The 72,089-nt window shown below is 36.9% G+C and overlaps 2 protein-coding genes across 2 annotated transcripts; both read left to right on the forward strand.

Annotated features, from left to right (window-relative positions):
- LOC109824905 (basic leucine zipper and W2 domain-containing protein 2-like) lies at positions 31,073–41,717 on the forward strand. The gene is made up of 8 exons (XM_020391533.1): positions 31,073–31,194; positions 31,424–31,447; positions 33,403–33,508; positions 34,088–34,156; positions 37,469–37,962; positions 38,525–38,786; positions 39,873–40,081; positions 41,278–41,717. The coding sequence occupies exons 1-8, from the start codon at positions 31,190–31,192 to the stop codon at positions 41,342–41,344; spliced, it is 1,236 nt and encodes a 411-aa protein (XP_020247122.1). The 5' UTR covers positions 31,073–31,189; the 3' UTR covers positions 41,345–41,717.
- On the forward strand, positions 62,297–70,495 carry LOC109826742. Its single transcript, XM_020393758.1, has 4 exons — positions 62,297–62,533; positions 65,383–65,463; positions 67,565–67,915; positions 70,192–70,495. Exons 1-4 carry the CDS (start codon positions 62,297–62,299, stop codon positions 70,291–70,293), a joined length of 771 nt encoding a protein of 256 aa, XP_020249347.1. The 3' UTR covers positions 70,294–70,495.

A 72,089-nucleotide genomic window follows, 5' to 3' on the forward strand; every position in this document is an offset into this window, starting at 1 on the left:
CTTTTTGATGAGGCGCATCGTAGCAGATATACAGTGCATCCAGGCACGACAGAAATGTACAAGGATCTGAAGAGGTATTTCTGGTGAAGTAGTATGCACAGAGAGATTTCAGAGTATGTGGCTAAGTGTTTTACATGTCAGTAAATTAAGGCAGAACATAAGAGACCTGCATGAATCCTACAGCCTTTACCTATTCCCGAGTGGAAGTGGACAAATATTTCCATGGATTTCATAGTGTGGTTGCCTAAGTTGAAGAAAGGAAATGATTCTATTTAGGTTATAGTGGACAGATTGACTAAGTCTGCACATTTCTTACCAGTGAGGACGACTTATACGACAGATATGTATGCGAGGATCTTTATTTGGGAGATTGTTAGATTGCATGGAGTCCCAGAGATGATTGTATCAGACCGGGGCTCAGTTTTCACATGTTATTTTTGGAGGGGTTTTCAGGATGCTTTTGACAGTCAATCGTCATTTAGCAGTGTTTTTCACCCCCAGACAGATGGTCAGACCAAGAGGGTAAATCAGATCTTAGAGGACATGCTGAGAGTGTGCATTATGGATTTTCAGGGTAGCTGGGAGGATCACATCCCACTAATTGAATTTACATATAATAATAGTTATCAAGCTACCATTGGGATGGTACCGTATGAAGCTTTGTACGGGAGACCTTGCAGATCACCCATATGTTGGGCAAAGCCAGAGGATAGTCTATTGATTGGTCCGGAGTTAGTTAGACAGACCACGGAAAAGGTGGACAGACTACGGAAAAGGTAGCATTGATTCGAGAACGCATTCTTGCAGCCCAGAGTCGGCAAAAGAGCTATGCATATCAGCGGAGACGACATTTAGAGTTTCAGGTCGGAGACTTAGTTATGTTGAAAGTATCACCTATGAAGGGCGTTCAGCGTTTTGGTAGACGGGGGAAGCTTGCCCCGAGATATGTTGGTCCTTTCAATATCATCGAGAGCATTGGAGGTGTTTCTTACAGGTTAGACCTGCCAGCATCGATGTCGAGTGTACATGATATTTTTTATATTTTGATGCTTAAGAAGCATCTGCGAAATGATGAGCAGCAGAGAGTGATTGACTCACCAGAGATTGAGATTCAGGATGACTTGACTACCATAGAGATTCTGATATGCATACTTGCTAGAGAGAATAAAAAGCTTAGAAATAAAGTCATTCCATTAGTGAAAGTTTAGTGGAACCGGCAAGGAGCCGAAGAGATTTCTTGGGAGCGCGAGAAGGATGTTCGTCACGACTACCTGCAACTGTTTAGACAGGTATGATGTTGATGCTTTGATAATTGTCATTATCTATATTGTTTAGACACATTTATATTTACCTTTAACACTAGAATGGGGATATTATCATCTAATCCTTAATCATTTGAAACATATGGTATATACATGAGGGTTTCCTTGTTTGGATTATTTCGCTCGACGTACTAATTTCGTTTAGTTAGGGATTTAGGTGAGAATGTTTACATTCTAGGTTGTTTACTTTAAATATCATTGTGCTAATATTATGAGATATGTGCAGAAGGGTTTCTTAATATGAATTACACCTTCTTAATGAGTTTTCCCAGTTATTAAGCTTTGTGATGCGACTACGAAATTTTGAGGATGAAATCCTCCTAAGGGGGGAGAATGTAAAACCCTGATAATTTTTCAATGGTATATTAATATAAGATTAATTATGATATATGGATATTTAGTATGATAAATATCATTTAAATGGTATATGAGTATAATACCTATGTTTTGAGTATGAACGAGTTCATACATGAGAGTGAAAAAGAGTCAAAACATGCACAATAGCCAAACTCATGAAAAAACTGGAAATGCCCAGTCTGGTCGACCACCACGGTCGACCGCAAAACCTGCAGAGAGTTGTTTCCCCTGTTTTGAGTTGGTTTCGGATTTCTAAACCCATATTCATTTTCTCTGATATATATATGAGTTTTTCACGTTTTTCTCACTTTTTCTAAGAACCCTAACAACCACAAAAACCCCTAAACCCTAATTTGATTTCTTGGAGAAGGTTGGAGGCTTTCGAGCGGGATTTTTCTTGGTTTTTGGCTTTTGTAGTGGAGATCTCTTTCAACCTTGCATCTAAAATGTTTTTTAACAATCTCAGGTGAGTATCATCTCTGCTAATCCCCCTCCCAGTTTTCAAAACATTTTTAAAGAGATTTAAACATGTTTTGTAGAGCCTATACGACTAGATTATGAATAAAAGACAACTCTTTTGTATTAAATGTATAAAGATTAGGTCTTTTCATGCTAAAAAGGTTAAGAATGAATTTTATAGTTGTATTTAAGATCTAAAGATGATTTTAAAATGTGGGTAATCTAAAGAAAGAAGTTTGATTCATCGTTTTGAGCTTTTATGCATGTTTTAGGGTTTTGAATATAAATCTAATGCATAAAATCATGGTTATGTATGTTGATTTTGATTCCAGATATTTCTATCTGTTGTACCATGTTTGTATGCAAGATTCATGAAGTTTTTACCATGTTTGAATCACAAAAACACAACGTGAACACGACACATGAAAATCTGGGGGAAACTAGAAATCTGGCTCACGGTCGACCGCCACGGTCGACCGCCAGTCTGATGTTGGCCTGTGCATTGTTTTGGTTTGATTTCGGTTTGTCGAGCGTTTCTCTCGACCTTGTGATGATTAACTACAAATGTTAAAACTTATTAAACACCTGGGATGATGGTGAACTTCAGATGTGGACACGCACACCGAGATATGTGCACTTATGCTTAGTTTTGTGTTGAATTAACACACTTTTGTCACAAGTTAAATTTAATAAATACACATGACTAGTATTTGATCTTTCACGTATCCGAAAATAGGGAGATGAAACCTACTTGCCGTAGAACGACTGGGTAAGAATATTGCAATAGTATTGTTATTACATGTATCCAAAATAGGGAGATAATAAAATCATATTGCCGCAGAGCGATTGAGTAAGAGCATTACAAGAGTATCGCTATAGCATAAGATGATGCACACATAGATATTTGATTAGTTGTAAGTTTTACCTCCATGATAGATTACCCGCGAGCAGGGTATTTCCTTTGAGATTCTGGCACACCCGTTATGGATGGCAGTTATATTCGTTTTGGTTTGGTTGGTATCCTCTTATATTAGAGCAGGCTACTTGGATGTAATTCGAGATGAGGTACTTATTCTTTATGTTAGAGATTTGAGTATGTTTCTTTGACTATTTGTTTTTCTTTCATAGAGAGCTATATGAATGATGAGATATATGTATGTACTGACTCTATTGAGCTATATGAATGATGAGATATATGTATGTACTGACTCTATTTTCTTATATACTCCTACCCCTTCCCCTGGGGAGAGGTAGTGATGTATACTCCTACCCCTTCCCCTGGGGAGAGGTAGTGATGATCTCGCTAGCGCTTTAACGCTCGTTGTTTCCCCTTTTTTAGGCAGCGAGTCTGGCGCACGGAGAGTCGCAGGTTGATTAGACTTCTTAGTTTTCCAGTTAGCTACTTATTATACTTTGTAGTTATTGCAGAACTCTACATGTAGTTGATTATTTTTAGACTCTAGATTGGTATTTTAGTTTAGAGTTGAGAGCTTTGTGACTTTGTTTATTTGACTCATTGTATTTGAGATCCAGTTTATACTCAGAGATGTTTCTATTCTATTTCAGTTGGGCTCATTATTGACTCATTGTATTTGAGATCCAGTTTATACTCAGAGATGTTTCTATTCTATTTCAGTTGGGCTCATTATTGATATTTCTTATGCTTCTTTTGTGTATATCCAGTGTTGTTTCTATTCTATTTCAGTTGGGCTCATTATTGATATTTCTTATGCTTCTTTTGTGTATATCCAGTGTTGCCTATTTCTATTTTTGTATGTCTGTATCTTCACCTATTTATTGTTTCCACTAGAGAGATAGTGATTGTGATGGTGAAACATATCGTAGTATGGTAGTTGGTGCTTGGCAGGTTTGACAATCCGGATTTTATCTGGGACTGTAGCCTTGTGTGAACCCTGGGGCATCACAATTGGTATCAGAGCTCTAGTTCTAATATCCTTAGGATCATCCCTGTGTCATATTATGGAGTTAGGATAGAGTTTCCTATGGATCATGTATACAGTCCGCTAGGAATCCTTAGTATGAGTGAGGACGTACTATATATGTACGTGAAAAATCTAAATTTTTTTATGATCTATTTGCTTTGAATAATAAAGCATGATATGAGGAATATGTGATATGATTTACTTATTGGTATATGTTATATGCTTCATGCTTGAGATCCTATTTACTGCGTAATAAGTTTTATTTTGGAATTATAGATGTCAGGAAGAGGTCATGGATGCCGAGTTACTCGTGCTCAGGGAGTTTAGCAGGATGATAGGGAGCCCGAGCCACAGCAGGCTCCGTAGTACTTAGTGGATCTCATAGCATCCTTGGCAACTCGTTTGGCGGCTATTGCGGAGCAATTAGTAGATCATGTTCGACAGGGAACTCTCATTCAGGAGGAGATGCCAGAAGGAACATCGGTAGTCACACCACCACCTCTAGTTGATGATAGAGTGGCTGAGTAGGAGGTTTGGCTTCGTTTGGTAGAGAAGTACCAGAAGTTGAAGGCTCCAGAGTTTCATGGTTCGACGGACTCCATTGCCGCACACAAATGGAAGGAATATGTGAGTAACATCTTGGATATGCTGAATGTCAATTCTGTGCAGAAGCAGAGGCTAGCGGCTTTCAGCCTCAAAGACGATGCAGGAGGATGGTATAGACTCAGTTTCGCCCCAGAGCAGAGGATGTCGGTTTCGTGGGAGACTTTTATATATCTTTTTGATGATCAGTACGTTTCGGCTGCAGCGAAAGCCAGAAAGGAGTTAGAGCTTGCTCGGTTAGAGCAGGGGGATATGTATGTCATGGACTTTGAGAGTAAGTTAATATCATTGCTTAGATTCGACGGCTTGTAGTACACAGAGGAGCGACAACCTCAGATGTTCCTAATGGGACTTCGTCCAGGGTTGCGCCGGTATATATTATCTTGGAGGTTTCATTCAGTGCGAGAGGTGACAAATGCTGCCATGGCTCAGGAGACAGATACAATCATATTCATCAAGGGCAAGGACAATGGAAAATCAGGATAGTCCGAAGAGAAAGGAAAAGGTAAGAGACCATTTGGAGGCTCAGGAGGACCCCATCAACAGGGTAAGGGTCCGTATCAGCAGGGTCCCCATAATAAGGGCCATCAGCAGGACCAGAGAGTGCAGCAACAATGCCGATTTCAGGGAGCTTGTTACAATTATAACAAGATTAGACACAGAGCAGCAGAGTGTCGCAGTGCACCCGCAGCAGGCCAGCAGAGCAGGACTCAGCAGCATCAGCAGAACCGCGCTTAGGGACGTGGTCAGGGCTAGCAACTGAGGATTAAGGCACCTCCAGTAGTCCCGAGGATTGAGGGACAGGTTCGAGTGGTCCAGGAGACCCAGCAGAGACATATGGCACCATTCACTCCAGGTGATGTAGAGCAGCGGACCGGTAGAGTGTATGCAGTTGTTCCTCGCGATCATGGTGCGAACAGAGCTGTGGTGGAAGGTACATTCTGTGTGAATTCCTTTCCAGCACGTATTCTTTTTGATTCTGGCACTTCGTATTCTTTTATCTCCTATGATTTTATGATTAGACTTCAGCTTGTAGCTCAGCCGTTAGATTTTTCTTTATCTGTATCTACTCCGTTGGGAGAGAGGTCTCTGTCAGAAAATGTTCGTAGGAGATGCATCGCCAGCTTGGATGATTCTGAGTTTGCGATTGATTTGATCGTGTTGTATATGTCTGAATTCGATGTGATTCTTGGTATGGATTGGCTATCTTCCTACCATGTGAGTATCAATTGTTTTGCAAAAACAGTCAGTTTGCTAGCAGTTGATGGATCTGAGTTAGTGCTAGCTACCTCCAGAGGCAACCAGTTTGCGGTGTCATTTCTGGCATACGTAGAGAATGTGATATTGCAGGATCGGAGTGCAGATTTGAGTGAGATGTGAGTAGTCTCAGAGTACCATGATGTCTTCCAAGACATACCAGGATTACCTCCAGTGAGAGAGGTCGAGTTTTGCATAGAGTTACAGCCAGGCACCGTACCGATTTCTCGAGCTCCTTACCGTATGGCGCCTACTGAGATGAGGGAGCTACAGATTCAGATAGATGAGTTTTTATCTCAGGGCGTCATTCGACGGAGTCATTCTCTGTGGGGAGAATCGGTCCTCTTTGTGAAGAAGAAGGGCGAGAGTATGCGATTATGTGTAGATTATCGCGAGTTGAACAAGGTCACTATCCGTAACAGGTACTCATTACCGAGGATTGATGACTTGTTCGACCAGTTATAGGGAGCATAGTGTTTCTGGAAGATAGATCTTCATTCTGGTTATCATCAGTTGTGAGTTCGGGAGATGGATATTCCCAAGACCACTTTCTTGACCCGATATGGGTCTTTCAAGTTTCTTGTCATGCCATTTGGGCTGACCAATGTACCCGTAGTATTCATGGATTTGATGAATCGGGTTTTTCATCCTTATTTGGACCAGTTCGTGATAGTTTTCATCGACGATATTCTTATCTATTCGAGGTCAGAGGCCGAGCATGAGCAGCATTTGAGGTTAGCATTGCAAATATTAAGAGACAACAGTTGTATGCTAAATTTAGCAAGTGTGAATTATGGCTATCAGATGTCCGATTTTTGGGCCATGTCATAACCGGGAGGGCATTACAGTAGATCCGGCTAAAGTAGAAGCCGTACTTGATTAGGAGCCACAAAAGACAGTTATCGAGAGTCGTAGCTTCTTAGGCCTGACAGACTATTACAGAAAATTCATTCAGGACTTCTCGAGGATTGCCACATCGCTTACACACCTTACTAAGAAGGGTGTACAGTTTATTTAGAGCATAGAGTGCCATAAGGCATTTGAGACTTTGAAGACTAAATTGACTTCAGCACCGGTTTTGGTTATTCCTAGCTGTGATAAGACTTTTGTTGTCTTCACTGATGCCTCCTTATTGGGTCTTGGAGGTGTATTGATGCAGACCCAGAGAGTTGTAGCTTATGTTTCGAGGCAGTTGAGAACTCATGAGCAGAAATACCCCACACATGACTTAGAGCTAGCATCAGTGGTATTTGCACTGAAGGCGTGCAGACATTACTTGTACAGAGTACAGTTTGAGCTATTCACGGATCACCAGAGTTTAAAATACCTCTTTTCTCAGAAAGAACTTAATCAGAGACAAAGTCGGTGGATAGAATTTATTAAGGATTATGAATTTACTATTTAATACCATCCGAGAAAGGTGAAGGTGAATGTGGTAGCAGATGTATTAAGCAGGAAGCACCGTCGTGGACTAGCAGCTTTGAGGTGTTCACTTCATCAGGATCTTAATATCCTCAGTCACTTTGATTACAGGCCAGAGATTGGCGGGAGCCGTGTGTTTTTAGGAGCTTTATCTGTACAGCCATCTTGGAGAAATAGAGTGGTCGAAGCTCAGATAGAGGATTCTTGGATTCAAACCCGTAAGGGGGAGATTTCTAAAGAGTCCAAGGATGATTGGACTATAGGGATAAATAGAGGCCTTCGGATGAAGGGCAGAATTGTTATGCCGAATAATTTACAACTAAAGAAGGAACTTTTTGATGAGGCGCATCGTAGCAGATATACAGTGCATCCAGGCATGACAGAAATGTACAAGGATCTGAAGAGGTATTTCTGATGGAGTGGTATGCGCAGAGAGATTTCAGAGTATGTGGCTAAGTGTTTTATATGTCAGCAGATTAAGACAGAACATAAGAGACCTACATGAATCCTACAGCCTTTACCCATTCCCGAGTGGAAGTGGGCAGATATTTCCATGGATTTCATAGTGGGGTTGCCTAAGTCGAAGAAAGGAAATAATTCTATTTAGGTTATAGTGGACAGATTGACTAAGTCTGCACATTTCTTACCAGTGAGGACGACTTATATGGCAGATATGTATACGAGGATCTTCATTTGGGAGATTGTTAGATTGCATGAAGTCCCAGAGATGATTGTATCAGATCGGTGCTCAGTTTTCACATCTTATTTTTGGAGGGGTTTTCATGATGCTTTTGGAAGTCAGTTGTCATTTAACAGTGTTTTTTACCCCCTGACAGATGGTCAGACCGAGAGGGTAAATCAGATCTTAGAGGACATGCTGAGAGCGTGCATTATGGATTTTCAGGGTAGCTGGGAGGATCACATCCCACTGATTGAATTTACATATAATAATAGTTATCAAGCTACCATCGGGATGGCACCGTATGAAGCTTTGTATGGGAGACCTTGCAGATTACCCATATGTTGGACAGAACCAGAGGATAGTCTATTGATTGGTCCGGAGTTAGTTAGACAGACCACGAAAAAGGTAGCATTAATTCGAGAGCGCATTCTTGCAGTCCAGAGTTGGCAAAAGAGCTATGCAGATTAGCGGAGACGAAGTTTAGAGTTTCAGGTCGGAGACTTAGTTATGTTGAAAGTATCACCGATGAAGGGTGTTCAGCGTTTCGGTAGACGGGGGAAGCTTGCCCCGAGATATGTTGGTCCTTTCAGGATCATCGAGCACATTGGAGCTGTTTCTTATAGGTTAGACCTGCCAGCATCGATGTCGAGTGTACACGATGTTTTTCATATTTTGATGCTTAAGAAGCATCTGCAAAATGATGAGCAGCAGAGAGTGATTGACTCACCAAAGATTGAGATTCAGGATGACTCGACTACCGTAGAGATTCCGATATGCATACTTGCTAGAGAGAATAAAAAGCTTAGAAATAAAGTCATTCCATTAGTAAAAGTTCAGTGAAACCGGTAAGGAGCCAAAGAGACTTCTTGGGAGCGTGAGGAGGATGTTCGTCGCGACTACCCACACCTGTTTGGATAGGTATGATGTTAATGCTTTGATAATTATCATTATCTATGTTTTTTAGACACATTTATATTTACCTTTAACACTAGAATGGGGATATTATCACCTGATCCTTAATCATTTGAAACATATGGTATATACATGAGGGTTTCCTTGTTTGGATTATTTCGCTCGACATACCAATTTCGTTTAGTTAGGGATTTAGGTGAGAATGTTTGCATTCTAGGTTGTTAACTTTAAATATCATTGTGCTAATATTATGAGATATGAGCAGAAAGGTTTCTTAATATGAATTACACATTCTTAATGAGTTTTCCCAGTTACTAAGTTTTGTGATGCGACTGCGGAATTTCGAGGACGAAATCCTCCTAAGAGGGGGTGAATGTAAAACCCCGATAATTTTTGAATGATATATTAATATGAGATTAATTATGATATATATATATATATATTTAGTATAATAAATATCATTTAAATGGTATATGAGTATAATACCATGTGTTTTGAGTATGAACAAGTTCATACATGAGAGAGAAAATAGTCGAAACATGCACAATGGCCAAACTCATGAAAAAACTGGAAATGCCCGGTCTGGTCGACCGCCACGGTCGACCGCGAAACCTACAGAGAGTTGTTTCCCCTGTTTTGAGTTGGTTTCGGATTTCTAAACCCATATTCGTTTTCCCTAATATATATATGAGTTTTTCACGTTTTTCTCAGTTTTCCTAAGAACCCTAACAGACACAAAAACCCCTAAACCCTAGTTTGATTTCTTGGAGAAGATTGGAGGCTTTCGAGCGGGATTTTTCTTGGTTTTTGGCTTTTGGAGTGGAGATCTCTTTCAACCTTGCTTCTAAAATATTTTTCAACAATCTCAGGTGAGTATCATCTCTGCTAATCCCCCTCCTAGTTTTCAAAATATTTTTAAAGAGATTTAAACATGTTTTGTAGAGTCTAAACGACTAGATTATGAATAAAAGACAACTCTTTTGTATTATATGTATAAAGATTAGGTCTTTTCATACTAAAAAGGTTAAGAACGAAGTTTACAGATGTATTTAAGATTTGAAGATGATTTTAAAACGTGGTTAATCTAAAGAAAGAAGTTTGATTCATCGTTTTGAGTTTTTATGCATGTTTTAGGGTTTTGAATATAAATCTAATGCATAAAATCATGGTTATATATGTTGATTTTGATTCTAGATATTTCTATCTGCTGTACCATATTTGTATGCAAGATTCATGAAGTTTTTACCATGTTTGAATCACAAAAACATGACGTGAACATGACACATGAAAATTTGGGGGAAACTAGAAATCTGGCTCACGGTCGACCGTCATGGTCAACCGCCAGTCTGATGTTGACCTGTGCATTGTTTTGATTTGATTTCGGTTTGTCGAGCGTTTCTCTTGACCTTGTGATGGTTAACTATAAATGTTAAGACTTGTTAAACACCTAGGATGATGGTGAACTTCAGATGTGGACACGCACACCGAGATATGTGCACTTATGCTTAGTTTTGTGTTGAATTAACACACTTTTATCACAAGTTAAATTTAATAAATACACATGACTAGTATTTGATCTTTCACGTATCCGGAAATAGGGAGATGAAACCTATTTGCTGCAGAACGATTGAGTAAGAGTATTGCAATAGTATTGTTATTACATGTATCCGGAATAGGGAGATAATAAAATCCTATTACCGCAGAGCGATTGAGTAAGAGCATTACAACAGTATTGCTATAGCACAAGATGATGTACACATAGATATTTGATCAGTTGTAAGTTTTACCTCCATGATAGATTATCCGCGAGCAGGGTATTTCCTTTGAGATTCTGGCACACCTGTTATGGACTATTTGAGATGAGGTATATTAGAGCACACCTGAGTATGTTTCCTTGACTATTTGTTTTTCTTTCATAGAGAGCTATATGAATGATGAGATATATGTATGTACTGACTCTATTTTCTTATATACTCCTACCCCTTCCCCTAGGGAGAGGTAGTGATGACTTCGCTAGCGCATTGACGCTCGTTGTTTCCCCTCTTTCAGGCAGCGAGTCTGATGTACGGAGAGTCGTAGGTTGATGGGACTTCTTAGTTGTTCAGTTAGCTACTTATTATACTTTGTAGTTATTGCAGAACTTCACATGTAGTTGATTATTTTCAGACTCTAGATTGGTATTTTAGTTTAGAGTTGAGAGCTTTTGTGAGACTTTGTTTATTCGACTCATTGTATTTGAGATCCAGTTTATACTCAGAGATATTTCTATTCTATTTCAGTTGGGCTCATTATTGATATTTCTTATGCTTCTTCTATGTATATCCAGTGTTGCCTATTTCTATTTTTGCCTGTCTATACCTTCACCTATTTATTATTTCCACTAGAGAGATAGTGATTGTGATGATGAAACATGTCGTAGCATGGTGGTTGGTGCTTGACAGGTTTGACAATCCGGGTTTCATCTGAGACTACAGCCTTGTGTGAACCCTGGGGCGTCACAACTTGTTAATAAGTTTTAATTGGTATTAAATCGGATTAGATTAGTATAAACCCTAGTCACCCCTCCCCCCTCCCCTCCCCTCCCCCCCTCCCCTCCCCCCCCTCTAGGGTTCTATCCTAGTGGCATTAAGGTCTAACAATTACCAGACGTTGGATAATCACTCAAACCACGCATCCGGTCGACGAAATCGAGATTCGCTCCCAACAATCTCGATATGTACCAAGAGGGTTACATGAGAGACAATGGGTAAGATTGCGACAATTATCATAGAGTTTTCAATCTCTTGTTAGCTTTTGGTTTCTTATATGTATTGATATTTTGCAAATAATTATAGATAGACACTATGGACGAGGTAGAGGGGATTGCAAATGAGGACATTGCTACCGCCACAGGAGATTCCGTACACGTATCATTCTTGCATCAGATAGTGGTGAGGGTTCGTAGAGCTTTTCGACAAACTCATGTGGATCGGCATGAAAGTCGCGAGCAGGTGGCGCATTAAGATACTTTATATGCACCTCGACGAAGACGTGGTAGATCTTGCTTGCACAACGATGAAGCCGGTCTGTCACAACAAGCGAGACCGTCATAGCCCCACATACAACCAGAGAGCGAGCATATACAAGCTCAAGTTGAAGGAGGTCGTCGATGATCTGAGCGGGTGAGAAGAGGGAGACGACGGGGGAGGGGCGGGCTTTTAGGTTGTTAGCTTTTCCACTAAGATTATATATTATCGTATAGAATTATTGATACATTTGGATTTTCTTAGCTTAGACTACATATTATCTTATGAGTAGACTTGATACATTTGGAGTTGTTTAGAATTTTGTCATATTGGTATGCATATGACATGTATATTGTGTTGTGATGTTCTGAATTATATATTATCGTATAGAATTATTGATACATTTGGATTTTCTTAGCTTAGACTACATATTATCTTATGAGTAGACTTGATACATTTGGAGTTGTTTAGAATTTTGTCATATTGGTATGCATATGACATGTATATTGTGTTGTGATGTTCTGAATTGATTAAACTTTATTATCCGGTGTTTATTTTATCGGAATTGTGTTGTGATGTTGTGTATTTTTTAGATTTGTGTTGTGAAAAATTTATGAAAATCAATGTGGATTTGTGTATTTTTTACATTTGTGTTGTGAAAATCAATGTATACAATATGGATAATATATTTTGTGAAATTTTTGGTCAAATAATATTGCATACGAGGTTAGAGGCATGTGCATGTTTTTTGTGCATGTTTTTCCTCTACCCAGCAAACCCACTGGACTAGTAGTCCTGTGGGTTTGCTATCCCGTGGGTTTGCTGGGCAGAGGCAAAAAAGCCTCTGCCTAACGTACGAGACTACTAGTCTCGTACGTTAATCAGAGACTAATTTGTTCTGCCCAGCAAACCCACGGGACTACTAGTCCTATGGGTTTGCTAGGCAGAACAAATGAATGCCCAAAACATACGGGACTACTAGTCCCGTATGTCTTGTGTGAGCACTAATCACCGATTAGTTCAAGCAAAACATACGGGACTAGTAGTCCTGTATGTTCTGAGCTAAGCGTTTTTTAAAATCAACATCTTTTTGGCCTATTGGCCAAAAGAGGTCAATTTTTCTAAATAATTAGCAAAATCATCGATTTTGCTAATTATTTAGCAAAAATGATCTTTTTTAAAAAAAATCCCCGAAATAAAAGTATTTTTATGAAAAATTCACGTTCCCTGTCCTCTACTACCCCTCAAAAGAACTCTAAATAGAGTTAAGTGTCCACTTCCCTTCTCCTACCTTATGCTAACCCCCTATCCAAACACACTGTTAATGCAAGACATTGACTCGTAGCGATGGAGGGACAAGCTACAAAAATAACTCTCAAGAAACTTATTTATTTGCAAATTATATGTAAGGTGCCAGTTGAGAAAATTTTGAATTTCAGAAGAATTTTGTAAGACACCCAAAAAATCGTACAATTCTGCGAAATGAACAAAGTTGAGGTAAGTTAAGTGCAATACCCTTAAGGGCGTCTTGTGAAATTAATCCCAAAAAAAAACTCCACGTGCATTTGACCCCTCCTGTCACGCACGGGTCACGAGCATCTACTCTCTATTGCCAAATATCGAGACCAATTTCTCATTGTCAACTGACTCGTGTTTCCGAGAGAATTAAAAACAAAAAATAAAGGAAAAATGTGTTAAGGCCCCAAAATAAAGACCCAGAAGTGGCCCAGTTCACTAATTAATTCCCTTAGCCTTTAGCCCCAAAAAATATGAAAAGTGTGGTACAGTCCCAAAAGCCCATCTTTATATATGTACTCGGTGTATTTTGACAAACCTACCGAAAATGCCCTTTTCTCTCTCACAGGAAACTGGCTAAATGGGTTCTCATGCTCGGTGATCTCTCCCATCGCATTTATGGCAAAGCAACGGTGGAAAGCGGTGGAAAAAGCATGGGCTCCATCCATTACTGTTCTGCTTCATCATCATGGGTTATATATTGTCTAGTTTTATCTCTCACTTTCTTATTTATGAAATTAGATTTTTTGTCAACTGTCAAGTACCCCAACCTGAGTTTTTTAGTTGACAACGAAGATGATTTGAGGTGCATGTTGGAGCACAATCGAAATATTGGTTGTACGGATATTCACATGCAAGCTGCTGTTAATGTAGAGTGTTCCACTTCTGGAAAAAAATTAAAAAGTTATTAGTGAAATATAAGTAATTAATGAACTCTTTATAACATTGGGCTTTGTGTGATGTAAACACTATTTTTTCTTCAACTTTCAATCACCCCTTATGCGCTTTAAAATCCCCTCAATGTAACCTCATAACTGTCCTCATAACTATGAACAACCCACAACGGCCTCCAAAGACTTAATGTGCATGGTGTCGTTTTTTGATAATGCTATATGATAATCACATTTTATTACAATTTTATACCCTCATTATCTATTTTATATGAATAAATATGCTACTAATAATTGTTCTTATCTTTAATTACAGGTTAATGAAGAATAAATCTCAAACTCTAATCTCTCAACAAAAAGCCCTTGATTTAATGAAGAAATGAAGCCCATGAAGCCAAAGGAATTCTTTCAAATATTTAATGAAGAAATAAATCAAAGCCCAGTGGAAAAATCAAGAGAAAATGCCAAAGCCCAAATGTCAAAGCCCAAAAGTCCAAGCTAAAGCCAAAGACCCAAATCCAAATGCCAAATACAAGAGGATCTGCGGACAGCACACAGGAGAAGGGCAGGTATCGATACCCTGGGCACTTAGTTACGAATCTAAGGCTGATTTTTGATGTTTTTGGATAAGATTTCAATCCAATGGCTCTCATTCACTGACGTTTACTATAAATAGGGTTAGAGAGTGAGGGGTTAGAGGTGTGAAAATTTCTGTAACTCCTTTTGGAGAGGAGGGCTACTCTTAATTGAGAAGGCCTTCCAAATTTATAACTTTTTGTTATAATTAATAATAATAATTTTTTCACCACTTTAAATATTTCTTCTTTTTGTTGGATAATGAAGATGGAGATGAAGAATTATTTAGAGGTTTGCATTTTTTTTTCTCTTTTATTTCTTTTTTATTGCTTATTAGTTTAGATTTATTTCTATGCTTATAGTTAGATTTTATTTTCTTGTTAAATAGCCAAGAGGCTAGAACCCTCTTGCCTTAGATTTATTTCATGCTTATAGATTAGATTTATTTCATGCTTATAGATTAGATTTATTTTCTTGTATTTAATTCTTGCAATTTATTTTGTAGTTTAGATTTTGCAATTTATTTTGTAGTTAGATTTTAATTTTTTGCACTATTCACCTTGAGGCTAGAACCCTCTTAGGTTTAGTTTTTCTTTTTGTTTATTTTCATTTTGTTTGATTCGCCTTTAGGCTAGAACCCTCTAGGGAATCACCATTTCTAAGAAGTGAGTTCAATTTTAGATTACCCATATCTATAATTGAATCCACCATCTTTAATTTCTTGCATTTTCTTTTATTCTTGAATTTTATTTTTTATTTGTTTCTCAATTTTATTCATTCTTCTTTCTTGCCTTATTGATCACATTTATTCTCAAACACATTGATCTACATACTATCACTCTCATTATCTCTCCATAATCACATTCACTCATCACTTCTTTTTATCACGCACACAACATAAGAACCGATTTTATATTTTTTTCCTACAAAAACACCTTCCTCGTGGAATCGATATCTTTATACTATAACTTGACATGGTTGTGCACTTGTAACCTTTTTGGTACATGTTTATGTCGCACCAAGTTTTTGGCGCCGTTGCCGGGGAAGGTTCTTAAGTAGGTTTTAATTATTTTGGTTCTTTAACTTGTGTGTTTTTTTGTGAAGGAAACGCTTGGAGCTTGAAGATTGCGGATTGGAGAACTTGGATTTGAAGATTTGCTTTCGGGTAAGTCTTCTTTCTAGTATTTTTAATTTCACCCCTTTGTAGTTAGCTTCACAATTAGAGACAATTAGGATTAAAAAAATTTATTTTTTTTGACCATAATAAAATCCATCTTTCACTTGAACATTAACTAACAAGATAATAAACTCAAACAATGTTCCCCTTTCTCATAGTTGTTTGATTGTTAACCCTAATAAAAAAATATAAGATTTTTTTCATCCTTTTTAGTCGCTTTTAATTTCTAGGGTTGCATTTCATATAGTGTAGGAATTCATCAAAGTGATTGTAGCACTTGATTTGGCACACACTTAAAACATTCTTAAAAGCAAAACCCCTAATCAAGATAAGGTAAGGGATTTCATCACCCTTTTCTTAGCCCACAAATCACTAATTCCTCACTTCACAAACCCAAGCCTTCTAAAACTCATTAGATGTTGGCCCCTAAGGACATGAGCTCAATAAGGAACAAGAAATCCTTAAGTGAACCGGTTTAAGTTTTCTCAGATTAGTTGGTGTCTGAGGCAAGGTTTAGGGGTTGCGTAAAGCGCTCCGCAAGGAAAGATGTACTTAATTGATCTTTGATCGCCCTCTAGTTCTATCCTTACCTGGCTAACTACCTGGGTAAAACTTTAATCTTTTCACTGTAGGAGTTTTTGGTTAGGAGCTGGTCTAGTTGAGTTAGGCTAACCCTTGAATTAGAGTGATTAAAAAGTGATTGCTTTGATTTGTTTTAGTTAGGATTTTTCTTTTTCTTCTCATAAAAAAACTAATTTTATTTTTTTCTTTAGAAAAAAAATTATAAAAAGAAGTTGTTTTGGTGTATGCAAACTTGGGTTAGGGATAATTCTCATCGTTTAATTCGTGTTGAACCAATCCAAAATTTGGCAAATTAACCCGTTCTTTAAGATATGTGTTACCCCACCAGAAATGTAATTCCATCTTGCATAAGGCTCCCCGAAGAAAATGGAGAAAATTTTGAGCTTAGACCGCATTACATAAACATGCTTCCCAAATTCGTTGGAAATGAAACAGAAGATGCATATATTTTTATTTCGGAATTTGAGGAAGTGTGTATTATGATTAAAATGAGAGAATTAACCAAAGATGCGATTAAGCTTAGATTTATTCCATTTGCTCTTAAGGATAAAGCTAAAAAATGGCTGTACAGCTTACCGACAAATTCCATCTCAACTTGGGATGAATTTGTCACCGTTTTTCTTAAGAAATTTTTCCCTATTCACAAAACAGTAAAGCTAAGGAACATCATTCAAAACTTTAAAATTATCCCGGGAGAGCCATTCTGGAAATATTTTGACCGATTCAAAGATCTTCTAATTCAATGTCCTCATCATGGTCTAGAAAAATGGCGATTGTGCCAAGTCATATATGAAGGATTGGACTATTCTTCAAAAACATCTTTAGAATCGATGTGTCAGGGAGATTTTATGAAGAAAAACGCAGATGAAGCTTGGGAATTTCTAGAGAGTTTATCCGAGAAAACAATGTAGTGGGAACACTGTGATGACAGAGTTTCATCAGTCCTCAATTCTAAGTCTAGTGGTCCTTCCTAGGAGTCAAACATTGCTTCTGAAGCGAAGACGGTGACGATTCTGCGGAGGTTAGAAGCTTTAGAAGTTAAGGAACGAGCTCCAGCTCAAATAAATCATGTTTCTGCCCAAGGATGTCATAATTGTCAGTCTCCTACCCACGTTTCAGAGGAATGCCCTCTCCTAGGAAATAATCAGCCATTAGGACAGATGAACGCTATATTCCAGCGCTTTAGAAATGAACCATTTTCTCCAACCTATAATCCAGGTTGGAGAAATCATCCCAACTTTGCATGGAATCAAGGAAATTCTCCCGGAACTCAAAACTTCACTCCCGCTTCAACCTAACAATTTCCTAGGGGAAACACAGTTTCTTTCAATCCACAATTTCAATAACTTAATCTCCTGTATCAAAATCAGTCTCATCTTCATCAAGCTGTAATTCAGACTCCTCACAATCTAGATCAGGATAAACGTCTCAATGTCTTGGAAAGGGGTTTGGAAACCATAATTAAGGCCTCCACTCAAACCACGAATATATTGACTTAAACATCCAGCACTCCGAATTCCTTTATGCAATCAACCGGACAAATGCTCAATTCCAACACTCAAGCTATAGCTAGATTAGAATCCCAACTTGGTCAACTAGCTAGTGCCGTGAGTGAAAGAGAGTAAGGAAAATTTCCGAGTCAACCCGTGGTCAACCCTAAGGACACAGGATGCAGTTCATCCTATGAAGCTCAAGTGAATGCAATCCATTCACTTCGGTCAGGTAGACAGGTCGATAATCAAGTGAGAACTCCTCCAAGTCAAACTTTTGATCCAGTACAAATTCCTTCTCCTTCTCCTTCTGATGAATCTATTCAACAATCACCCTCCTCAGATGACCAAGAACCTGAACCGGAACCTGAGCATGCTTTTGATAGGTTTAGACCAGTTGCTCCTTTTCCAGATAGACTCAGGCTTAGGAAACACTCCCCTCAAGAGGAGAAGATCCTAGAAACATTCAAGCAGGTTAAGGTCAATATTCCTCTGTTAGATGTAATTGAACAATTTCCATCTTATGCTAAATTTTTAAAAGAATTATGCACTAAGAAGAGGAGAATAAATATTCCAAAGAAAGTCTTTTTAGCCGCCAATATCAGTGAAATGCTGTCAAATCTCATACCTTTGAAACATAAAGATCCAGGTTCCCCCATCATTTCATGTATCGACCTTTTTTAGCCACTTCTAATGCTCTCATCAACTGTAGAACTGGTCAAATGAAGCTGTCCTTTGGGAATTTGACTGCTGATCTTAATATTTTTAATCCAGGGAACCAGCCAAATAATCAGCCTCTAGAAATAAATTACATTCAGGAAAGATCAGAAGAAGAAGAAGAAGAAGAAGAGTCTGATTTAAGTTTTGAGGAAATTTTTGATGAAGAGTTAGAGTTTTTAGAAGAAGCAGATCAGATCCTTGAGAATAATGATATTGTGTTAAACATTTGCTGCTTTGAATTAAATTTTGAAGAACTCTTTCTTGATGAACTTAGATTCTTGGAAAATAATCAACAACCAAAATTTCAGAACTCTACAGAAGAATTGGTTGTTAGAAAACAACACTTCACAATACAAGAGTCTTAGTTCATTAAGAAATACAAAATGCATAACACCAATAATACCTACCTTACTTTGTTGTAAGAATTATTGAACACCCCGAAATACTTAGAATTTCATATTATTGATTATATCATTCTGAATTTATTTAAAATCCGGGGAAGAATTTTCAACAATAAGGTAGGATTCAATGTAGAATACGAGCTTTTCGTGTTGAACACTTCATTCTACATTATTTGTTTTGTTTATTTCAGAATAATAAAAAGAATTTATTCTTCTCTCATTCGAGAGTTTTTTATTCAGTTGAAAAAAAAGAAGAAGAAAATAAAAAGAAAAAAAAGAAAAGAAAAGAAAAGAAAAAGAGAAAAAAAGAAGAATAAATTGTTGATTCCATCCTCCTCAGACCAAAGGTAATTGCAGATTTTTATCAGCCGACCAAATGTAAGTATTTCACTTCTTATCTGCTTTACTTTGTGCATCATAGAGTTTGCATTAAGGACAATGCAAAATTTAGGTGTGGGAGTGGGAATTAGTTATTTTTTCTCTTTATTTTACATTTTTAGTTGCATTTTTGTCATTTTTTTCCTTTTCCTAAAAATAAAATAAAATTATAAAAATATCGTCACTTGCCAAATTGATAGAGTTATGTAATAATTGATTTATTTGATGAATTTTAAATTTTCTAATCTGTTAATTACTCAAGTTCACCTTTTATGATAACTCTAAATAAAGTTTTTAAGAAATAATTTTCAAAGTAGTATACTTTACTTAAGCCTTACCTTAGATCTTTATTTAAAATAATGGAATGCATGCTTAGTTTAGAGTTAAAAATAATTTTTCAAAGTGGCTTGACTTACATATTTTTCATAATATATATACATAAAAAATTACAAAAGAAGAGTGCGAAAAATGGGCAAAAAAAAAACTCTTAAATTAAAGGTGATTATATCTTATAAAGCCTAAGTTGACCGAGTAATTAAGCCCAATGAGTATTTTTATACTTAATGACCTAAGCATTATCAAGTAAATTTAGTTATTTACTAACTTCTTTAATTTGGCAAGTTGACCGAATTTTGTGGGTATATTTACTGCAAACCCTCACGAGACTACAGCTCATCCACTAGGGTAACCTAGGGGTTTAAAGGCTTGTTGTATGCGCTTAATACAACCGCGATTCCTGCGAAAGTAAGTTAGGTTTTCTTTCAGTTTTCTTTCTTTGCTAGAGGACTAGCAAAAGTTTAGGTGTGGGGGTATTTGATAATCATATTTTATTACAATTTTATACCCTCATTATCTATTTTATATGAATAAATATGGTATTAATAATTGTTCTTATCTTTAATTACAGGTTAATAAAGAATAAATCTCAAACTCTAATCTCTCAACAAAAAGCCCTTGATTTAATGAAGAAATGAAGCCCATGAAGCAAAAGGAATTCTTTCAAATATCTAATGAAGAAATAAATCAAAGCCCAGTGGAAAAATCAAGAGAAAATGCCAAAGCCCAAATGTCAAAGCCCAAAAGTCCAAGCTAAAGCCAAAGACCCAAATCCAAAAGCCAAATACAAGAGGATCTGCGGACAGCACACAGGAGAAGGGCAGGCATCGATGCCTGCATCGATGGCGGCATCGATACCCTGGGCAGTTAGTTACGAATGTAAGGCTGATTTTTGATGTTTTTGGATAAGATTTCAATCCAATGGCTCTCATTCACTGACGTTTACTATAAATAGGGGTAGAGAGTGAGGGGTTAAAGGTGTGAAATTTTTTGTAACTCCTTTTGGAGAGGAGGGCTACTCTTAATTGAGAAGGCCTTCCAAATTTATAACTTTTTGTTACAATTAATAATAATAATTTTTTCACCACTTTAAATATTTCTTCTCTTTGTTGGATGATAAAGATGGAGACGAAGAATTATTTAGAGGTTTGCATTTCTTTTCTTTTTCTCTTTTATTTCTTTTTGCAATTTATTTTGTAGTTAGATTTTAATTTCTTATACTATTCACCTTGAGGCTAGAACCCTCTTGGGTTTAGTTTTTCTTTTTGGTTATTTTTATTTTGTTTGATTCGCCTTTAGGCTAGAACCCTCTAGGGAATCATCATTTCTAAGAAGTGGGTTCAATTTTAGATTACCCATATCTATAATTGAATCCACCATCTTTAATTTTTTGCATTTTCTTTTATTCTTGAATTTTATTTTTGATTTGTTTCACAATTTTATTCATTCTTCTTTCTTGCCTTATTGATCACATTTATTCTCAAACACATTGATCTACACACTATCACTCTCATTATCTCTCCACAATCACATTCACTCATCACTCCTTTTTGTCACGCACACAACATAAGAACCGATTTTATATTTTTTCCTACAAAAACACCTTCCTCGTGGGATCGATATCTTTATACTATAACTTGACACGGTTGTGCACTTGCAACCTTTTTGGTACATATTTATACCGCACCACTATATTCTTCATGATTTGAAGTTCATGTTAGATCGCAAGCAAAAACTGGTTGTACGGTGATTCAAATGCAAGCTGTGGATATTATGTGGTGTCCTACTTCTGAGAAAAAATCAAAAAGTTATTACTGATTTGTAAGTAAACAATGAACTCTGTTTGAAACTGGGCTTTGTGTGAGGTAAAAATTGTGATTTTAGGTTTTGATGCGCAGTCAAAAAAAATAGTTATCATCTCTGATGGTTAGATGTTAACTCTTCATCTTGCATGTTAATTTTCTACGAGATATGTTAACCTTTACATGAACATGTTAGCTCTCGTGTTAACATGTTAAAATTTTTATGAAATTGTTAACTTTCGTCGTACTGTGTTAACTATGCGTATTGTCTGTTAAATTCCACTGCTCTATGTTAAGTTTTACGAAAAATGGTTAATTTTACTCCTAGTCAGTTAACTTTTGACGTACTGTGTTAACTATGCATATTGTTAACTTTCGTCGTACTGCTGTTAATTTAAAATATCAGAAGATAATATTATAATATAGTGTACATGATATCTCACTGGTTGATTAATTTGTGCAGCAGTGATGCCTCTTTGAATGCAGAATATAGTCATCCTCCTCCACGAAATGCTTCTAATTCAGAGAGAATCCAAAATGATTTTCCGTCTGGTGAGATTGTAATGAGAGCTGATGATATTCTTAATAACACTTCCAGCATTTCTCAATGGTGGCACATAACTTTAACTGAAAAGGGGCAACAATTTAAAACTGTAGCTGAATTGAGACTAGCTTTGCAATACTATTCCATGATGAAAAAATTTGACTATGAATTTGTAAAGAATGAACCTAAACGTATCTGAGTTTGTTGTCGATATAAAGAGACATATGGATACCCTTGGATGCTCTTTTCATCTCCTGTTAAAAATGATAAAAGAATTGAAATCAAAAGGTTTGTAAAATGAACACAGTTGCGGACAGCATATTAACTTGTCAAGGCAATCACAGGCATCTCGTAAATTCATAGCAACCTAATTGCGACCTGAAATTCGCCCAATTGATGTGCAAAAAGAGTTCCTCACTCGATATGGATTGAGACTTGAGTACAGTGAGATATGGTGGGGCAAAGAAAGAGCGTAGGAGGATATGTACGGTGATAGTTATGAGGTTTATGATCAATTAAGATGGTAAATTCTATAGTTATTTTATTAAGTGTACAAATTTTGATCATAGACGCTTATAGTACAATGTTATTTGTTAATTTATCATGCAATATATTACCCTTAGATGTTTCATGTTAATTTTCATTGATATGTTTCAACTATCACCGTGGAATATTATGTTTCATAAAAACTGTGAGCTTTTATATTAATATATTACCCTTATGTTCCAATGTATTGTATTTACATGAAATTAGATCACATTGTTGTACATGTATGAGCAAAAGGTGAAGCAAACGAATCCAGGAAGCTACATTTGCATTGACCAGAATGAAGGAATATTTAGAAGACTGTTTACATGTTATGCTGCTTGCATCGTTAGTTTCTTAAATGGGTGTAGGCCCCTATTATTTTTAAATGAGATGTTTTTGAAAGACAGATACAAAGGCATGCTCCTGAGCGCCATAGCATACGACGGAGACCAAGAGATATTTCCACTTGCTATTGTATATGTGATCAGAAAAATGTTGGTAGTTGGAGATGGTTCCTTCAAGGCCTGTGGTCCATATTGTATGAAAGGTTAGACCCATACAATCCTCCCCACTAATTGGTAATTATTTTTTATGCCGACAAGGGGATTCGAGAAGCCGTGAGGGAATATTTTCGTGAAGCAATTCACTCAAGATGCATTCTGCACCTAGTTGGAAATTTTAGATCAAAGCTAAAGGATTTGGGAATGAAGGCAAAAGATACACAAGTTTTGGGGAATTTGCTCCAATCTGCTTGCTATAAATACACTATAGCGGAATGGAACGACTACATAAAGGAAATTTATGAGATGTCTCCAGCTGTATATGAGATTGTAATTAATTACTCGCCAGAGCATTGGGCAAATGCATTCTTCCCTGGCATTAGGTAATGCATTTAATCATTATGATGTTTTGCAATTGATGTTAACTATCTTGCACATATGTGAACTTTCCTTTCTATAGGTTAATTGTAGCTGATATATGTTAACTTTCACAAATATATGTTAACACTGATGGTTTTATGTTTTCAGTAGTAAAGGTTAAGTTTTGTGGTTACGTGTTAATATTATTACATATTAGATGCCCATTATACTTTCTCTTATTTTGTGCTTTGTAGATATGGTCATGTAATAATGTTGCAGAATCCTTTAACAGCTGGATACGTGAAGCTCGATTGTTACGTATCCTGCAAATGATGGACCATATCTGAAAACAAATTATGAGTCGCATGAACAACAAACGGATAATGGCTGATAAGTGGACAAGCTATCTTTGTCCTAAAGCTAAGCAGATTGTTAGAGAACATATGAAAAAAGATGTACTTTAGAGATTAAGCAATCTAGAGATGATATATTCGAAGTGCAATCACATAAAACTACTTACGTTGATTTGGAAAAGAGGATATGCACTTGCCAAACTTGGGACGTAACCCGTATTCCTTGTGTGCATGCTTGTGCAGTCATTATTTATATGCAAAGAGATGTATATCAATATTGTGATTGGTTCATGTTCGTAGAAGCGTTTAAGAAGATCTACGATGAAATATTATATCCCATACCAGATTATGAGAAGCGGAGTGTGCCCAGGGATAAGATCCAGATTTTGCCACCAATTACCACTAAGAGGAGGGGAAGAAATAGAATAAGACACATAAATAACAAACCATTTACAAACGTCCAGTCAAATGTTCTTGATGCAAAGCTGAGTGTTACAATCGAGCAACTTGCAACAAGTTAATCGGTGATTAGTGTGTTTCTGCTTCTTGCTAGAGAAATATAGGTTGTATTTAAGTGGTTAAGTATATTGTGTGGGACTTCTGTAATCTGTGAAGTTGTACGATTAATCATTTTGTTCATGCAAGTAATATTTACTACAAGGATGCAATATGTTTTGAGATTTGTACTTGTTCATCTTAACATTTTGTTCGTGCAAGTAATATTTATTACAAGGATGCAAGATGTTTTGAACGATTAATCATTTTGTTCATGCAAGTCGAAAAATGGAAACTTTGTTCATTCTTCCTAAGTTGTTTTTGTATGGTACTAATTTTCTTCAACATTGTGATCTGTAAGAAGAAATTTAATTGAAGAAACTTCAGTTTGTAATGCTTTTATTGAAATGAATTGAGGAATATGTGTTCAGTATCAGATTTATACATTAACTTTTACTGAAAGTGGTTAAGTATCAGATTTATATGTTAACTTTTACTGAAAGTGGTTAAGTATCAGCCAATGAGAGTGCTAGAGGCAATTCCTGCGAGTTTAGTTCAGGCGAGCTTGGCCTTCCAACGAGCTTGGCCTTTAGGCGAGTCCGACTCGTGCTGGGGAGTCTGCCAAACAGGCGGGGGTCAACGAGTCGTCTTCGAGGGCCGACTAATCCCGCCTTTCATGTTGGCACGAAGAGGTGTCGAGTCGACTTCGATAGGAAGAGCCAACAGATGACGCCTTTCGTGTCGACGTGATGACTCTTCGAGTCGTTTGGTCGACTGAGTTGGATGGGTTCGAATCGAGTCGGCTTCGATGGGAAGAGCCGACAAATGACGCCTTTCATGTCGATGTCCCATTCGAGTTGGCTGAGTCTGGTGGACTCTTGGGGGAGTTGGTCGTCGTCCCATTCGAGTCGGCTGAGTCTGGTGGACTCTCGGGGGAGTCGACCTGCCTTCCCACAGATGGACCCTCGGACTCTTTTACTTGTTCCAAGTTGTTGTGCAGGGATAAAGGCAATTTTTATTGCCTGTAGTTAAACATTAGAGTTATACGTTAACTTTTACTGAAAGTGGTTAAGTATCAGAGTTATATGCTAACTTATAGGCTAACATGTTAACTTTTATTCCAATTTGTTTACTTTCAGCGTAATAGGTTATTTTTCATGATTACATGTCATCTTTTCTTAAATTATGTTAACTTTTACTGGGTATATGCCAATCAATGTAGTTTTTTTTCTTATAACATTAGTGACATGACATATTCTATCATCCCTTATAGACATGTTATGTATTGCATTTCAACCAGTTAGTAGCATAAATTACAGAACTTGTCATCCACCTAATTACTTGTTACACAACCAGTTAAATACACAACTAATTACTCACTATCAACCTATAAATGTCCAATTCTTCAACCAGTAACACAACTTGTCATCCACACTATCAACCAGTTACACTACCGATTAAATACATCTTCTCATCCACACTATCAACTAGTTACACAACTAGTTAAATACCTCTTGACATCCAGTCTGTCCATCAGTTAAATACAACTTGTCATTCACACTATCAACCAGTTACACAGTTTTCAACTATTTACACAACTAAATTAATATACAAGTTAGTTTTGTTCTCATTTTGATCTGTTCAATTCATCACTTTTTAGGACAACATTCACCCATCTTTTTCTAATGTCTCCCCTTGATTATTCTGTTCTCATCCTTCCATTAGGAGTTCAATTGCAAGCCTGGAACGGATGATGTCAGACTCGTCTGCGGGATTAGTTACCTGAATCGTATCAACCCCATGTATTATAGCCTTTATATATAAAGGAAAGAAAAGCCTACAATCAAACCTGCATGATATAAAATGGAAAGATAGTTAGATATATGATGCTGAATAAAATGAAAAGTTTAAATATGTGAAATACTAACATTACAGTCTGTTGCTCGTAAGGGACGACTTCATATCTGAACTTTCTCCAAACATTATTGGGATCAAAACCAGACTTCATATGATCCATGAAACTAATTATTTTATTTACCGGTTCAATGTACGCACTGTGGCCAACCGAGCTGTAATGCTTGATAACATCCCCATCCAACCTTACTTCAGCAACATGCCAGTGATCATGATGCACAAGCGAGATAAGGAGTACACCCTTCCTCGTGGGAACATACTTTTGTATGAATGAGGTGTATAGATGTGGAAAATCTGGGGTCATTGCATAAAGGCTATGCTGTATTACCAAGAAAATAATGTTACGCCAGTTGTAAATAGGAGTTAAAGAAGCTTAGGAGTTTGAACCTAATGCTTACGCAGAAGAATGTTAATACAACCCCATATTTCATGCCTAGAGTCGCAACTTTTGGCCTCTCTAGCCATGTGCTTTGCCTATCTACAAGAGCTTCCATGACTTGTAAATTTACCATGGAGGAGATGCAAATTAAATTGCATAACAACACAACACCCAAAAAAATCCCAGAAATGAGTAAAAGATTAACATATTAAACTTGCATGGTCATTGGTACGGCCGCCACGTAGAAGATAAAGAAGCTCCAAAGAATCGACACTACTGTTCACCGTATTAACAATAATACGTGACCTAAAACATAACAGTAAGATCCAAACGTTAACATAAATCTGGATATAGAAAAATATGGAAATATTAACATGTTCTAGCAAATGTTAACATAAATGGGTATAAGTTAACATAAATCTGGAAATATTAACATGTAACAGTAAAAGCTAGCATATTCTACCAAACATTAGCATAAATGGGTATAAGTTAACATAAACCTGGAAACATTAACATGTAACAGTAAAAGCTAACATGTTCTAGCAAACGTTATTTAGAATGTCTAAACTTACCGATGGGCTTTTTGATTGCAAAACTGAGAGATCCATCTGTTCTCATCTGGTATGAGCTTTGCCGCTACATGATGGGGTACTCTAAAGTTATGAACGAATGTTTCTTCACTATCAATCAAACGTATACTAAAATCATCAACGTTAGGAATACCCTCATTTAGAAACTTCAAAAGAGCCTCCTCCTTCTTCTTGATTTTCCTCTTCTTCAGAAAATCCCAAGTGCATTCATTGGGCTTCCAATAGTACCTGATTTCCCCCCTCTCTTCATCCTTGTGGTGTGATATGTTAATTATCTCTTGACGAACTTCCTTCTTCTTTTCTTCAGTAAAAGGGGTTCGGACTAGTTGTGATCACGTCCCTTGTACTTGGTCCCCTAGTCCCCGTTGAAACTAATTTCTTTGATCTCTTCTGATAAACTTGTACCTCATTTTTCTCCTCCATTTGCTCTGCAACTTTCTCCTCTTCATCTTTCTCTTCCTCACTCTCTACAACTTTCTCCACATTCTCATCCTCCATCTCTTGCCATTCAACATTCTCTATCTCATTCTCTGCTTACGCAATAGCCTCTGCAATATGAGAGGTTTCCTTACCAATATTGGTTACATCATCATAATCGAAGCAATTTACATCGTCACCAATATCAATAGAATCAATACTCCTTCTTACTTAAGTTTGTGCAGATCCTATATGCCTATCATTCTGTGACATAATCGCCCTCACATTCTTCTTCAGGTCTTCGGGGTCAATCAAGTCAGCGGTTCCTTCATAGAGCTCCAATTTCTTGTTCAGCCTCTGTATTTCCTTAGAGCAAGCATCCCATTGAAGACGCTTGCTATGATTGACAGCGTGGAGGAATTTCCAATTTAGTTTGGCCGTATTCCTTCAAAAATGAATTTGATCTTCACTTGTCAACTTCTCTATTTCATCTTCTCTTTCAAAAGCATCTCTGATATGCTGTGAGAAAATCTGAAAAATAAACAATATACCCATTACACATGTAAATCCACAATATTAAGGAAAATAGTTATGAAAATCCATAAAATTTTATATGTTAACATGCCAGAATGAAAGTTAACATGTTAAACTTAAAATTAACATGAACATAACTAAAGCTAAGATATAAGATTAACATATAAGCTGTAATCATGAAAGATAACATAAAAGGGCAAAAGTTATCATGATATGCTATTTATTCACTTGTTCTACTGATCATTTACATTTAATACTAACTCAACATGTAACAATGTAATTATCTTACCCAAAGAAAGTTAACATGAAACAATGCAAATTGAAAATGAATTAATGATAAAGTTACAAAATTTAACTCAATATAAGTATGCAAGAATGTGTAAAGAGTCATTGATGCTTACGTAGCCTACAGATGAGCTCCTTAGTCTGCCCTTCACCTTCTCTTGCTTCCCGTCCTTTACCTTTTCTTTCTCATTCTTCTTCCTCGGCCTAGTTTGCTCCATAACTTTACTCCTAGATGAGACCGTTTGGATTCTTTTTTCCCCAAAGCAAGCGATTTCATTCTTCTTCTTGCCGGGCTCCCTTTGAGGGTATTTTTTACCCCATGGGCTGCTAGGAGAAATTGGTTTCTCTATAATTTTAATGCTTGCTTTTTTAGCCTTAAGACAATTGTCTCCCTCCTCAACGATCCAGTCGTCCCTCCGACCCTTACCCAATTGGTCAACGGAGGCTTCCATCTCAAGTTTAGGCCTAGTTTTTTAATGCCCGTCATCTCATAGTATCATAGCAGTCAAAATCGAAGGAACGAAAGTCAAATAGTTAACTTTCAGAACTCTTTCTTGAACTACATTCTAAATAGCTAACTTTCACTATTACATGTTAACATTAATGGGTACATGTTAACTTTCATCTATTAATGTTAACTTTAATTTTTATATGTTAAATTTCATGTTAACATGTTAATTTTAACCATATCCTGTTAACATTCAATCTTGTACATGTTTTCTAATGCATGTTACCAAGGCTACTAATACTAAAACAAATGTCAAACCATATGATCATGCAACTTACAGGGATGAGCGGCATGCATCCAGGTACGTATGTAACCCCTAGCTTCCTCAACCCTTCAACGACAATTTGAATGCTTCTCTTTGTTTCATCAAAAATAAATATACCACACACAATATTCTTCACTTTCTCAATACTATCTACATATTGAAACAACTATCTTGGGATGCCTTGTGAGCTGTTGGGACCCCAATCATTACAGACTGGTACAAGATCTGCAGCATCACAAAATTCTCAATGTTCTTATTATCTCTTGACTCAACAAGTGTTTCCAGTAACTCTTCAACATATATCCTCATGCTACCAGCTTCTTCTGTAGCCTTGGTCTTTGCCTTTGACTTGGCCTTTAGCATTTCTTTCTTTTCTTCAAAGTACTCCTTCTAAAGTCGGTTCTGAGGGTCTTTATTCTCGTAGATCAACTCCCCATCAATAGGGAAGCCCGTGTGAGTTTGCACCCACTCTTCATCAAATTTGACTAAAAATATAGACTCGGTTTTAGGATCGGAAAAAGAGAATTTATCAGTTTTGCTAGCATAATGGCTGAGCACATGCTCTAGTGCCCGTCCATCACGTGCTGGAGGTCCGAACAATACATAGTGCTCAAAGTTACTGTCCTTAATATCACTTCTTTATTTTTGGTTGAAGTTTTTTTCATGAAAGTACAGTACGATCCAAGACATGCACTAGGCCTTATATCACTTACAACAACAACTTTCCTGCATAAACAACTATTTACTCTTAACAAATCGTTCAAATTTAAATTAGGTAATAATTAACAGTAAATGCATTAACTTAGTAAAAGTTAGGTTTTATTAACATGAATAGCTAATAGTTGACACTTAAGAGTAAACGTTAACAACAAATGAGAATTATTGACATGCATTGCTTCTAGCTATCAACAAATGAGAATTATTGACATGCATTTCTTCCAAAATGATAATACTTCGTAGTGTTCAGACCTTACTCCAAAATTAAGAAATTGGTTCTACACTACAATAACCAGTCTCTCACCACCGTTTTATTCATAAAAAGAACCCATAAACTTCAATCAAAATCAAAATCACTCAATTAAATCAATTAAATTCAAAATCATCCATTGATTGCGAATTTACTTCTTCTTCGAGATGGACACATCCTCCGGCGAGCGTCTCCTCTTGCGCTATCGAATTTCCAGTCTTTTCATGCTCAATAGGGTTTCTGTTGCCTCGTTACTCTCCTCATCCTCAGAGGATGTCGGAGGAGAACCGTCGGCAGGAGATATCAAGGCAGAGGCGGAGGCAGATAAGTTTGTTAGTTCCTCCTTCGCTAATCGCGCCAACCGACGCCGGTGACGAACCCCTTCCGTTTGAGTGTTGTCTCCTTCATCCTTGCTACGCTTAGGGTTCTTAGCCATTTCACTTAAAATTTTTAAGCCATTTTCCTTATGAATTTCCTGTCCGCTTGAGTGAAATTAGGGTTTTGAAAATAGGTTCTCAAGCTGAGGGAGGTTTGAGGTTAGGAGATTTGAGCGTGTGAAGAGAGAAGAGAGAGAGAGAGAGAGGGGGAGGGAAGGCAGGTTTTGGGGGGAACAAGTACAAATGGTAATTTCGACTTTTCGAGTTATATTTTCTCTCAGTGTTGTCTGGAAAATAAAAAAGGCCTGAAACATTATTAAGTCGAGTATTAGGAGCTTTTGGCAAAAAAAAAAAGGGCGTAGTCACATCCTATTTATTTTTTGGGCCTAGGCATATTTTTCCTAAAAAGAAAATGAATAAAAAAAAGATAAAAGAAGCAAAATATAAAAGGGCAAAGCGACCCCCTTAGTTATCCTCTTTCTTCCTCCTCTCTCAATTTCTCAAGCCCTAAAAAGAAAGGCCTCGCCCTCGTCTCGCCGCCTCGATCCCTCTCGGTCTTGTTTATGAGGTAAAAATCTCACGATTTCCTATCAAAATTTCATCTTTTTACGTATCCTCTTCGATCCGATCTCAAAGATCTGGTCTTTTGATGTTATCCTTCGTCCGCGGGTAATAGATCAGTGGATTTTAGAGATTGTTTCCTGTAATTCGTTTAGATATGCGGTACTTTCTCTTGGATCTTGGATTTTTTGACTGATTTCGTTTCGTTTTGTTTTTGTTTGAATGGATTGATGCAGCTCGAAGGAGAAGCCCACTCTTGGGTAAGCTACGCATGATTTTATTTGATTGCTTTGTTATGCATATGGTTTCCTTTAATATGATAAAGAAACGATAGATCAGATTCTTAAAAATGGCGTTCTTTGTGTTAATTTAGATTTATTGCTGTAAGATCGTTGTATCAATTAAGTATCAATGGTTTCACTTCTCCCAAATTTAAAATTGAAAAGAAGTGGCTTTTGTGTTGTGTAAGAACTTCTGTTCACAATATTAAGAGGAATGAAGTCTGGAATTCAATTTGGTTTTGGTAGCTTCTAGTATGCTTTGTTCTTCCTTAGCTTTTTTAGACATTTGAATTCGAGAATATAAATTGAATATGATTACGAAGTTACACACCTTTTTCCTCTTATAGTACTACGTTCACTGCTATTCTTGACGTAATACATTGACACGTGAAAGCGAGATTTCTGTTTGCCTATACATTGCATTGATGCTTTGTCTATTGTTAAGTTCAACCTTCAAGCGCTCGATCTTTAACTAGTCAAAAGAACTTGGGATTGAAATCAGAACGGGAGGTCCAAAACCTATTGACTTGGAGATCCACTGTTTGCCTGCAATTATCTTTTCTTCTTTATAGCTTCATTTCTATGTTCTTATCATCTGTCGGAATTAAAATTTTGGTCTATCTCATATTGCCATTGGTTTCTTTCAGCATCTATGCGGAAAACATACATATCTGCTTCGAGTGATTGTAAACAATTCTTAGTTGCTTTATCTAGTTTTAGAATTTCCTATGTTCCATATTATTTCAGCCATGTGAGATCATCCATCATTTTCACAGGCAGTTGCCTTCGTATATGGTGCTTAGAGTACAATGTCCACACCAGTTGCTTATATATTCGCCTAGATGACGAATGTATGAAGTATACAAGACCGCCCACTACTAGAGATTAACTATTTTGTAATTGTGTTTAATGGTTGTTCAGTTTCTTAAATAGAACATAGGATAAAAGGATTGGACACAATCAGCTTTTTACTGCTTTATTTTTCTCAGCAGAGCATGATATTTCTAATACTTCTTTTCTGCCTCTTTAGGGCATTGTATACACCAAGAACTATCATTCAAATCATTTTCTTTGAAATGGAGGTTCTTTATTTCTTGGTAATAGACATAGATAATTGATGAGTAAAAAAGAAGAGATAATCTCACATGGCATTTCTTTTGGTTTTGTGTCCCATTAGCTTAAATACTGTTGGTAGTTGTTTATTAGCCATTTTGGAAGTTGTCCTTTTCTTCAGCTGCTGAGTCATTTATGTTAATCACTGTGAGCCATTATGTATAAGCTCAAATTTTCAGGAAGCAAAATTTCACCTCAACTACTATTGCTGAAGAATTTTGTACTATTAGTAACTAGAGAATGATATATACGTCAATGATCCGTCTTGCTAATTATTTTGCCTTTTTCTATGCTATATCTGTGACTAGCGGAGCACATCCAGCTAACATAAAAAACAAGATAAGTGATAAATGTTGATGAATTTGATATGGTATTGAGTGGTATTTTAGTTAGTGAATAACTTCTTCTAATATGTGATCATTTTTTGAGCTATCGGTATTACTTATTTGATTCTTGAGAATCGTTTCATAGTATAAGATCATCTTAAGTGTTTAACTAAGAAACAACAACAATAATTTGTTATTATCAGGGAGATTCTTGAACTCATACTATAGATGTAACTTTTAAGAGAGACAGTTACTTATTACTTTTTTTACATAGTTCAATTGTTTGCACCAATGCATCAATAATATATAGTGATGGTAATGGATTTGAATTTTGAATAATAGTATATTTTGTTTCTAATTGCATGCTCTTGCTGTCGTGAAGGATCCCTAATCATCTAACTAATTAATGCTTTTATAAAGAACAACCCTAATTAAGCTAATCACTTGCTTACCGGGACACTTATCATAATTTACCCCCACTTTTTGATAATGCAGTGGCACGCGGATCAAGACCCGCAAACGGAATATAGCAGCTCCTTTGGACCCTTCAGCTTTTGCTGATGCAGTGGTCCAAATATACCTGGATAATGCTGGTGATTTGGTATGCTTCCTGTTAAATATATATGGTTGTAGTTTTCTTTGTAGTTATTTAAATGCTTTATTTTTTAATTGTAAATTAGTCCTAGAGAAAATCAAGGTTTACTAATTTCAGCTAAATGGTACGACTGAGTATTCTGTTGTGCGAGATGTTCATAAAAAAAGTTTCAATTTCAGAATTTTCGAGTGTGCGACTTGTGAAATTTTGATAAATTATGATGATAATTGACTTTTCTTATGAATGATAATGATACAAAATAGGAAAAGCTACTATGTGATAGAATGAGATAATCATGAAAAAGTTTGAATTTTGTTCAAAGATGCTGGGATTTCTGGTTCTTCATCATGTCAAAACATACAAATATAAAGCACCAAAATATCTTTGTGATTTACCTGCTCATCTAATGACCTTTTAGATCTGTTGGATGCTATGGAATCATATACCAGAATTATCTGATGAAGATATACTTCTTCAGATTGACGTTAGCCTTCATACAGTTGTTTGTTACTGGGCAATTAACTTATCTGTTAGATTATTTCTGCACTTTGTATTAGTTTTATGATGAATTGCACCTTTTTGTAGGAGCTTGTAGCTAAAAGCCTTGAATCTTCAGATCTGAACTTCTCGCGCTACGGTGACACCTTTTTCGAGGTACCGTAGGAAATTTTTTTGCTATAAAGGTTATCAATTATTTTGTTTGTTTTGTGCACTCCCACATGCGATTGCACTGAAGCATGTGTAGATCGTGCTGAATTTATCTATTAATGTAATTTGATCTATTTTATTCTTGCTCACACATTTCAATTATTTATTTAATTTTGGAGCATATCAATAGCAAGTTTTCTGGTTTCTTCTGTTTTTATTTGCTTTATGTACTTACTGAGAGCAGTTTGCTTCTGATATTGAGAACTTGATGTAAGTTTTTCTGTAAGATGATTAATCTTTCAGACTATTAGATCTGAACCTATGCAAATGTATATCTGTATAACAGTTGACCTTGGTGGAATTTCGCTTTGGACCTGAGTTGTTCCCAAGGAAGTATTTAACCATATTATATATCTTATATTCCTGAAGATTGTAATCTATTTCTTATTCTTCCATATGTCTTGACATGGGAAATATTATCTGTCCCAAGTCTTGAAGAACCTTAGATATTTTGGATTTCAGTCCTTAAGCATCAGAACGCTATAAATCACAGTACAATAAGACATGAAATCACTATGGATTGCAACTTCCAAGACCTGCAGCTTGATGGACTTTGTATGCATCGAACTGTATGATGTCTCTGGTTTTCAGAAAATGAGAAGTTAGGAGTCATGATAAGCAGCTGGCATCATAGATAACTCTTTGACACATAATGCAACCCATGGATAAGAGGTCAGTTTATACCAGATGAGGATCTCCATCCCTCAATTTTAGAGCATTGAGCTGCTATGCCCTATTCAAACATCTTAGACCCATAATAGATATTACTTGAACAAGCAGACCTTGTCAATGTTTCCCCGATGGAACCTTCGAAGAAAATGAATTTGAGTTGGGGGGAAACTTGCTGATTAGCTGTCAGCTTCCAGCTTTGCTTATAAAACAATTGAATGCATTTATTGTATAAAAATCGTTATTAACACGTCTTGATATATAAGAGAAACCTAGGAGATATGATGACACAAAAATCACATAGCCAACTTCCAACCTTCAATCAGCTCAAAACTGATTTAGAAAGAAAGAATTATTTTGGGACAGCATAGGGCTTTCCTTATGTCTGGGAAGCAATAAGGCTTTCTTTATATGTGATCCATGACTTATAACATAGGTACTGTAACTTAAAGACCATTTTACTAGTAAACATTGGAGAAAGTAATCAAAATGGTCTTATACTTTTATTGACCTTGTAAATCAAACAACATTGAAGCAACCAATGACTTTACGTTTATGCGGTAAATGGATATCAATCCACTATCAGAAGAAAACTTTGGATATTTTAAGGCATCATTAGGAGTATAAATACCTCAGAGATTGACTGGTAGTGCATTAAGAACCACGTCAGCCAGCGTAGTGGGAAAAGATGGTACTTGTGTTTTTTATTTTGCAACCTTCTGGAGTTTTGGCCAAATAGGAAGAAAGTGAGATAGTTTTAGGCAGGCTATAGTAGGAAGCTTTTTGTGTGGAATATTGTGCCATTTACTTGGGGTCTCATTTAAGGAGATCATCTTAAAACAAGACACATTCATGCAGCAGAAGATGAGATATTTTTTTAAGGATTAACACATTGTCCTGTAGCTTGTGGATTAAATGAGAATGCAGAAGAGAACTAAGTAATAGTCGTGTCAATATTTGTGAAGCCTTCTTGAATCCCTCTGAAATTAGACCCTATGATTAGCTTTCTAAATCTGAAAGTAAAGAGACGAGCACGGTACCGACAATAATAAAATCCTAGAAAAGAAAATGAGAACAAGTTCTCAGTACCCACAATCAGGGGTGGTAAATGATCGAATCGAATCGAATACTAAGGTGTTCGTATTTATATTTGTTTAAAATTATCGAATTCAAATGCGGACTCTAATATTCATATATGGAGTTTTTTGAATTCGAACTCGAATACTTGGTGTTTGATAAATATTCACAAATACTTTTCGAATATCAAAGTATATTTATTATGCTAAAGAATTTAATTTTCAAATGATATTTAAATTCATAAATAAAAATTATTCTTTTATAATATATAATGTATGTATATTTAAATCAAAATTTTCATTAGAAAATAGATTTAAGATTATTTAAGTCTTAAAATCAGTACATAAAACTTAAGTATAAATGGTAAATAGGTTAAAAATATGACATCATATGTGCAATAATACAAATAATAAGTGCTCAAATTTTAAACGAATATTTGATAGACAAACGAATTGAATATACATCTGGTTAAATTCTATTCGTTAATAACCTTGAATACTAAAAAATATTTGTTTAGTGGTAAATGAACTAGCGAATCGAATATGACCGAATAGTTACTCGAACAATTATCGAACTATTTGTTAATTATTTGGTCCATTTCCACCCCTACCCACAATAATAAATCATAAAAAAGAAAATGAGAATGGAATTTTGTTACATTAAATTGAGAATGTTAAGGGAGTACAGTTGGCGAAAGGGATCCTACTAAATTAAGCTTCCATTAACTGGGTTGACTCTCTTTAAATCGTCATACATAATCCTCTGATTTGAGATTGGAAAGAAATAGAAGATAAAAGGCAAATCGAGATCCTTGATTATTTTCTTTTTAGTACTCGAGACTTTCTCTCATCTGTCATTTGAAATGGTTGGTGACATTTAAACAGGGAATTCAGTTCCTCCCAGTTATCTGATGATGTTTGTTGTCTCAGACTCTTAGTTTGTCTCAAATTGCTGGAATGCTCGTGCCTTCTATTGGGCAGTTCCATAGTTACTGACCAGAGGAGAAAACTGTGCGGTAAAATTGACCTGGATCTATTTTACCTTTTATTTAATCTTCCCTTTAATCTTTGCTGCTTGTTAAATATGCCTAATAAAGGAAACACGAAGTAAATTGCAAACTTTATTTGGTAAACGTCTAATTGAATATTTGCAGAATGCTGCATCTCGATTGAAATTCTGTATATGCAAGTTCTTATTAGTATCTAAGGTTAAAAACTTATGTCAGTTACACATGCGAATTACTGTGGATGACGGATGATAAATGGTGAAAGTTTCTTTTATATGGAATTTATCCCTCGTTTCTAGTCTGTTTGTCATTTATTTCCATTATATTTGGTTTAGTCTAATCTGTATGTCTTAGTTATTTTAAACGTCATTTATCCTAATACAAAATCTCAAAATTTGCATTATTAAGTTATTTATTCTTACATACAGGTACATTCTGTTGTTGCTTCAATTATAAACATATGAACTTCTACTTTTTCCTATATAAAATTGTGTCCTAACCTGCAGGTTGTCTTCACTGGAGGCCGTACTCAACCAGGTACAACAAAGCCTGATGAGGGGGAAAGGCACCCCTATTCTGTTATAGACTGTGAACCCAAGCGTGAAGCAATTTTGCCATCCGTTCTGTATATACAGAAAATCCTGCGTCGGAGGCCATTCTTAATTAAGAACCTCGAAAATGTTATGCGTAAATTCTTGCAGTCCTTGGAGCTCTTTGAGGAGAATGAGAGAAAGAAGCTTGCTATTTTCACAGCGCTTGCATTCTCCCAGAAGCTATCTGGGCTTCCACCAGAGACGGTCATGCAGCCACTGCTCAAGGATAATCTTGTTGCCAAGGGGCTAGTCCTTACATTTGTCACTGATTTTTTCAGGGAATATTTGATTGATAACAGTTTAGATGATCTTATATCTCTTCTTAAGCGAGGGAAAATGGAGGATAATCTCCTTGACTTCTTCCCGAGTGCAAAACGTTCTGCTGAAGGTTTCTCTGAGCATTTCACGTGAGTTCCTTCCCTTTTTGTTATGTGTGATCTTATGGTTGATACAGCAGAAGACTAGTTGCATTATAAAGCATATAGTTACAATTGGTACCTTGACACCTAACTGAATCAAATTTGTAAGATTAAAATTTTCTTTTAATATTTTTGTACGGTTTCGAAGGAAAACAAATACGACTACAACTAGAGAGCCTTTATCCTTGGATTTTGGGATCAGCAAAACCCCATACACTTATTTATCTAACGATTTATGTAAATATGCTATAAATAAATGCATAGGAGACTTTGTGCAAGTTAATTTTGGGCTTATCTCGGAATCATCTGCATAATGTGGGCAGTTGTAAACTGCATGCTTTGTTGGTGTCAAAATTGGTGCCAAATATTGATTTGTTGTAGAATGCTTGTGTTGGATTGTGAACAACAAATCTACGGGTAGCATTGGATGAGATTAGTAGAGTACCACATTTCAGGATAGTATTACGTGAAATTGGAAGAGTGCTTTCAGGTACTATCTGTGTGTGTTTCTGTTGACATAAAAACTCTTTTCTGTGGTCAATTCTTTCAGCAAGGAGGGGCTGGTGGCTCTTGTTGAGTATAACGAGAAGAAAATGTTTGAGTCCAAGCTGAAGGAGATGAAATCAGCATTGACAACCCAGATTGCCGAAGAGACTGATATAACTGAAGTCATAGAGACTGTTAAGCAACGGGTGAAAGATACTAAAATTCCTGATATTGAGGTAGTACGCATTCTATGGGATGTGCTAATGGATGCAGTTCAATGGTCTGGAAAGAATCAGCAGCAGAATGCAAATTCTGCACTTCGCCAGGTATCCTCTGTTCATACATACTCAGTTTCCTTATGTTTAAAAGTAAATAAACTATTGATCATTTAAAAAGTGGTTGATGTATGTAATATATTGTGTCCAGAAGTTCCTTGATATCTGAGGATAAATTATTGAAAATATAGTTTGGAACACCACCTTTTCCACTTGTAGCATTCCTCATTATCACCATTTCACCACCTTAATGATCACCTAAGCAGTTCTTATCAAGATGGGGAAGCCTACTGCTGAGGATGAGAGAACTGCTAGAGCATTCATATAGGTTGTACTGTTGTTGGCAACTTCATGTGAACCAGACATTGCCTTCTACTGGTTTGTGGTTAGCTTAACTAGAGTAGAGGCATGTCATAAAATCTTAAAACCAGTTGCAAGGAGGTAGCTCTAGCTTATTTGGCCATGCCTTGTGAATTGATCATCCCTCTAAAATCTACCTAAAGTAGAAAAGGTACTAGATGAAAGGGATACTTGATCACATTCATTCTTGAGATAATGAATAAGCCAATTTGCGGATTAAAATTATATTCCAAGTCTTTTTGCATGTCATCGGAGGTACAGTTGTCTTGTTATTCTGCTCTAAATCAGGGATTCCAAACTATTCATCGCGTATTGGTAGCCTTCTTGTGGTGATGGGACTGTGGTTGTGAACTGTACTTCGTAGCAAACTGATTATCTTTTCTTTTACTACGTACTGAAACTGATGTTTTCTCACAGCTAGCATTTCATGGTATTTAAGGCATATTCATTCTATTCCGAATATATTCTATTTTACAATATTTGGGGTCATTTGCACTGCTTGGTTAATATTTGATTTCTTGCTTGTGGGGACTTCTCATTACTGTTAGGACTTGTTTAGGCCTCAGGTCATACTTCAGTTTTCTTATGACTTGTTATCAACCTAAATCCCCCTTTATGGTTATATTTTCATGTGGGCTTGGGTTGTATGCACACTGATAATGCTATTTACAGCAGGGTTGGGATAAATCTTTAGATAAGTACATTCAATTTACATTCATCTTTCTTATTTATGTATACATTCCTCTTTACATTGTGAATCTTTTCCCCCAACCACAGGTGAAAACATGGGCTGAACTTTTGAATGCATTTTGTACGAGTGGAAAACTTGAACTTGAGCTTATGTACAAAGTCCAGATCCAGTGCTATGAGGATGCAAAACTGATGAAGTTATTCCCAGAGATTATTAGGTCTTTGTATGATCAAGATGTGCTTGCTGAGGATACTATTCTTCTTTGGTTCCGTAAAGGTGCAAATCCCAAGGGCAGGTGTGTAGTTATATCTTGGTGCCTTCTGTCAGTTCTTTTTATTTTTAAATTTGGTATATTATCAGTGCATTTTTTTGTATTCTGAAAAAAAGCAATGAAATATTGTTTGCAACATTTTAAACTCTGAATTATTATAGTGTGGATACCTATTATGAAATCATACCGATTTAGACACCAACATCCATGTCAGACTACAACAGACCTTGTAGAAAGCCAATACTGTTGAACACATCTGAAATGTCTCATTTATATATATCCTAATTTAGAGCACTTTATTATATGCTTCCTCAACATGTCTTACCCTTCGCATATGCTTATTACTTCTTTTCTTGTAAATGAGATAATTATCAGTTTTGTGTTTATTTATTTCTTGCTAAAAGTAAATCAAGATTTGTGTTTGTGGCCTGCGGGGCACAAACCTACAATCACAAGGTTTGGAGCCTTGTTCTTTATCAATTGAGCCGGACTTTTGAAGTTAGAGCACAGTGTAACATGAAGAACCCTGCCCATCTTTGATTGAGTAGCAGTATATATTCGGTGACATGCAGTCTCCTGAGTGTCTTGTTGAAGTATCCTTTGTAGGGACATTTCAAAAATTAGATTCTTGCAGTCATCTATATTCTTGTAAATATGCCTGAAAATGCACATGCAATGAGTAATCAATCAGACATTAGGCAAGAGACAAATGGTCTTGTACAAACAACATAGCATTCACAGCTTAAATGTAGGACACCTAGATTGCTAATGAGTAGTCATATTGTCATAATTTATCACTAAGTTATATTTAAGTGTTTGAGAAGTGTTCTTAAGTGTCCAATGCTTTGAAAAGCTGACAATTTGAAGAGCCCTAGTGGTTGGTGTGGGATAATGGGCTCTGCTCTATTTAGGCTCTTTGGATATCTACGCTGCCAAATGCTTCCATACTTAATAGGACTTGTTAGGATCACCAGAATATGCATACACATGCAAAACTCAGCTGTCTTTAATTTATTTGACTTGCTTTCAAGCATCTTGATTTTCTTGGTCAAGTTCTCCAATGGAACTGAATACTAGTACACCTGTGTCCCCATTAATTTTTCTTGGTTGGCATCTATGTAATAATGTCCGTTATTGCTTATTTAGTTACTACAAGCTGGGAACTTTTGGTTTTTTTTAATTACTATCTTTATAATCTTGAACCTTCATATGATGTGCAGGCAAACTTTTGTGAAGGCGCTTGAGCCGTTTGTTAACTGGCTTGAGGAAGCCGAAGAGGAAGAATAAAAATAGAGGGATGCATCTGATATCAAGCTTGAAAAGACCTATCATCATCTATATTGCTATGCCTTGCTTGTGTGATTCCTGTAGCAAGTAAAACAGAACTTTGTAGGCACCAATAAATTTCTTCACTGTATTGTTTCTTTTTTGCCACACGCATCATGCTTATGGAGCATGACCGATGCATGGGGCTGGTTCTGGCGCATCATCACCATTAGTAAATCCCAGCTCGACGCCCACTTGAATCTATTACTGTGTGTGACAGTTTGTAGTTACTTTTATGAAGTTAAAAGAATGTGCTTTGCAGAATGCTTTATATTGGTAGTTTTTCTTCGTTTCTTCTTCTGGTATTGCAATGTAGGGACGGGGTTCTTTTTTCCGCCTTGCTTTTTCACGCTACAAGTTGCTGCTGAAGTTTTCTTGTTTTGATCCGTGTATTCATGTCATTTTTTAACCTGTTCTTCCTCTTGGGGACGATGACGAGAATGTACTTAGTCGTGTTTCGCTGCCTTCTTCATAGATTGCATAGGGCTTTCATGGTATGTTACCTCTCCATAATAGTTGGTTCTTTTCTCCGTAGGCAATTTGCACGTCGATGAGCTGCATAAGCAATTTGGTTTCCTTTTATCACTTGCAAAGACTGATACTGCATGAGCGTGAACGGTATCATTTGTCTATAGTAAGATAGCGAAGAAGATGCATAATGTGTCTGTGGTTTGTTCAATGTGTAATTTCAGTGCAAAGAAGAATTAGTGTTCTCCTAGATACGAATAAATCCATCGTTGTCTCTTTCCATCCTCCCTCTTGTCTATGCCTAGTTGCACGCCCCTGCCCTTAACAAAATTTGGGTAGTCAGTATTTAGAGTTTACCATTCAATATTTTTTTATTCAATAAAAAAATTATAATTTTTGTTGAAATCTAAAAGACATTTTGTTGATATCTAAAAGACAAAATGTATGTGAACATTACTTTGTATGTGGACTATTAACTTGATGTCCTTTTGTCTTTCATCATGTATCTATAAATTGTACGATGTATGGAAATGGAATAGATGAATAAAATTATAATTTCTCTTCTTCTCTTGTCTCTTGTCTCTTGTTTCATTTCTTTACTATATTACAACACGTTATCAACACGAGTGACACTAGCCGGTTCGTGATCATCGGTTCGTAGTAATAGATTTTTAGATTTACATCTTCTACAAGGTAATAATACATTCGACCTTTATCTATTTACAAAGTTTCATGTTTTCGTTATCGGTTGATCGATCATGCCTCTGTAACAATATGTACGTTAAAACCATCGATCACCGCTTTCTCCTTTTTTTTCTTTCCTGATGAATTTCATTATTTTTATCTCATGAATTTCTTCATCTCTTTCCTCTGTTTAAGATCTGTGATTGTTTGTCTTAACGGTTATTGTTTAATTTGATTTGACGATAGATGTCTGAAAACTGACAAAAATTACCCTTGTTTAGCATGAAGAGATGTAGTTAATGAAGAGTTGGTTTATGTTATGTTTACTGTTATTCAAACAAAACTCAGTTTTTTGGAAACTTGATACTCGAAAGGTTTTATTTATTTATTTATTTATTTTTGTTTCTCATAGTTGACCATCTTAAATATGGCGTATGGGCCCGTAAGAAGCGTTCACTTGAAATACGTTTACACAAACAGATAGCTGAGATTGAAGCACTTGAAAAACATGTTAATTAGTTTTATGACTACTGATGCAAACAAAAGTAAATTCGCAAACTCAATATGTGGAGCTTTGGATTTTATATCACTTTTTGTGGTGCACATCCTTCATCTGCATGGGTTCTTCTGTTTGTTCCCCTAACCAGTATAGATCACAGACTAATAATTTTACTCCTCTGTACGGTTTTTGAGAATTCTTTTATACAAGCTTCTTATATTTTTTCTTTTTCATATAATATACATGCATATATGAGCTTTTATATGTTTACAAAGTGTTCTATCTTTGTACAGTGGTAAGCAAATGGGTGTTTCACCACTAATCTTGGACTATAGAGTTTTGATTGAATTTGTATATGACTAATGAGTTTAAGTTCAACAATCAAAGATGATTTAGACCCTTGTTAGCTGTTAGCCTGCTTATAGACTAGTGCTATTGCATTATCTTTATACAGTGGTAAGCAAATGGGTGTTTCACCACTAATCTTGGACTATAGAGTTTTGATTGAATTTGTATATGACTAATGAGTTTAAGTTCAACAATCAAAGATGATTTAGACCCTTGTTAGCTGTTAGCCTGCTTATAGACTAGTGCTATTGCATTAAATGTGATGTTGAATTTTTCAAATGCTATCAATGCTTATAGACTAGTGCTATCGCATTAAATGTGATGTTGAATTTTCCAAATGCTATCAATGCTTATAGACTAGTGCTATTACATTAAGAAAAATTCCTCAGGGACCCAAAATATGGGATCAATAGGGGGACAAGTGAGATGTCCCCCTCCTATTGGATAATGAGTTGGTCATTATTAATGATGGCCCATTCATTATTCAATAGAAGGTGAACACCTCACTTGTCCCCCCCTATTGGTCCCATGTTTTAGGTCCTTATAGCAAAGCTCTTGCATTAAATGTGATCTTGAATTTTTCAAATGCTATTAATGCAAGCAATGGTTAAAGGATGTCAAATCTTTTATAAGTTTGAGATAGAGTCTCTCTTCTGGGTATACAAGTGTTATAGGACATGTGAATATTTTTAATTTCTCATGCACTAATCTTTCGTCCCCATGATTAGTGCACTATGATATATGATAGTAATTATTAATTGTCTTTGGCCTCGAACGTTCATTTTTACTGGACACCCTTGTGATTTTTACACGATTATATCTATTGATTCTTTAAATATCTTTGCCTAGAAGGCAAACACTTTAAATTTTTTCTTTATCAATTAAGACGTGAAAAATTAATGACTCACTAAAAAAGTATTTACTTTTCTGGGTGTATGTTGGAAAAGATTCGATGTAAAAAGACGATGAAAGAAAAATTGACTTGTACTCTCTCAAAATCAATTACAATTTGGATTCCGATTACAAAAGAGAGGAGAATGAATTTAATTCTCCCCTTTGTTTAAAACTGGGTTCTTCTTAGTAGCGATGGAGTGCCTCCCTCGAATGCTCGCGTCGAGTTTGCTATCCGTTGACGATCCGCACGTCTTGATTCACTGGAATGATATCATCTCCTCACGATTTGACGTTGTGGAGAACTTGCGTGGCAAGTTTTAGAACTCTGGACGAGTTGATAACTCTGAACGAGTTTTAAACTCCATGAAAGAGTTGATTTGAACTGAAAGTCGGTTATTAAGCCAAGGAATAAAAGCTCTCTGTTGTCGATCTCCAGATCCGAGAATGCTCCAAAGATCCTCTCTTTGCTGCCAAGCTCCAGGGTCAATCCGAGCCAAGAAGATCCAACCCTTCGCTGCCAAGTCCCAGATCCGAAAATGCCAGCCTGAACTCCATTGAGTTTACCCATATTTATAGGGAATTAAGGGGTGTAACCGCCCCCTTAATTCTCTCCATAATGGGATTGAGAGGGGTGTAACCCCCCTTAATCCGCTCCCAAGTGGGGCAGAAATCCCTCAGATCATGAAGGGAAAACGGTTCGTACAACTGTTCAGCTCGTGTTTGAACGAGTCAAATGCCCACGTTGGCGTTCAGGACCCTAACTCCGCATTTTAGACTAGAGACGCGGAGTTGGGTACCCGCTGAGCATTGAAAAACACGGGTCCGACCCCAACGTTTTAATGTTGTAACGCGGGTCCGACTTTAGCGTTTTACTGTTGACACACGGGGAGGACCTCCGTGTTTTGGTGTTGATACACTGGGAGGACCTCCGCGTTTTGGTCTTAGAGCGCGGTGATGAGTTCCGCGTCTTGCTTTGGAGAGATTATCAACAAGTAATCTCTTTTGTCATAGCTTTGCAAAGATCATTATCTTGTAATCTTCATCTTGGCTCCTTGAGAATATGAGAGTCGTCCGATTGTAACTCCCGATGTTTGATTGTGAAGGCTGTTGATTAGAGCTTTCATCGGTTGTTGTGAAGGTTGTCAGATTATAACCTTCATCGATCTACATGAAAATCTTCAAATTATAGCATTCTGGAAGTCGTCAGATTGTAACTTCCATCATCGGTATTTAATGGGGAATAAGCTATCTATTGTGATTTTTAGACAGCCTACACTGGGCAATCCCTGAAGGATCGCTTTGATCTATGGAAGCCAATAATCTTCCCTCAAACGCAACTTACAAACTGAATCAGAACTTTTTGGATTTCAAATACATGACTAAATATGATTCAGCCCTGTACCACATTATCTAGCAGCTGAAACTCTGTAAGCAGAACATTACAGACAGTCACAAAATTGATCGAAAAGTTCTTTTCTCCATTCCACGCAAATAATATTATACTCCAGTAGCAGTACATGACAAAAAATTACACTTAGCATTCTTAATTGATATATACAAAGAAACACAACTAATTGATGATTAGAAATCACAATGTCAGACTAGTTAGCTTACGAGTTGTGTTTGTAGCACATGCTACAATTCGGAAAATTTCTTATATGTGTGGACAAGGGGGAGCTATGAACATAGTAGGAGATCTTATCCTGTAGCCATTTTTGCATTTTAAATCTTCGACTGAATAGAATTCAACAAGTAACATTGTACTCTTACAATAGTACAACTAAAAGCATTATGAACTAATCCTTGCATTAATAGTTGTTAAAAACACAACCAGCTGTTGTGAGAAACCATAATACAAGTTTAATTGGTTCAGTCGTAGTGGTAGTTGTTAAAAACACAACCAGCTGTTGTGAGAAACCATAATACAAGTTTAATTGGTTCAGTCGTAGTGCCTGAAGCACATGTCATAATTTGGTTCAGTCGTAGTGCCTGAAGCACATGTCATAATTCAAACTAATATTCATAAGCTTGGACGAGGGGAGGTAGTCGACATTGAAGTGGATCTTATCGAGATGGTCAAGGTAAACTATTTGGTTTTTCTATATTTGGATTATATGCATTTGTCAGATAATTTTGATTTAACTTGAGTTTGCTTTAAACTCTTGTGAACCTATGTGGTTTTTATTTATACACTTTAGAATTTGTCTGACCTAAAATAAACCATGTTGCGATGATTTTTGAGATTTAGGGACCCAAATTCTTTTAAATTCTGGCATGAGCTATTGGGTCATCTTGGGCAAAATATGATTTGTCGGATTTCCTTAAATTAAATGGGGCATTCAAACCAAATCCGACCAACTGCATATCACAATTTTCCCCCTTTATCTAATACGCGGTGAAGAAGCAAAACATTTCCCATCTGCGTATTCTTTATTTGTAGTCCATGTTTCTATATCACCACAATAGCGTACCTCTATAGGACCTCGGTGAAGGTACATACATTATTTATGAAACTCCGTCAATAATTTAGTACCTATGGCCCATGTTAGGGGATCAATTTATAATTTGGTACGCTAACTGCATTTTTATTGAAGATCAATTCTCGACATTAGGGGGAGATTGCCCAAAATACAAAATAATGTCAAGAAATTCCATTGATGAAAAAGATCTTCAATATTTATATCCACGTACTAGTCAAACTGAACCAGAAGTTCACATGATAATCTGCTAAGAAAAGAGTGACTAAGCCCCATATTCATGTTGCGTATATCATTGATGATTTGGTATGCCAGAAGCATACTGTGCCAGAAGCTAGCATATAAAACATGTTAGTGTAAAAGATCAAAGTCTGCGACAAACTAAATTCTATATAGAAAGACAGTCACTCCCATAACCTCCGGAAGAGGTTCATCCTGAAGATGGAATCTCCAGTAAAGTTGCACGTGCTTGATTATCACAATACTGGAGATGCGGAACGACCAAATCCAATTGTTAAGGGAAATGACGAGGATTTGATTGACATAAAATAAGAATTAAAGTGGCCATGAATTTGTGAAAAAAGAGAAATATATAATAGAAATATAAAAGTTGTCGACAATATAGTTACCTCTACAGTTGCTCTTACTATCTCTGAAAATAATCTGGATCCAGAACCTAAGTCGGTAGTAACGTGCTTGATGCACTCGGACTAGGTGAGATGGAAAGTAGCAATTGAGGCTGAGCTGAACTCGCTCGCTAAAGTATTTTGAATTTGTAGTCCATATATCCCTGCAAGATATAAATGGGTCTTCGTAAGAAAAATAAATGAGAATTGTAAGGTGGTGAGATATAAAACGAGATTCATAGCTCAATGGGTTAACGCAGAGATCCTGCATCAATTTAGATGTAAAATATTCTCCTATTAGTGATTGTATTACATTCCGCAAGTTAATACTTATGGCAGAAACTATGAATTTATATATGCAGTATATGTACGTCATGACCACATTTTTATATGTGTCATTAGACGCTAATATTTTTATATGAAAGTCCCTGATGGACTTAAAATTCATGAATTGAGAGAAAACGAGAATCGCAATATGTATAGCATTAAATTATAAAGGTCATTATACGACTTGAAACAGTCGAGTAGAATGTGGTATAACCGACTGAGTGAGTTCCTCCTGAAGAGGAGATATACAAATAATGATGTCTGCCCTTGTGTGTTTATAAAGAAATTTAAAAATAGCTTCTGTATTATATCAGTCTATATTGATGATATAAATGTTATTGGAATGCACGAGGAGCTTACAGAAGCTAGCTCATGCCTAAAGACGGAGTTTGAAACGAAAAAACTTAGGAAAAACCAAGTATTGTCTCGACCTGCAGATCGAGCATGTTCCTAAAAAAATATTGGTATACCAGTCAACCTACCTGAAGAAGGTCATGGAGAGATTTTAAATGAATAAATCTCATGAACTTAGCACACCAATGGTTGGTAAATCCCTTGAAGTGGATAAAGACCCATACAAACCTAAAGAAGATAATGAGGATATTTTAGGACCCGAAGTCCCGTATTTGAGCGTGCTATTGAAGCACTTATTTATCTTACAAATTGCACTAGGCCTGATATTGCATTTACGGCGAACTTGCTAGCAAGTTATAGTGCTTATCCTACAAGGAGGCAATGAAATGGCATTAAACATATCCTTCGCTATCTTTCAAGGTACAAAAGATCTTGGACTATTCTATAAAAGAAACCAAGATATGACATTGGTGGGCTATTAGGATGCTGGCTATATGTCTGATCCCCATAACGTCAGATCCCAGACTGGTTATGTTTTTCTCTGTGGTGGTACTGTCGTTTCTTAGAGGTCTGTTAAGAAGACCATGGTGACTACTTCTTCTAACCACTCAGAGATTATCGCTATATATGTGGCATCACGAGAATGTGTATGATTAAGATCATTGATACGACATATTCGTGGCTCGTGTGGTCTAGCGAAAGATGATATTACCCCTACTGTCCTTTATGAGGACAATGCATCTTGTGTTGCACAAATGAACAGTGGATATGTAAAAGGAACCATGACAAAACATATTTCGCCAAAATTCTTTTATCCACACGAGCTCCAAAAGAATGGCGAAATCACCATCGAAAAAGTTTGCTCAAGTGACAATCTTGCAGTTTTGTTCACTAAATCTCTGCCTACATCAACTTATGAGAAATATGTTCACAATATTGGTATGCGCAGACGTTCACTAAATCTCTGCCTACATCAACTTATGAGAAATATGTTCACAATATTGGTATGCGCAGACTTGGAAGACTATCGTCTTTCAACTTATGAGAAATATGTTCACAATATTGGTATGCGCAGACTTGGAAGACTATCGTCTTCAGGGGGAGAAAATTCTTAAAGAACAATCCTCAAGATTGGGCCCTGAAGGTCTATCATCATATTTTGCTCCTTTTCGCTAAGTTTTGTCCCACTGGGTTTTTCTTAGCATAGACTCAGAAGATTGTCATCATCAGTGGGAGCGGATTTTCAATGCAATCCTGAAGATTACGCATTAAAGGACTATAGTTGTACTCTTTTTTCCCTTTGCTAAGTTTTTTCCCACAGAGTTTTCTTAGCTAAAGGTTTTTAATGAGGTAACTAATGCAACACAAGTTTGGATCCCGAAGATCTATAGTTGTACTATTTTTTTCTTTGCTAAGTTTTTGTCCTACATGGTTTTTCTTAGCGAAAGGTTTTTAACGAGACAATAGCAGAAATAATGTATGTATGTCATGTACTCTTTTCCTCAACTAGTTTTTTTTTCCACTGGGTTTTTTCTAGCGAGGTTTTTAACGAGCCATTAACATTTTGAAGTAATGTCCAATGGGGAGTGTTGAAATCTAAAAGACATTTTGTTAAAATCTAAAAGATATTTTGTTGATATCTAAAAGACAAAATGTATGTGGATATTACTTTGCATGTGGACTATTAACTTGATATCCTTTTGTCTTCCATCATGTATCTATAAATTGTACGATGTATGGAAATGGAATAGATGAATAAAATTACAATTTCTCTTCTTCTCTTGTCTCTTGTCTCTTGTTTCATTTCTTTACTATTATTTGTGGGAAAATTTACAGTAAAAGAAATAAAGGAAAATTAATTTGTATTCCTTCGATCTCGATTACAATTTGGATTCTGATTACAAAAGAGAGGAGAATGAATTTGATTCTTCCCTTTGTTTAATTCTGGGTTCTTCATAGTGGCGATGGAGTGCCTCCTTCGAATGCTCGCGTCGAATTTGCTCTCCGTTGACGATCCGAACGTTTTGATTCACTGGAACGATATCTTCTCCTCACGATTCGACGCTGTGGAGAACTTGCGTGGCAAGTTTAAAACTCTTGATGAGTTGATAACTCTGAACGAGTTTGAAACTCTATGAAAGAGTTGATTTGAACCGAAAGTCGGTTAATCCGCCAAGGCCGAAAGCTCTCAGGAATGCTCTCAAAAGATGAATGTTGATCTCTCTTTTGTGCAGTTTTGATCTTCAAAACTCCAAATCGAAGATCCCCAAGAAGAAGCCAAAGATCTCCTCCTCGCTACCAAGTCTCGGATCTAAAAAGCCAGCCCGAACTCAATTGAGTTTACCCATATTTATAGGAAATTAAGGGGTGTAACCGTCCCCCTTAATTCTCTCCATAATGGGGTTGAGAGGGGTGTAACCGCCCCCTTAATTCGCTCCTAATTGGGGCAGAAATCCCTCAAATCGTGGAGGGAAAACAGTTCCTGCAACCGTTCAGCTCGTGTTTGAACGAGTCAAACGCCCACGTTGGCGTTCAGGACCCTAACTCCGCGTTTTAGAATGGAGACGCGGAGTTGGGTACTCGTTGGGTGTTAAAAAACGCGAGGGCCGCTCGTGTTTTGGAGTCTAAAGGTTGGAAACGTGGGGTTCGCCTGCGCTTCGTTTGCTGAAGGTTGGAAACGCGAGGGTCGCTCGTATTTTGCTTGTTGAAGCTTGGAAATACGGGGGTCGCCTGCGTTTCAGGAATTGAAACGCGAAGATGAATTCCGCATTTTAGAAGGAGCCAATGACTTATAGCTTCTTCTACAGAGCGTTGTAAAGACTATTATCTTGTAATCTTCATCTTGGCTCCTTAAAAATATGAGAGTTGTCAGATTGTAACTCCTGATATTGATTGTGAAGGCTGTTGATTAGAGATTTCATCAGTTGTTGTGAAGATCGTCAGATTATAACCTTCATCGATCTATGTGAAAGTCTTCAAATTATAGCCTTCTGGAAGTCGTTAAAATTTAACTTCCTTCGTCGGTGTTTAATGGGGGATCAACTATCTATTTTGATTTTTAGACAGCCTACAAAACCCCCTCCAAAGTTTTTGAAAGCTCGCGGTTGACTGGGACGAATTTTTGGAATACTTTGGATCTCAACTCTGATCTTGGAGTTGTTGATTCCTTATCGTAAAGGAGTCGTTCTCTGCACTCGCTTTGAATGCATCTTGGTTGACGAGATTTGCCATGCAGGACCTGTGTGAAGGTATGCATCATAATCCTACTTCTGGAATGCGGAGGATGAACCCTGCATTTTGAACTTGAGACGCGGGTCTCACCCTTGCATATTTAATTTGGAACACGGGTATGACCTCGGCGTTTGGTTTTTGCATCGCGGGTCTGACCTCAGCGTTTTGACTTAAGACATGGAAGTGGATTCCGTGTATTTTTGACTAAGTCTTTGAGACTTGTCTTTAGCTCATCTGTTTCAAGTCCCAGCTCACATCCATTAAGCTAATGGACCTACGAACATGCATAGGATTTTTGGCAAACCCTCAGCCATCAACGGATTTGATAAGCCTTTACCGACTACCGTTTGAGTCGGACTAGCATGTGAATTATTTGAATTCGTTTCACATGTAACGTTGTGCTAAGAGAATGAACCCTCTTAGACTTGATGCTATGATTTTGAATACATAGACTTTGTCATTTTTATGGAAAAAGACTAACCGGCAACGCCTAACCGGCAACGCATGTTAGGCGTAGGCTTATCTCTAATTAGGAATCGAGATAAAGTCCCCCATGAGTGTGATGCATGGATTTTGATGTCTTTTTCACGGCAAAAGACTAACCGGCAACGCGTGTTAGGCGTAGACTTATCTCTAATTAAGGATCAAGATAAAGTCCCCCATGCGTGTAATGCATGGATTTCGGCGTTATTAATAACAACCTGCCACGATGTTGAATACGTGGGCTTTGCCATTATTGCGGGAATAGGCTACCCGACAGCATGTGTTAGATGCAAACTTATCTCTAATTAGGGATCGAGATAAAGTCCTGCATGTATAAAAGGCATGTGTTTTAGTACTACGATGTTGAATACATAGACTTCGTCATTATTACGGTCAAAGACTAACCGGCAACGCGTATTAGGCGTTGATTTATCCCCACTTAGAATTCAGGATAAAATTCCTCATACATACAAGGTATGGATTCAGAGAGTATTAATTTAATCATAATCACTGGCTACAATATTGAATACATAGACTTTATCACAGTTTCTTCCTGTGTTACTTGAAACACTAAAAGAAAGTTGGAAGTGCCAGAGGTGTAGTATTAACTTAGCCTGAATTTTCACTTAGAGTAAAATTCATGAATTTTCTTTATTATCACTAGGATAATTCCAGAAAATATTTAATCCGCTGGGTATTTTATAATAAAAACTTGCTATTCTTGTTGAAAAAAGATTAACAAGTTCATTGGGGGATTTGACTGTTAGAGGTGTGATGTTAACCTAACAGTACTTTATGGGCCTATCGCTTTATTGAAGAGAGTCGATAAGTTGGTTTGATTGTCAGAGGTATGATGTTAACTTGACTAAAATTTATGGACCTATCGTTCTATTAAGGAGAGTCGATAAGTTGATTTTGTCAGAGGTGTGACATTAACATGACAAGAAGAATATTACGATCAGGGCAATTTTGAGGACCTATCGCTCTATTGGAGAGAGTCGATAAGTGGATTGTTAGAGGTTTGGTGTTAAAATGACGGGTTTGTGGATCTATCGCTCTATTGAAGAGAGTCGATAAGTTAATTTTGTCAGAGGTATGATATTAACGTGACAAGAAGAATATTGCGATCGGGGCAATTTTGAGGACCTATCATCCTATTAGTAAGGATTGATAAGTTGATTATCAAAGGTGTATGTTGTTAACGTGACAGGAATGTGTTGCGATCGGAGCAACTTTGTGGACTTATCATCCTATTGAAGAGGATTGATAAGTGGATTGTCAGAGGTATGATGTTAACATGATAGGAATGTGTTGCGATTGGAGCAACTTTGGAGACTTATCATCCTATTGATGAGGATTGATAAGTGGATTGTCAGAGGTATGATGTTAACGTGACAGGAATGTATTACAATCGGAGCAACTTTGTGGACTTATCATCCTATTGAAGAGGATTGATAAGTGGATTGTCAGAGGTATGATGTTAACGTGACAGGAATGTGTTGCGATCGGAGCAACTTTGTGGACTTATCATCCTATTGACGAGGATTGATAAGTGGATTGTCAGAGGTATGATGTTAACGTGATAGGAATGTGTTGCGATCGGAGCAACTTTGGAGACTTATCATCCTATTGAAGAGGATTGATAAGTGGGTTGTCAGAGGTATGATATTAACGTGACAGGAATATATTACGATCAGAGCAACTTTGTGGACTTATCATCCTATTGAAGATGATTGATAAGTGGGTTGTCAGAGGTGTATTATTAACGTGACAGGAGAATGTGTACTTGTGACTTGCACAAGATTTTGGGAATTAGCGTCTCGTTGGGGAAACTTGTTAGGTGAGTTTATCATCAGAAGTGATGAATTTTGATGCTTGTGATTTGAATAAGATTTTGAAGACTTAGTGTCTTGCTGGGTAAGATTGCGATTTGTGCAATTTTGAGGACCTATCATCCTATTGGTAAGGATTGATAAGTTGATTGTCAGAGGTGTATGTTGTTAACGTGACAAATTGGGAGTAATGCAAGTTGAATGCATACTCTGTGGGGATGATGATCGTTAGAAGTATAATGTTAACTCGACGATGTGAAAGATTCGTTACTCTTAATCCAATGGATTCCAAGTAACCAACCCCCAGTCTTGATTAAGACTTAGCAGGGGAATAAAAAGAGGTAGACAATGCACATCGCCTAGTGGGGCACTATCCATGAAGTCGAAATAGAGGCACATCACCTGGTAGGCTATTGTTTGATGAGTTTGACTATCAGAGATAACTGTTAACGTGATAGTTTTGTGGTCCTGCCATCCTATTGAAGAGGATTGGCAAGTCGATGAACTATCAGAGGTAAATGTTAACGTGATAGTTTTGTGCTCCTGTCATCCTATTGAAGATGATTGACAAGCCGATGGACTATCCGAGGTAAATGTTAACATGATAGTTTTGTGGTCCTGTCAACCTATTGAAGATGATTGACAAGCCGATGGACTATCAGAGGTAAATGTTAATGTGATAGTTTTGTTCTCCTGTCATCCTATTGAAGAGGATTGACAAGTCGATGGACTATCAGAGATAAATGTTAACGTGATAGTTTTGTGGTCCTGTCATCCTATTGAAGAGGATTGGCAAGTCGATGGACTATCAGAGGTGATCATTAACGTAATAGTTTTGTGGTCCTGCCATCCTATTGAAGAGGATTGACAAGTTGAGTGACTATCAGAGGTAACTGTTAACGTGATAGTTTTGTGGTCCTGCCATCCTATTAAAGAGGATTGACAAGCCGAAGGACTATCCGAGATAAATGTTAACGTGATAGTTTTGTGGATCTGCCATCCTATTGAAGAGGATTGGCAGATTGATAGACTATCAGAGGTGATCATTAACGTAATAGTTTTGGTAGACTTCATGGTTGACAGAGGTATTCTATTGAACATGACAACTAAGAAAATTTATTATTCATAATCCAATGAACTACAAATAAACTAACCCCCAGTCTTGAACAAGTGCAGGGGGGAAAATGGTAGACGTGGCACATCGCCTAGTGGGCCACTATCTAACGAGTTTGACTATCAGAGGTAATTATTAACGTGATAGTTATTGGAGACCCTGGCATCCTACTGAAGAGGGTTAGCTTCAGTGGCCGTAGTATCTTCCCCTTCTGACGGAGAAGATTAAGCTTGGTCCGATTGCTCAGGTTGATGCTGCCTACTTTGTTCTTCAGCTTTGATCCTGACAATAATCTTTTGAGCCTATTCGCCTTGAGAGATTAGTTATCTCTAAGAACGACATTCTGTAACTCCTATTCGGTCTAGGAGGTCAGTTTGCAAGTTGTGTCGACAGGTCTCTACCAGTGTAGATTGTGTCATACCTGACGAACATCGCAGAGCCATGTTTCGAAACCTCTTGAAGAAGGCTTTGACGGACTCCCTCTTCTTCTGCTTAGTGGCGAGAAGGGTATGGATGGAGACTTCTGTATCCTCTTCAAAGAATCTTGACAGGAAGAGTCTCTCTAGATCTGCCCACTTTCGGATACATCCGGCAGGTAGTTTCCTGAACCATTCAAAAGCAACTCTCTTGAGGGTGCCAATAAACAATCGAGCTAGTATGACATCGTTTGATATCACATTGCCAGTCTGTGACTTGAAATGATAGATATGTTGGTTCGGTGATCCCGTGCCGTCAAAAGTTTATAGCGTCGGGAGCTCAAATTTTAGAGGATAAGAGGCTGCATCCCATTCGACAGGATAGGGCCTGACAACTCCCTCATCTTGGAACTCACTTCTGTCAGCAATGGCATTGAGGCGGGCTTTCAATTCTTCCATTTTGGCAGACTGGAGATTCTGCTCGTTCTCCGTCTCTCTTCCTTCATCAGAGGAAGATTCCAGATTGTGGGCTTCTTGATCAGAAGCAGCACCATCAACCACTTTGGCATTGTCTGCAACGATTTGATTCATCAGGGCCAAGAGTTCATTGATGGCCCCCTGCTGAGATTTGAGCATGACCTCCTGCTCATCAAGTCTCTTTGCGAGATCTTCACGGTTTCCCGTCATATAAGCGGAGCTCTCATGTTCAACAAAAGAGCTTGATGATTGGGACTCTGTAATGACTGAGTGTTCATCATCGGAATTGGTTCCTCTGGCTAACCTCCGATAGTCGACAGGAGGAATTGCTCCTGTTCGCGTCCGAGTGCGTTGGTAAATTATTTCAAACTCGTTAGCGATTTCTCTGACGGTCGGTGAACGACTTGTCTCTGAGTCATTGGAACTAGGACCTGAGGCTTTCCCTCTGCCGATCACATTGATAGTGACCCCAGGATATTCGGTCTCTGGAGACTTCTTCATGTGTGAACGTCGTCGTTGGTTAGGCAAAGCATCATTCGTAAATTGGTTGAACACCAACAGTTTGGCCGCATATGAGTAGCATTAACATCCCGAGAGGACCGTAGGAATCAGTCGTTCATATTGGAATGAACGAATAATTTGTTGCATCGGTCTTTCACTCGATATGAACTCTCTCAAATCCGTTGTAAAGATTCGAGGAGAATTACTCACTGATCGTGAGGTTTGAACTGGAACCCTCAGTCTATGATTGGACATGACTGGCTCTTGGTGGATATGAATCTGGTTTAGATACCTTGGATCCATGAAATTCTTATACCCGCCTCTCAATCTAGTCGCGCTACGCAGAGTATTCGGGGCAGTGCCCCGAAGTTCCACGGTATACACCAGGTTCTGTATTAGATTTGGAACTTGGGACGCGAGGGTCGCGTTTGGCACTTGAGACGCGAAGGTCGCGTTTGGCACTTGAAACACGAATGTCGCGTTTGGCACTTGAAACGCGAGGTCCGCATTTGGCACTTGAAACGTGAGGTCCGCATTTTGGTTTGGCAACATGAGGGTCGCGTTCTTCATTGTCAACGCGAGGGTCGTGTTTTTACTGGGAAACGCAAAGTTGAAGTTCGCGTTCAACGAAGGCTTGAGTTTTGCGTTTTGGCTGTAAAACGCGCCATTGAGGGTCACATTCAGTCTGGTTCTCGCGAAGCTCATGTTTGGGCTCATAAACACGAGGCTTGCGTTCTAAAATAGAAACACGAAGCCCAGGGTCGCGTTTAGGCTCATGAACGCGAAGCTCGCGTTGGTTGGAGGATCGACTTTCTTGGAGTTGTGCCGAAGCTAAGTCTTCTCCTTCAGAGAGGGGACTGTATGAACAATACAACCCCCAGGGGAGACAGCCCTTTGATGAGTTGGCCACAACTGGAGCTTTAGTCTCCTTAGAAACTTTATGGATCTTACGCATAGCCTTGGGGCTAAGGGATCCGGAGGAGATAGCCTCCTCAAACTTGGCTTGAACAAACTCTACCATGAGAGTTTCGACGGTTGTTCCAGTGAGATGGACATCGAATTGCGCCACCACCTCTTCGTCAGAGAAGCTCATCTCCAGCGGAGTCGCCATCTTTTGTTTGTGGAAAAATTTGCAGTAAAAGAAATAAAGAAAAATTAATTTGTATTCCTTCGATCTCGATTACAATTTGGATTCCGATTACAAAAGAGAGGAGAATGAATTTGATTCTCCCCTTTGTTTAATTCTGGGTTCTTCACGGTGGCGATGGAGTGTCTCATTCGAATGCTCGCATAGAATTTGCTCTCTGTTGACGATCCGAACTTTTTGATTCACTGGAACGATATCTTCTCCTCACGATTCGACGCCGTGGAGAACTTGCGTGGCAAGTTTAAAACTCTTGATGAGTTGATAACTCTGAACGAGTTTGAAACTCTATGAAAGAGTTGATTTGAACCGAAAGTCGGTTAATCCGCCAAGGTCGAAAGCTCTCAGGACTACTCTCAAAAGATGAATGTTGATCTCTCTTTTGTGCAGTTTTGATCTTCAAAACTCCAAATCGAAGATCCCCAAGAAGAAGCCAAAGATCTCCTCCTCGCTACCAAGTCTCGGATCCAAAAAGCCAGCCCGAACTCAATTGAGTTTACCTATATTTATAGGGAATTAAGGGGTGTAACCGCCCCCCTTAATTCTCTCCATAATGGGGTTGAGAGGGGTGTAACCGCCCCCTTAATCCGCTCCTAAGTGAGACGGAAATCCCTCAAATCGTGGAGGGAAAACGGTTCCTGCAACGGTTCAGCTCGTGTTTGAATGAGTCAAATGCCCACGTTGGCGTTTAGGACCCTAACTCCGCGTTTTAGAATGGAGACGCGGAGTTGGGTAATCGCTGGGTGTTGAAAAACACGAGGGCCGCTCGTGTTTTGGAGTCTAAAGGTTGGAAACGCGGGGGTCGCCTGCGCTTCGTTTGCTGAAGGTTGGAAACGCGAGGGTCGCTCGTGTTTTGCTTGTTGAAGCTTGGAAATGCAGGGGTCACCTGCGTTTCAGGAATTGAAACGCGAAGATGAATTCCGCGTTTTAGAAGGAGCCAATGACTTATATCTTCTTCTGCAGAGCGTTGCAAAAACTATTATCTTGTAATCTTCATCTTAGCTCCTTGAAAATATGAGAGTTGTCAGATTGTAACTCCCGATGTTGATTGTGAAGGCTGTTGATTAGAGCTTTCATCAGTTGTTGTGAAGGTCGTCAGATTGTAACGTTCATCGATCTATGTGAAAGTCTTCAAATTATAGCCTTCTGGAAGTCGTCAGATTGTAACTTCCATCGTCGGGGTTTGATGAGAGATCAGCTATCTATTTTGATTTTTAGACAGCCTGCAACTATATTACAACAATTTTCTCCTTTTCCGTAACAAAGCAAATGCCGGATAGAAATTTGATAGGACAAATTTTAAAAGTAGACCCTTTAGAAACTTATTTTTAAAAACAATCCTTTTTGTAAATATTTGCTATTTTTGACTCAATTTTGGTCACCTGATTAAAACTGTGTCGAAAATGATGAAAAAAATAATAAAAACTTTACGGGATTTTAAGTCCCGTGAAGTTTAATGCCTCGTTAGCGCTAACCCGAAGCGCTAATGAGGTCTAAAATGAGGCCTTAAACTTCACGAGATTTAAAATCCCACGAAGTTTTTAATGTTTTTTCGTCACTTTCGACCCAATTTCAGTCATGTGGCTAAAATTAAGTCAAAAATGATAAATATTTTAAAAAGAGGTCGTTTTTTAAAATTAAGTTTCCAAAGGGTTCTATTTTAAAATTTATCCACTTTGATTGTAGTAGATCCAGACGAAGATACTATAACATTTACAGGTAATAAAGCATATCAGAATACATTTTCTAATAATAAATCATATCAGAATACGTGTCTTGCTAAGGTCATTAAAATGCACTGATGATTAAAATCGTATCAGAATGTTGATGTGTATTGATGATTAAGGCGATAAAAATGTGCTAGAATATTTTCATCTTTTTTTTTAAATCTTTAATGTCCTTTGCCCTTTCTTTCTTTTGGCTTAATTGTACTACGTTGAACTTGTATACACTAGCTTGTAGTTTGCTGCACTGGTTTATCCTAAGGTTCTCAAAATTTGAACTTTAATACCCTTAATTGTGCAAAGAGAGGCACTAGAGGCACACTCTCCACCACACCTCCAACCACACCTCCCCTTACTATAGTGCACTGGGGCTCAATTTTAAATCTCAAGTGGGCACTGATGTATTGTAGCAGGAGGGGAGGTGTGGTTGGAGGTGTGGTGAAGAGTGCACCTCTATCATTTCTCTTGTGCAAAGGTGATAGCTCCGCTCTGAAACTTCTCATGCTACTTCTAGAATATTTTTAACTCTTAATATTTGCTAAATTTACCGTTCAACCTATCAAAATTTTATTCTAAAATAGAATCGTGACAGTTTTAAAATAGAATCGCGATAGTTATAATAATAAGTTTAACAAAAAAAAAACGCAAGGTTAAAATGCTCTAAAATTAGTACGTGAGCGTAATATGAGAATTTTCGGGAAAGTATCACACGTCTGCATAATGGAGGGGTATTAAACTGTAAATTTTAAAAACTTCAAGATATATAAACGCAACCAAAAAACAAGTGAAGGTAAAATCATGCAAATCACGGAAACTATAGGGTATTCCGGTGCGATTAAGCCTTTTGTTTTATCCTTATCCAAATTGATGGGAACAAGAGATCTGTAGTTCACAGGAATAAGCGAAAGAGAACCTCCCATTTTTTTTGGGGGGTTTTAACAAATAGGAAACCCACTTATCCTGTGGCCTCCACAGAATGGGAGTCGAAGAAGAAGAAGAAGCTGACAATGAGCGCTCTTGCCTCATGTTATCTCAGCAATCCGAGTTCAAATCCCCCGGCCATCAATTTAAAAGTAAAATTTTGAAAAATTTAATGTCAATATAACTCTAAAAAGTTTATGGTGAGGGTTTAGTGTCATATTTTTATATTCCAAATGTATCGCTGGTTGAGCGTCCTGTTTATGGGCCGAAATGTGGACTCACGTAAGTATATTAATTTTTAAGAAAATCTGCTCTAAAATTATGGCCGGTAAGATTTAAACATGGATTGCTCTGATACCGCACGTCAAAGTCTCCGACTGAAGTTATGATGAGGGTTAAGGGTATATTTTTATTCTAGCAATACTATTCCAAACGTAGCTCGAATAAGCTCATTTTCTAGGAGATTTAGAATTTATTTTCTCTTTGAGTACATGATCACATCAATATAGCATCAAGCGGATGGATGGGACATTGCTCAATTTCAATATGTTTGAAACTGCATGATAAACTGTTGGCAGTTTGTGCAATAGAAATTTTTTACTTGTGTTTTTTATGTGCATTATGCATATCTAACCATGCGAAAGTCTAGAAGTGACAATATGTAAGTGCTATTATCCCAGTCCCACAAGAGATAAACATGAATAGCTACAATCTTATGGGAGGACTTTTAGAAGAAACCCTATAAATAAGAGTGATCGAGCGGTAAGAATTTCACGATGAGGGACATCATGAAAAACTCCAGGTGAACACAATTGATATTATAGCTTGACCCAGAACTGTGTAGAACAAAAATGTGCAAAATTAGGTATCGCATATAATGATATAATTAAGTGCTGCACAGATGGAGAACTCCTCCTGTATTCTTGAGAGCCACCACTTAAATCCATGGGGACTACCTCTCGAACCCCATACTATGTGATGTGTTAGTATGATGTGAGGAGAACACAGTGCTCTAAAATGGGAAGAATGTGTTAACCCGATTGAAGTGGAAAGGTGCCATACACGATATGCATAGAGAGGATCTGTGGTATACAATGATATTTGTAAATTCAAAACTTGATCTTAGTTACCATTTTAGGGAGAAATTATGGAAAACTTCATAATTAAACCTGCTTGGGTAGAAAGATCTTTAAGATATGTGACCTTACGGGAAGCTCCTAGCTTGGTTGTGACAGTTATCATCTGAGATTCTCATATAGACTTTCTAAAGTTAACTTGGAACTTTGTAATATACTTGTACATGATTTACCACAATTTTAAAATTTTGTTGCATACAAATGTATCACGTGTAAATCTTCTTTTATAAATTGCAAAATTGGCACATAAACCTTTCAGAAAATTACCTTTCTATGTAGCCAATTTTCAAGGTATCCATCCTTGAACTATTAAAACTAGGTTGATCTTATTTGTGCGTTATGCCAAAAAAAAATTGTACATTTTCACATCACACCTATATGAGTAAAAACCTGTATGTGCCACTGGTCATTAATGATGACCATCATATTATGAAGCAAACAATTTTAGAAACCTTGTTTCTAGACAAATAAACTAGGATCTGAATTACTAGCCAAATAATTGCAAAAATGCCGATACCTGGCAATATTGACATATCTGGCTCACGGACTTCGCTTAAAGTATTATTGAGTCTGTTTTAGCTTGTATACGTACTTTAGATAGGAGCTTTAGATGTACCGAGTGAAACCAATTTTTTAATTATTATTTTCTTTTCTAACTGGTACTTCCTGCTGGTCCTTGGGCTTTAGATGTTCCAAGTTCTGACATGTATTTGTCAGTGCTTCGTGACTACTTTTACATCTCAAGGTTTATTTGATGATAGTTTACTTAGGGATTAGAGCCTATCTTTGCGGGTTTTCTTCGTGAATAGTGTTATTATTTATTAAGGTTCAGGAAGTTAGTGAAATTTTTCTCAGACTATATGTTTTAAACTTGATACTCTTGATTTCTAATTTTTTTCCATCATTTTTTAGTGGATATTCTTAATTGTCTTCTTTGTTTTTGAATCATTATATCTCATTTGTTTGTGTGGGTTTTGTTCCTACTGCCGAATTCTCTCTATTTGTTTAGTGCACATATTTCTTCCTGGGACATTCTATGGGATGTTGGAGATTGGTTGCAGGGTTGATCATCTTCCTGTGAAGAGCCACTCTTTCATTGCAATACATTGTCTCTAGTTACTGCATATTGGTTTGATTATTTCTTGAAATATGCAGACTTGATTAACAATAAAAGTATAGACTATAAAGTGTGTGTTACTTCCCAATTTTTTCATAGTTGTCATTCTTACATAAGGTTAAAAACGAACTTGTGATGTGATGCTAGCAGTTCTGGGTGAATCAAATGAAACAAGATCATCTTCTACCGATGTTAAGGAAAAATCTGAGTCAGACAGGCTAGTTGATGGTATGGACTTTGGTGAACTATGCAACGAATTTGAGTGCCTGAGTAGCCCAGCTGTGGAGTCGACAGCAAGACAGCTAGCACGGGATATTTTAGAGTTGCGAGAAGGAAACCGTGCCTTAGGATCATATTCTGTTTCCGTCAAATATAAGGTAATAATGGATATTATTTTCATGTAAATTACTTCATATAGGTCTACCATTTCTTTCATTAGTTCATTTAGGAGGTTTGTGGATAAGAAATTTAAGACATAACACATGGTTTAACATTGATGAATAATATCTGGCCTTCATGCTATATAAGTGGTTTTAGATTTTACGTGAGCATCTTGTATATAAGTGACAAACCGTTTGCAGGCACTCAGGTGGTTGCATCATTTATAAGAAGCTAGATTAACATTATTAGGATTTGGCACCTTTCAGTCATTCTTTTGCTCATGCACTACAAATATCAGATGTTATTTATTTCCTGAGTTTGGTGAGATGCAAAAAGAGTGTTTGATGCCCTACGCCATCACCATTCATGGATTTGCCAGTCACATATATCCAAACGAGATGGACAATGATGTGCATGCTACCTGCATCAATCAATATATTATGACATGTTATATTGATGGTAATTTTTTTGTTTAATAAGCCTCAACATCTGGCTCTTTATAGCATAAATAGGATAGTGATCTTTAATATATGGGAATGTTTCCTCAATTGTATTTGCAATTTTGACACTTTCAGAAATCCAAGGATGCCTCAAATTTCTCAAATTTTAATTTTTTATTTAATTTGTAGAAAGTGGAATCAAAAAGTTAATTTTCTATTTTTCTACAAATTTCTTGTTTATTTCTAAAGAAAATGATGAAGTTCAAAAATGTTTTATGGGGCCCCACTAATGATTGATTTTATACTTGAAATGTGATATATTCACTACATAGTATTTGATAATTATTCAAAGATATAAAATGTTAATTTTTGAAATATTTTTTCTAAGTTTCTTATATTTTATGTTTAAAACTTTTAGTTAATTTCATCTTTATAAAAGTTTCAAATTATTTTGGGAAAGCTTTTTTCTTGATATTTTTATTATTTTTATCTTTTAGATTTTTTTTGAATTTGTTTAGTATGACATGCCCCATTTCATTCACTCTGTCTTCCAAATTCCTCTTTTTTGTTTAAAGCTGTGATACTAGATTTTGCTGACGTGTCACAAAATTCCACTGCCTTTTTAGTAACGTATTTCACGAAAGAAATTAGAGGAAAGCCCAGCAAGAAAGTCACTTAATAAACTCTTGATGGTTGAGCCCATTTTCTGATGCGTTTTCTAGTGAATTATCCAAATTGCTGGGAAACAAACATGCTGTGAAGTAATCGATATGTGCATGCTAATTTCCGATCTTAACCCTTGATTTTCTTTTCTCATTATGTAAGCTTGTATCTCAAAGGTTCTTGTATTCACGATTGTCATCAATTTCTTTCCTATTGCACATTAGCTCTTTTCTGCCTTTGACGGGACAAATATATGGCTTTTGCTTTAGAGGGATACATGTGGGTTGGTTCTCTAGCATGACTTCGTCAGGAAGGCCCACGAAAGAATAAGGGCGTGTTTGTTTCCTTCCATGGAAAATGCATCAGAAAACTGGGTCTCACCATGAAAATTTGTCATAGTGATTTCCCCAATGGGCTTCCCTCCATTTCTGTTGATGGAATATGTTGTTGGCAAGGGTGGTGTAGTTTCCTGATGTGCCAGCAAATTCTATAGCTAGAACAAAAAGAAAGGAATTTGGGAGAGAAAGTGAAATGTGGGCCTTACCGTAGTTAAAAAATTTGTAAAAATTAACAAACATCCCAAATACTTCCCCAAAAGAATTACAAAAAGTCGGAAGAAGTTATAAAAAACTAAAGTGCAGAAAATTGAAAATTAGAAAATCCAGAAAAACAATACAAAATTTTGAAAACTTCAAATTTATTTTAGAACAATGTAGTTGCAAAATACTATGTAGTAAACATAACCTAGTTTTAATACAAAATCAATCATAAGTAGAAATCTTAACTCCCATTTTCAACTTTATCACTTTTCTTTGTGAAAAAAGATCTTTATAAAATCTAGAAAATTCAAACTCCAATTTATGTGAATTTGAGAGATATGACCCGGTGGTTGTTGCTTTGGGAAAGAAAGAATAGGAGGGAGAAGGTGAATTGGCATAACAATTGATGAATTTTGATAGGATTGGACGTAAAGATGATGATGCATGGTATATGGAAGTTGAAAAGACATGTTTAATACTAGATAAGATAGATACTGTGATCAGAATAATAATAATTATACTAACTATAATAGTAGAAGAATAATGGATATCCTGATCATATGACAGGATTTCCTCATATACAAGGTTGAGATTGAGTCACATCATTGTATATGAGAAAATCTCATCATATGACATATGATACCCATAACCTCTAATAGTAATGATAATTATAATAAAGATGCAACAGTTGTCACCTGTTATTTCCACAACTAGCACCTGCTGTTTTAGTATATAGCAGTAGACTTTACTATCCTTCCTAAAAGCAAATGCTCTTAACTTTTAAGTTACTCTTGTGCTATGACACTTTTGTTGTGGGAAGTCCACACATTTATTTTGCTAAAAATAACAATATGTAATTAACTTACCAATGTGATTGATCTTCCATTGAGATTTGACAATGACATGTAAACACAATAGCCTAAAACTAATATGCAATATGGCATATATAATCAGTTGGAATTTACAACTTTCATGAGCTAGTCATGTCGTTTATCTAGTTCATCCTTTCAACATGACTAGGCGGAGGATACCAAAGGCTAAAAAAATTATTCTGGCTAAAGAAGAAAACTCTATATTTGTAAGGTGTTCCCATTATTTGCTGCTTGTAATTTGCCTACATGGTTTATTTTTTTTTGGGAAACATATAATTTGATTTTTATTCATAGAAAACAAACTGTATGCAATCTTTTTCCCTTATTGCAGGACCCTATTAGGACCTTTACAGGACGAGAAAAGTACAAAAGACCACTGTGGGCAACTGGTGCACTGGAGAATCCCTCTGTGGTAAGAACTACTATCGGAAATTTTATTCTAGTTTTTTTAAACTTTTTGTTATACCTTTTGCACTGTACTAGTTTAAGTTGAGCCTAGTTTTAGTCATCACACTTGACCGAGGAAACAATAATCTGATAAGTTTCCTAAATGTATTAATAGAGTAATATGACCATGTTGTAACATAGTACTTTGCAAGCATCTGGGGGGTTGTCATAGATTTCGGCTAAAAGAATCAGCTCCTGCAGTTCATACAAAGTCTGTAGGCTAATGTTTTTGTGGGACATCACTGAGAAAGTTCGTGCATGTTCATGTTAAACATTTCGAAGTCTAAATTCGTTATTGTATTAGTGGTTATACTCGACTATATGTCAAGCGTACTACATGTTTAATGCAAAGCATTAGAGACGCTATAGTTGTAGCTTTGTTTCTGACTTCATGTAACATAAAATTTCAAGTATGAACTAAATAAATAAGCTCTAATATTTATAGTTAGAATGTTATGGACACTCCTATTCAATTTCATGATAAGTGAAACTTGTTGGTTACGGTGCCTGTGAAAAGGAAAGGATGCATGATCAAAGTGGTCTTTCTTTTCAGGAAGTATGATTATCCTAGGAAATCTATGGTTTGAAGTGGAAAAATTGTCTTTTTTTCCCCTCTACATTTCAAGGGTGTTCATGCTTTGAGGGGATAATATTAACTGACCTTGCCCTCTCGGTGAGGTCATTTTATTGAAGACATCATCCACTTTCTATATGTTGTCAATAGAATAACAAGGTTTCCCAAGTATTGACTAAAAGGGCTAAATTGCTTCTTATCAATTTTAACATGAAAAGTTGTGAGTCTGTTTGTAGATATCCTTGATTCGTCTTCCATGCAAGTCAAAACTAAAAGAAGTAACTTTTCTTGCCGCTATATTGAACCTTGGTCTTCCAAAAGTGGCCATTTTAGTGAGAGAGATTCGAGTTATTAATTAGAACTTAGAAGCATATACTTCTTTTTCTTTTGCCTCAGGCAACTCGCTATAGAATATCATACTCATATCCTTTTAGTGTGTAAGGGGAATTTGGAGGGTTCTCAGTTATACATGAGCTTGAGTTGGGTGACCAAAGAGTAGATTTTTCAATACGGCATTCTAACTCATGGTTATCTTGCCTAAGATTTGGATCACACTCCATGGATTTGGTTTCGATATCAGTTAGTATCCTGCTTCTGCCAATGACAAGAATGATAAATAACTGGATGCTCTCCATTTTGATATTCTCTCTGTAACCAAGAGCAAAACTTGGCTATGTCAGCATTAACTTATTTCAGATACTTTTAGTTCTCCACTTACCAGTCTTCAAGGATAACAGACAGTTCCATGGATTTCATCTGTTGAGCTGGTGAAAAGTTTCATGCCAGTTTATTAATATTTGGTTGGTAAAGCCAATCCATTCCAATGAGCGCTAGTAAAAAGTTTCTATAATATTGTAAGACACGTGTCGAGAAGAGTCTGGCAGAGCATTCATTTTTTTAACTTTTGTAGATGCACTTCAGAAATTTAACTGCTTCTCTTTTTACCACTTAAATAACTGTTTTATTTTATTGCAGATTTCCTATTTTATAAATACTCAATTATTCTCCACACAAAGGAATATTTCTTCTAACAGTTTTTATTGATATTAGTCTCTTAAATCTTTCATATTAAATTTGTCCCTCAAATTATTGAAAATGCTATCAAGTCCTCCAATTCTTAAGTTATTGTGAAATTAGTCCCTAAAATCAAGGAAATTGCTATTGGGTCCCCCAATTCTCATAAGTTTCAAACTAGTCCAACCAATAAAGAGTAGAAGTAACAATTAGAGGGATTACTTTAAAACAACTTACGAGAATTGCGGGACCTAATAGCAATTCCGATGATTTGTGGGGAGATTTAAAAATACATAACGAATTGGGGACCTAATAACATATTCGATGATTTGAGAGACTAGTTTGGAAGTATGAAAGGTGGTAGGGACTAATATCGAAAAACTGAAGGGTGTAAGGTACTAATATCGAAAAACTATTGAAGTCAAATACTTGGCAACTGTCAATGTATGTGCTGACTTGGAAACCATGCATGCGTCAGACAGTGCAGGACATGGTTATGTTATCAACTAGCACACTCAGCATCAAGTGGACACTTCGCGGGAAACCGAAAAATCCTATATTTGCATTAGGAGGCGACTTGATTCTTCGTGTGAATTCTCAGTTCATTTTGAACCAAATAAGCGGACAAGTGATTGAACATGAGGAGTTTTGGGACGTGTCTTCATCATCCGCACTTGCTCAGGGATATTTCTGGATTTCTAGGCGGCTTTTCTCTGCAATCGAGTCTGGAAAAGATACAGTCAATGCTGCTAAGGATATAACATCTGGCTTCTCCACTGAAAAGGAGAAAATGGATGTGTATCCGGACCCATTAGGAGATCCTACAAAGGTAAGCACGGTTAGCTCATTTTGCTGTAAAAAAAAGATGACCTCCTTACCTGTACTTTCAACAGTACATGGCCCTTAACTTAGCCTTAAATTTGAAATGCCAATCCAGTGATGATAAGTGATTAAGTGATAATAAAAGAGTTGAGGTTTGATGAGAGCCATTGAATAGAGGAGGAGGGTTATTTGCAATTTATCGTAGTTTATCTTGCCAACACTGAGCCATTGCCAAGGGGGAATAAGATAAACATGTTCCTTATTGTAGAAAGTGAAATTTACCTTCTTTTGTGGGATCCTGTCTACTGAAAATTGGAAAAAAGTAATATACCGAAGAAATACGTTAGGGTCCTGAAATATAATCCATCTTTGTGGTGACATTAACCGTTGATAGCTAAGTTCTCTTACTACTGGACTTTTCTAACTAGTTTAGTCTTAGGAATAAACACCGGGTAAAGTAAGCATCATGTGAAAATACTGCATTGTCAACTATTGTAGAAATAGTACTTTAAATGAGATAGATGAAGGCTAAGACCCTGTTTGGATGGATGGGAGGTTAATGGAGGGTATGAAAAAGGAGGCGAAAAGATTCACCCCGTTGGAAGTTTCTTTGAGGGGGCAATGGAGAGAGAGGAAGGGGGGTGTAAGTTGCACTTCACTTAGCCTCCTATTATAATATGATTTGATTCCCTCCCACATTGGGGTGTAATGAAGGTGAAAGATGGTAAACTTATTATGACATGAATCCAGTGGTTGATATTAATTCAAACATATGGTGAAATAAATTCCCCTCCATCTCCTTCGCTAAGCTCCCAAACATGATACTATATTTTACCTTCTGTCTCCTTCCCATCCCCTGTTTCCCCCTTCCTTACCTTACTTTCCCTTCTATTGGTGAACTCCCAAACAAATTGTAAAAGTTAAACATTTATTCAATGATCAACTTTTTTTTGAGCTATACTCGGCTACTGGTTGATCACTGTAAGAAATTTCGGAAGCTTAATATCACGACGCAAAATTTTAATTTTTTCCTTTATCCACTATCCAAAACCAATTTTTTCCCTTCAAATTAAATAGTTGCTGCTATAAAACGTTTTACATGGTAATTTTAGGAGTACTTGCCTATGTATATTTCGTTATTTCCCTTCATATTTCTTGAATCTACTCTCCACAAGCGCGCACGCACACACACATACATATAGAAGCGATATGATGAGATGGTTTGCTTAACGTCAGATGGACAATTTACATTGTTAGATTCAAATTAATGGTTAGATTTAAACCAATAGGTTAATTAATTAATGATATATGAGTCCCATATTTATATGATTTCTCTACCAAATCTTCTCTAAGATTTTCCATATCTTCCCTTCCGACTCCTCTCTTTCTTATTTGGGTTTGGGTTCAGGTTAGGGTTAGTGGTTTCATGTTCGGGTTTAGAGTTAGGGTTCAGATTAGGTTCCGGTTCGGCTTCGGGTTAGGGTTAGTGGGTTTAGGTTTGGGTTTGGGTTAAGGTTCAGCTTCGGCTTCGGGTTAGGGTTAGAGAAGATTTGGTCGGAAAATCAAACAATTATAAGGCCATACGTCTTTAATTAATTAACCTATTAGTTTAAATCTAACTATTAATTTGAATGTAACGGTGTAGAATGACCATCTCACAATAAGCAAATCATTTCACTATATAACTATATATATATATAGATCTAAACCTTAAAGCCATGATTAATTCAAAGAGATTAACAAGAATCAAAAGGTGCGGAAGCATATACCTGAATCCTTGAGGAAAACCTGATTAAGGTTTTTGATGATCTTTTAACATTAGGGTTTCTCCCTTATGGATCTCTTTAGATGAGGATAAGAGAATGAGAGTGGCTAACCCTAGATTAGGGATCATAACCCATATATATAGGTGTTGTACATTTGTAATTTGGCCCCTCATCAAATTACAATTACAACATGGTATCTGTACATATAACCTCATGATTTATTTAAATACCCATTAAACCAAATTGATTGATCACTTTAAGTGAGTTATCCTTAAAGATAGCAATACACATTGATTAATCATATGTGCCCACAATTAGATTTAATTAGATTTAAATCCAACATTTATAAGTTATATATTTCAGACTTATGATGCAGTAGATAATTGCACTCTGAATCGCCCCTCGAAACTTTTGTGGGATTACGATTCATGGGAACCACTAAGACTCCAATACTGAAGTGCTAAAATTAATCACTGTAGACTAACAAGCTTCATGGTGGTGCTTGCTTTTGTCTCAGTTTTTTCAAAGGGACGACGGTTTTATGAGAGATGCTTATCAGATTGCGTTGTTTCTGGCTATCATCTACTTCGTTGTACAGTTTTTGAGGCAAACTGTATGAATGGATGCCTTTTAGTTCCACTTTCCAAATTTTTGTGTTATTATTGTTTATAACTCACATCATGTAATATTAAACACCCGTTTGTATGTCTATTTACCAAATTATATGTATATGATTACGATGAACACATCCGTATGTGTTGCTCTACCGTGACTGGTAATATTTGAGGGGACTGTAGAAATATTGAAATATTGTTAGCAAACAGCAGCATGTCGTTTAAAATCTTCAGTTTGATCGAATTAAAAGGCCCGGGCATCTGAAATCGAAGGATTGAAAATGGAAATTTCACCATTTAGTAAGACCTACTCGTAACCGTTTCAAATTCAATCAACAGCTGGAGGATTTATTGAAGTATTCCTTATATTTTGAGATAAATATACAAAACTATTGATGTTATATTTTCTCAAATTATCGTAAGCAATATGGATTCAAATGCTCTCCAATTAGGTGATAATTGGAGAGTCTCAATTTCTCCAATCATTGCTGTACATTTCAAACTCAAACTCAATGGATGATATTAGACCGCAAGATGAAACCATTATGATTTTAAAAATCATTATTTTTCAAAATCCACTATTGGAAGAATTGGAGACTCTCCAAGTATCACCTAGTTGGAAAGGATCGGGATCCAAACAATATATATTGCCTTTTGCATTACAACAATGCTATTTGACTCGCTATTGTGGCTCGCTCTCTCAACTCGCGCCCACGTGGAGTGCCAGCTCAGCAAATCCAGCCTGTTCTCCACCTTCCCCAAATCGTCCAATTCAACACGAGATTGTTTCTCTCCGTCCCCAAATTTTCTCTTCCTTCCCCAAATCTACAGGCTACCACCGTCCTCCCCCTCCCCAACCCCAGCTTCAAATCCGCCTCATTCTGGCCACCTTCCTCCCCTCCCCCAACCCCCCCGTCAAATCCGCCATGGCTGGAATCGCCGCCGCCCCCTGAATCGCACCCAAATTGACGAGATCGAGGCCGCGATCAAGCAGATCCCTTCCTCCTAGGCCATTGAAGCCCTTCAAAACAGGTACCTTTCATCTAGATTTGATATATTTCGGGTTAGGGTTTTTTATGAGAGAAAATTTGGGTAGTTGATTTAACGCTGGGTATTTTAACCCATTTGGTATTGATGCACTATGTTAATCTTTTATTTGATTTTTTTGTTTGAGCATCCAGATTCGAGAGGCATACTGTGTAGCTAATTTTCCTTGCATTATAAAATCTACCTTCTAGCTTCTAGCTAATTTCTGTTGTTAGTCTGTCCCAAATTGGTCCTTTGCATTATAAAATCTGCCTTCTAGCTAATTTATTGAGTGAGATTCCCTTTTTCTGTTGATGCTTGATGGTGAAAAAACAGCGAAGGAATTTGAGTAGGTATGAAACCAATTCTTCACCCAAGGAATTTGAAACCAATTCTTACATGGTCCATTTTTTGTTGATATCTGATTGTAGAAATTTTATCAATCTTACGTTTGTAGATTGAAGAAGCATTGAGCAGGTATGAAAAGCATTTGGTAGTGATGCACTATGTTAGACTTTTATTTGATTTTATTATTATACTCTAGACAGAATAAACAAGTGGATGTGCTCATTATTCCTTGTTTATTTTGAGATTCATAATCTTATCTTGGGTTAGCTGTATAAAATTTACAGTTTATGGCTGATAATTTTAATTTACAGTTTTTTTCCTTAAGAGAGTGACGTATGGTCTAAAACTTTCTTCTACTGCAGAATCATGTCGTCAACATCTTCTCAACAATCATCCTCTTCTCAACGGGCAATGTTCCTTGATAGGA

This window comes from Asparagus officinalis, chromosome 10 (genome assembly GCF_001876935.1).
Source record: "Asparagus officinalis chromosome 10, Aspof.V1, whole genome shotgun sequence".
NCBI lineage: Eukaryota > Viridiplantae > Streptophyta > Magnoliopsida > Asparagales > Asparagaceae > Asparagus > Asparagus officinalis.

Excerpts from the sequence above, each read along its gene's own strand:
- LOC109826742 (XM_020393758.1), top strand. The coding sequence starts at position 62,297 with ATGCTAGCAGTTCTGGGTGAATCAAATGAAACAAGATCATCTTCTACC. Across the intron at positions 62,534-65,382 it reads CTGTTTCCGTCAAATATAAG|GACCCTATTAGGACCTTTAC; the intron begins GTAATAATGGAT and ends CCCTTATTGCAG. Across the intron at positions 65,464-67,564 it reads CACTGGAGAATCCCTCTGTG|ACAGTGCAGGACATGGTTAT; the intron begins GTAAGAACTACT and ends TGCATGCGTCAG.
- LOC109824905 (XM_020391533.1), top strand. Across the intron at positions 34,157-37,468 it reads ACGGTGACACCTTTTTCGAG|GTTGTCTTCACTGGAGGCCG; the intron begins GTACCGTAGGAA and ends CCTAACCTGCAG. Across the intron at positions 38,787-39,872 it reads CAAATTCTGCACTTCGCCAG|GTGAAAACATGGGCTGAACT; the intron begins GTATCCTCTGTT and ends CCCCAACCACAG.